Source organism: Physcomitrium patens, chromosome 23 (assembly GCF_059467195.1).
Source record: "Physcomitrium patens ecotype Gransden chromosome 23, ASM5946719v1, whole genome shotgun sequence".
NCBI lineage: Eukaryota > Viridiplantae > Streptophyta > Bryopsida > Funariales > Funariaceae > Physcomitrium > Physcomitrium patens.
In genome coordinates this window covers 3,626,810-3,698,604 of record NC_143432.1, presented here as the reverse complement: position 1 = coordinate 3,698,604, position 71,795 = coordinate 3,626,810, and the positions used below count along the sequence as shown (strand labels likewise).

Genomic DNA, 71,795 nt, shown 5'->3' with positions numbered 1-71,795 from the left:
GAGACAGTGGCATGAGCGATGCTAATCCTGCTGAAAGCCTCAATAGCTTCAACATCTAATGAAGACTCCAAATCTAATTCAAACAATGACTTTGCTTTTATCGTCACTACTTATCAAGTCATGCTTATATTGCTAAAAAATCTATTGACATTTGGTATGCCAATAGTGGTGCAAGTGAGCATATGATTGATTGGACAAAATGGTTTGATTCCATTTAAGAAATTCTTGAAGGCTACATACTATCCACTTTGTTGATAATACAAAGCTATGGATATACAATAAAGGAAATATTAAAATATTATGTGTCATTGATGGACAACAATACGAGGGCATCATTTGAAATATTTTATACGTTTTTAAATTTAAAAAGAACCTCTTTTTTATTGGCCTTATTTCAAAAAGACATTTATTTTTTATTTTTTATCTTTTTTTTATAATATTTCTAAGTCAATGTGAAATTTGAACAAAGATAAACAAGAAAGTTCTTGAAGGAATTCAATCTAACAAAATTTATCAATTCTTTATACAAATCATATCTTTGCACCATTTAAATCAAGATTTGAAATTCTTACTACCAATTGGCGATGTACTCCTAATATCAACAAATATTTCATTTGTGAATTCACACTCTCTCTCCCTACATCAAGTTCATATTTTGATATGCAACATTAGCACAAAAAAATGGGCCATATTAATGTACCTACCATTCATTATATGAGTTGACATTGTAGTCTTCAAGATTTTAAACTTAAATTTCATCAATTGTTATTACATCCTAATGAGGGGTGCATAAAGACAAATAACAAAAAAGCATCTATAAACATGATCTACACAAAATCTGCAGTATATACCTTAAACAACCTATTCATGGCAATGTATTAGACAAGAAAGCTATTACATCTTCTTTAAATGGATCTTTCTATTGTATATTGTACAAAGACAACACACCCACATATTGCTTTATGTATTTTACTACACAAAAATTAGAAACTCTTCTTTTCTATAAACAAGTTGTTTAACTTATTATACATGATATTGATTACATTGTATAAGCTTTATACATAGACAAAAGGTATAAGTTTTGTAATGTCCTTGAATGAGAATCATATTATTTGACAAACTAATATTGCATATACATCACAATAAAATAAGTACATGAAAAGAGATAATTGAACTATTTTCAAAATGGCATAATGCCTATTATTTGCAAGAGAACTTCCAACAAAACTATAGGTAGAAGCACTACATACTACAGTTTATTTTCTTAATTATATGGTTAATAAGCAACTCAATAATTGAACATCGTATGAAATAAGATTTGGTAGTAAATCTTTTCTACAATACTATAAGGTTTTTTGAGCTTTATTGTAGATTTTTATTAATAAAAAAAATTGTACAAAGATGGATCCCAAAAAGTACCAGAGATAACTTTGTAGGATATTCCACCACAAGTCGTGTATAAAAATTTTAGAATCCTTCTACTAACAAGATTTATAGAAAGCTTTGATTTCAAGATTAATGAAGTTTGAAGAAAATATATTGAATATTTCTCTCATGAACTCACTCACAATAATTATGTTTATAGTCCAATCAACAACAACTATACATGACAAGGAATTCATTGCCATCTTAATCTTCTAGAGACCATACCAATATCTACCTCAAACATACAACACTTTATTTCAATAGTATGAGCCATGCCACATCAAATTAATTTTATATTAAATCCAAAAGTGGGAGCAACTTCTCACAATAAATAATGGAAGCTTGATCATGGCAAAAAAACTCACAATTCACTTCTCTACCCATATATATATATATATATATATATATATATATATTGATAGCCAATTCATAAAACAATAGAAGTCTAATAAAAAAATAACAACCGCATCAAACATCAAAACAACAACTAATAGAATTCCTAATAACTTAAGATATACCTCTAATCCATTTTCCACTAACGCATTCACTTGCCCAATCTTCTCTAGAGCCACTGCAACTATAAATCATAATATTGAACTCCATTTTTTGGACATTAGTAATAGACTCTACCTAAAAATCAAATCTATATATCATCTATTACTTACTGTGTCTCTTATTTCTACTATTCTTACTTCATTGACATCTTTTGAGGTGATGAATTCACCTCCTATTATATTATTAGCCATCTATACTATTTTTTATATAAAAAACACAAATTTTTGAAGAAACAACAATATTTTAAGATTATGTTTTATAGGAGGCAGCTATGGATTGAGAATACAATTTCTTCCTTAAAAACCAAACTTAGAAATTGATATCAATACCTGCCAATAAAATATTCATATGTAATAACAGCTTTATAAAATCAAATACATACTAATTAACAATATTAACAAATATAAGGCACAACTAATTGCTAAAGGCTTCACGTAAAAATTTGACATCAATTTCAATGAGACATATTTTCTTATTATTTGATATGATTCTATTTGAGTTATATTTGTCAATATTGTTACCAAAAGAATGCATCTTCAATAGTTTGACACTGGCGTAACCTTCTTCATTAGTGACTTAATATCAAAGACATAAAACTCAAAAAAAGATATCATCAATATATTCTTATTTCACTCAAAAGAATTAGATAAACACTCAAAGATGGTATGAAATTAAACTAGAATAGCTATTACTAAAAACAAGAAGACTAGAAAGTCTTGAAACAAGATTAAGAACTAAAAAGACATTGACAAGAGTGAAGAAGGCTTCACTCTTGCCTCCATATATATTTTTAATTAGGAATTATGTAGTGGTATCCTATAGGACCTCCAAAATATATTGATTTTGCAAGATATGTATCTTAACTTGCAAGGCAAGCTTTTTATATATGTGCCATACAATTAGTTTGTTTTGCAAGCTACTAACACGTGATTAACTTGTTGATCAAGTTTCTAACCTATCAAGTAAGTATAAATACATAGAAAGTCAAAGTAATGTCTATAAAGCTTTCAAGAAGCTTTTCTAGAAAATATTATAAAATAAATATATTTTTATTTACTTCTATTTAATCATACAAATAAATAATATATATATATATATATATATATATATATATATATATATATTTGTAACATTATTTTTCTTTTTAGAGACAAATTTCACAAAAAGCAGTCATCATATGTCAAAAAAATCTAAGATTTGATGTATTATATTTGCTACATACTCTAATCTTTGTCTTTTTAAAAGTTGGTTGATAGGCCTTCTCAATCATTAATAGTATTTCATACCAGGGTAAGAAGACCACCTTGTTATTTAATCATTGTTGAGGCCTTCGTAACTTCTTTCAAATAAAATATTTAAAACACTGTCAAGAGTCATTTTGACGTCTAATAAAATCATCAAATATTGGAAGTTTCTTTTAAGGTCATAATATCAAACACGTTGTATGTTGCCATCTATTCAAAAAAAGACATGTTATTTTTGAAGATCTTTATTTCAATTATGTCAACTAAAATATTGTGACAATCATAATGTTTTATATGGTAAGTTAGTTAGTAATAGTTCTTTAGTTGAATTTGTTGGTTGCTGGTTTTCTATTTCTTTAACATCACAAATGCACAAAAGTACCAAATAAGAGTAGAAGATAGAATGCTAAATTTTTTAGATATATATTTTTTTATAGCAAAGATTTATTATTCTTTATCTTCATTTTGATGGATGTTATTGATGAAAAACCTCAATCTTTTTTGTTGCATTTACAAGATTCTATGCTAACTCCTATGTATATTTACTAATATCATATCCATACCAATAAATAAGATATTCTAATCTATTTTGGTGCTACCTTAAATCTAAGATTTGTTCCAGCACAAACTCTTGATTATTATCTACTTCTATAGAAAGAAGTAGTATTTTTTTTCTTCTCGAGATATTCATTATCTTATATGGCTCAAGAAAAAATACATGGAATTTGAGATAGATCTTTTGTTAAGAACAAGAACTTCATGAAAGTAAATAAATAAGTAAGACTCTCTTAAAGAATATAAAAAAATAAAAAAATAAAAATATGTAAATTAAAAAGAAAATTGAAATGGCTATTGCCAAAAGACAAGAAAACTTGAGACTCTTAAAATCAGATTAGAAACAAGAAAGGAGATGACAAGATTGAAGAAGACTTCACTCTTACTTTTATATATACTATCAACCTAGGATCTATGTGATGATGTTCTATAGGACCTCCAAAAACGTGATAATTTTGCATGACATGTATCTTAAGTTGCAAGGCAAGTTTTTTATATGGGTGCCACATAGTTAACTTATTCCACAAGCTACTAATACATGTGGCACGTGATTAGCTTGTTGACCATGTTTCTAATCTATCAATCAATTATAAACACATATAAAGTCAAAACAACATCAAAGAAGCTTCTACAAAGCTTTTTTAAAAGTTATTATGAAATTAATCTACTTTTATATGCTTCTATCTATTCATATTACCTAAATAACAATTATAGTAGATATATATCCATGACATTACTCTCCCTTCAAAAGAAAAGTTTCACAAAGAGCAATGATCATATGTTGAGGAAGTCTAAGATGCGACAAATTGTATTTATTATATGCTCTGATCTTTATTTTCTTCAAAGATAATTGATACGTCCTCTTAGCCATGATAATGTTCTATTCTAAGGCAAGAAGATCACCCTATGATTTGATCATTATTCAAACCTTTGTAACTTCTTTCAAATAAAATATTTGTAATACCATTAGGAATTGTGACTACCTCCAATTAAGAGTCAATATCAAGAATCTCTTCTTAGATCGTGATACCAAATGCATTGTATCTTACCATTTATTTGACAAAAAACATGTCGTTCTTGAAGGTCTTCATCTATATTACGTCATCTTGAAAGTTGTGATAATTATAATATCTCATTCAGTAAATCAGCAAATGATGGCTCTTAAGTTGAATCAACTGGCTGTTGATTTTTTAACTTTTTAATGCCACAATTATATAAAAAATACAAACAAGGATAGAAGATAGAATGCAATCTTTTTTAAATTGTGTTTCTTTTATAACAAAGATTTGTTATCCTTCATCTTGATTTTGATGAATGTTGCTGATGAAAAGCTTTGATCATCTCTGCTGCATTTGTAAGATTTTTTATTGGCTCTCATGTACATTTGCTAATATTATATCCACATCAAAGAATAAGATATTCTAACCCATACTCCTCATTTTATAGTTGCATTGTTTTTTTGGATAATATTGAATAATATGCTTAGGTTCTCCATAATACAAGCACAATCTTTTTTAAAGATGATGAGTCTTTTCTTGCTCAATAAGAGATTTGAAATGTACTGCATTAATTTACATATCTTCTACTTTCAAATATATGTGTTGAGAAGACATTGGCATTATCATTTAATTATAGTAGTATTGAAGTATACTTATGCAACTCTCATATCAAAATTCAACTAATCAATTGTCATACCTCATAGCAAAGTCAATTTCTTGACTCTATATTTGAGGATTAAATAAGTTGAGCATCAATTTTTTTACCTCATATTGTAATCTATAAAGAAATTAGTTAAAAAGTGCACCATAATGCTACTTGATATCAGTTGCAAGTTGTCAAAACTATGAAGCATATAATGTTACTAATTAATTTTTTTATTACAAAATATAGATCTTATTGATTGCAATACAAATTACATCATGTTTTCCATACATGGATCGAAACTTTGCTAAAAAAGCCTCCAGATTATTCAATACTGAATCTTATTATTTAAAAAAAGATGAAAACCATGATAATGTTGAACTTGAAAGAAGTGTATCAATGAATCTAACTTGTGATACTGGAGTTGGATAGTTTTGGACTTGAAATTCAATCACAAGTTATACTTGATTCATAAATCTTCAAAACTTAGATCTTATGCCATCAAACTTCTCAAGCATTGTAATCTTTGGTTCTCTAATACTGAAAGGATGTTCTACTATAGGAAAAGGGACATGATTTGGTGGAGATATTGGAGCAATTCCAATCATCTCTATATCTTTGTTCCTTGCCATTCTTGTTGCTTCTTGTGAAGGTAAATTGAGTTGATGCATCATAAGCATTAATTCCCTCAATTGCTCTTGCATTTGTGTCATTGCATTCTTTATTTTGAAAAGATCTGCTATGATAATGTTTGAACAAGAAAAGATGTTTGATATTCGTAAAAAAAATAGAATAAAAGACTTAAAAATAAAGAAAAAAATATTAAAGATAATATTAATTTAATAGAAGATAATCTGCAATTTCTAATATGCTTAATTTTTATGAAGAAAAAGGCATAATTCACTCTCAATTAAGAAAAGATAAAGCTTTGATATTGTAAATACAATCTTGTCAATTTTTTAAAGACAAGAAGTTAATGAAAGTAAATAAACAAGTGAAACTCTTTCAAAAAATATGACAAAATAGAAATAGAAAAGAATGTATATTAAAAAGGAAGTTAATGGCTATTGCCAAAAGACAAGGAAACTAAATACTCTTGAAACTAGATTAGAAACAAGAAAGGAGTTGATAAGAATGAAGAAGACTTCACTTTTACCTCTATATATACTATCTACCTATGATCTATATAGCAATGTTCTATAGGACATCTAAAAATGTGTTGATTTTGCATGAAATGTTTCTTAACTTACAAGTAAGTTTTCTATATAAGTGCTATATAATTAGCTTGTTCTACAAGCTACTAATATATGTAGCATGTCGTTAACTTGTTGACGAAGATTCTAATCTATCAATTAATTACAAATACATTTAAAGTCAAAACAACATCTAGTAAGCTTCTAGAAAGCTTCTCTAAAAGTTATTATGAAATTAATCTACTTTTATCTACTTCTATTCATTTATATTATGTAGGTAAAAATTACAATAGATATATATCCAAGACATCTTCATAGACTTTAGTAGATTTAATCAATAGGCAACATTATTGACTTGTTCACTAATACAAAAAGATCAAATTTTATAATAATTCAACTTGTTACAAGGATGAGTTGTCTTGATATTGCAACAAAGTAGCTATATTTTATCACCCAGGTTGAATTGTAGTTGTTTCTTTTAATCGGCATCTGTACTAATCTTTTTTATTTTTTAAGCTTCCTCTAATTGTACTTTCATTGTTGCATATGGCTCTAACAAACAATTTGTCAAATCTTTTGCCACAAGACTATCAACTTTTGAAAAGTCAAAAGTATCAAATTGTAGATGATAATCATAATTAGTAAAAAAAGGTGTTTATTGAATAGAAGAATGTATCAAATTATTATATGCAAACTCTAACAATACCAAAAGACTTATTCAATTATCTTAATGATACCTGATGATATGCCTCAAATATTGCTCTAGAACATAATTCATTTTTTTTTAGTTTACCTATCAATTAGAAGATAAAAAGTCAAAGAGAGTTTTATATCTATTTTAAATATCTTGAAAAGAGTTCTCTAAAATCTTAATATAAATTGAGTCCTCCTATCTAATATGATATCCTTAGATAAACTATGATAGTAATAGATGTTGTTAAGAAAAAGCTTAGTCATTTCTTCTCTTATGATAGATTTTGTACTTAATAGAAAATATGCCATTTTGATAAAACAATCTAATATTACAAATATAAAATCATAAAAACTTGAGATTGAAAGATCTTAAACATACTTATCTTGCATACTTGATAAACCTTGTTATTTTTTGGATCTATGGATAATCTTAAAATCAAATCTTAATAAAGAAATATTCTAATGTACTTGGTAATGATCCAAAATAAATGCTGATATAAAGTACTTGAGATTCTTATCTTGAGTATATGCAATAACTAGACTAGAAGCACCTTCTAAATAATAATGTCATTCTTAAAATGAATCCATAATTGCAAGAAGCTCTTTATTGTCAATTTCATAGTTAATCTCAGCTATTGAAAACTTTTTAGAATAAAAAGCCATTGAGTGGAGCTTATCATTTGCTTCAATTTATAATAAAACAACACCTATAGTAAAATCTAGTACATCTATTTTCATGAAGAATTTCTTAAAAAAATTGATGCAATACAAAATTGGTGCAAAAATAAATGTTGTCTTCAAGGCTTCAAAAGATATTTTTGCTTCTTTACTCCACTTAAGTTTGTCTTTACATGTCAAATGTATAAAAAGGGTCACAACTTGAAAAACATTCTTGATGAAGATTCAATAATAGTTAAAAAATTCTAAAAAATATTCCACATCTCTAATTATTTTAGGACCTTCTAATCTATGATAGTTTGGACCTTCTTAGGATCCATCATTAATCCTTCATTGAAATGATGTACTCTAAAAAATTAACTTGATTAGTATGGAATATTTACTTTTTTATCTTTGCTTATAATCTTACAACTTTAAGTTTTTGTAATATATGATGAACATGAAGTTCATATTTTTTTATATTTTTAGAATAGATTAGAATATCATCTAATTTTTTTTAAAAAAAAATCATTAAGAAATTCACAAAAGACATCATTCATGAGATGTTGAAAAGTAATTGGTATATTTGTAAGTCTAAAAAGCTTGACATTATATTCAAAATGTTCATACATAGTTCAAAAAGTAATCTTCTATTCATTTCCTTTTTCAATGTGGACTAGATTCTGTATTCTTAATAGATCTATTTTTGTATAGATCTTTGCTTGATTGAATTGCTCAAGAAATTCTAAAAACAAAAATAGGAGATATCTATTTTTTATAGTAATCTTGGTAATTCTTCAATAGTTTATGCATTTCCCTAGAGATCCATTTTTTTTCTTTACAAATACGATAGGAGCTCTTGTTGGAAATTTTGAGTGAGTATGAAGTTTTCAGCCAAGTTCTTGTCAATATATTCTTTTAGTGCAACCAACTTATTTTGGAATAAGTTGTAGGTTGGTCCAAATAGTAGTTGAGCTCCTTCTTATAGATCAATTAATCAATCATAGGATCAATGCTCTCAAAGAATATCAACATTCTTCTTTTCAAAAATATCTTAAAAATCTTAATACTAGCTAAGAATACTATTTGATGTCTTTTGACCATCAGAAATAAAAATGGCATATATAACAAAAGATGGCCCTTCTTTTGTCCCATAAGTGAAAGCTCTTGCACCTATCAATAAGGATTTGAATGTATTAAGCTTATCTATTTCTGCTTTAATATCAAAATTTTAGATTAAACTACAAAAAAAAATTAAGATTACAAAAAATTCAATCTATTTGAAGGTTATATTTTTTTAACCACAATAATCTTAAAATAATTAGATTGAAAAGAGATCTTATCATATTAAATATTATTATACTATTATGATCTTTAATTCTTACATCTAAAGAACAATCTCATGAGTAAAGTCTTCAGAAGACAACAAATGACCATCTATGGCTTCTATATGTACAGATTTAGTTTTCTTGACTAAAGATATTTTTTGTTTTTTGAGAAAATCTTTGTCTATAAAATATGCTAAGGTTCTTAAATCTAATAATATAAAGACTTTATAATTTTTAAGTCCTAAATACATATCTATTATAAAATAATACGAGGGATTTAAAGAGAGAATATGACCTTTACTAGGTGTTGCACATAATTCCAGCCACATAGTTTCTATTGTAACTAGAAAAACTTTTTTAATAAATTTTTTTTTAGCAATCGTACTCCTCATTTTGTGATTGCATTGCTTCTTTAAACAATGTTGAATAATGTACTTAGCTTCTCTATAATATAAGTACAAATCTTCTTGACAATGTTGACTCTTTTCTTGTTCAATGAGGAGTTTAAAATATACCATATCAATTTGCATTGGTTTCAACCTTGATAAATAAGTTTGTGAAAATTTAAGAGCTGCCATCATTATTTAGCTTGTTCTTCTTCAATCAAGTCTTTTTTCTTCATACCTTTCAAATAATGAATTGTCGCTTGTAATGGCTTGAATAATAAATTATTTTAAAGTTTTTATTTTTGATATTGTCAATAACAAATCTTTCATGTTATACTTTGACCAATATTGAAATTGATTGATGAGAGCTTTTTTATTCTAATCCACATTACAAACAAGATTTTTGAATTCAATAATGTATATAGTGGCTAATCATGATGATTATCGTAAAGATAAGAACTCAGTCTCTACTACTCTTTTTTAATCTCTTTCTTCAAATGTGGCCATAAATACTTTTAAGAATGAATTCAAATGATAAATGAGTTGTGAATCCTTTTCTATCAAAGATGCAAACCAATAGAGAGCACTTCCAAATAAAACATTATTTATGAATCCAACTTTAGTAAATCCATTAGAGTATTGGAAGGAATGCAACCTTAGATAGAACTTGATTTATTACAAAAATCTTCAAAATTTTAATCTTATTCCATCAAATTTCTTGGGCATACTAATCATTATCCGTGCTGTACTTGTAGAAGCAAAGTTTCCTAGATTTAGCTGTGAAGTTGATTTACTTACATCCTTGAATTGTATGACTTCTTGATGTAGACTCTAAACTCTTTTTATAGGTGTAGAATTAGTATTTTTATGATTTGCACTTATGATGCATAAAATTTCTATCCTAAAAATATTAATAAGTTCTTAAAGATGAATAATAGTTGTAAATCTATTTTTACTTTTGTCAAGTGTAGCATCTTTGATATTTCTTTTTCTTTCAAAAAACTTAATAAATCTAGAAGTTAACTTAGAAGATGACAATTTGCAATCCCTAATATCAAATGAAAATTTCTACAAAGAGAGATAATTTGCTCTCTTTAAGAAAAATATCAATGTTAAAAAACTAAAAAATTTGTTTAAAGGTTGATAATCCATAACCTTCAAAATACAAAAATAGAAGTTGAATAATCTACTTACTTCTGAAACATGATAAGAACAATGAGTTAGCACTCTTCTCAAACTATCAAAGATATGAAGCTCAAAGAAAGAAATCCTCAATACACTCTTATGTCACTCAAAAGAACTAAAAAATCACTCAAAGATGGTATGAGATTAAATTAGAATGGCTATTATCAAAGACAAGAAGACTAGAATGTCTTGAAACAAGATTAAAGACTAGAAAGGCATTGATTAGAGTGAAGAAGGCTTCATTTTTGTCTCCATATATACTTTTAACTAGGAGGTACGTGGCAAAGTCCTATAAGACCTCCAAAACATGTTGACTTTGTAACATATGTATCTTAACTTACAAAACAAGTTTTCTATACATGCGCCACATAATTAACTTGTTCCACAAGCTATTAACATGTGGTTAACTGATTGACCAAGTTTCTAACCTACTAATAAATTACAAATATATAAAAAATCAAAGCAATATCTATGAAGCTTCTTTAAAAAATATCATAAAATATATATACTTTTACCTACTTTAATTTAATCATATAGATAAATACTAATATATATATATATATATATATATATATCTGTGACATTTAATCAAGAAAATTTACATGTTTTAACAAGAAGGTTATGAGAATCTTTATTATCCTTTGCATTGTTGTTAACTCAAAAAAAACATATATGATTTGAAAAAATCTGCTCAACAATAAAACATTTATATTTCTATTTTCTTCAAATAATTTTGATTAATTACTAGTACAGCAGATTCATATATTTATTATAATCATAGAAAACTTCACACAATGATTAATATTTATGTTGATGATGGAATAATTATCTCCTTCCAACAAAACTATATTCATAATATTTTGAAGTATTGAAAATCAAGTTTTAAAGTGACCTCTAATCCAATTGACTACTTTGTTGGATTTCAGGTTTAATATTATCTTTCTATAAGTTTGATCTTCTTCCACCAAGCATATTACATCAACAATGTTCTTTTCATTTTGGCTTATAAGATTTCCATGAACTATCTACTCCAACAAATATACATACTAAGTTGTAGAAAAATAATGACTCTACTAATCCTAAAGTATATGTATTATATCACTAAGTTGTTGGATCTCTTTTGTATGCGACCATCATTATCAAGCTCGATATTGCATACATTGTTAATAAAATAATTTTAATCCAAGAACATCCTTATCAAAATCATTGGACTATAATAAAATAAATCATACAATATTTGAAATGGACAAGAATTCTTGGTCTTTATTATCAATCTCATTTTATATCACCAAAGCTCATAGGCTACGCTAATGCCAATTTTGGAGGAGATTTAAACAAAAAGAGTCATACTGGTTTCATTAACACATATGGATCTACTTCTATTGCATGGATAATATGTATTATCTTAAGCAAGGTAATATGTCAACTTCAACTATAGTTTTTGAACTTATTGCCTAAGTTGAATCTATAAACGAACCACTTGGCTACGACACCTCCTTCAATCATGTGCATTATGTCAAGAAAAACCAATTGTCATTTGTAGTGACAACCAAGTAGCCATTGCATTAATCAAGAATCCACACTACTATTGTTACGTGAAGCATATCAATATGAAATACTTCACCATTTGAGAGTACTATGAAAACAACACAATTGATTTTCAATACATCCACACCAAGGATCACAAGAAACTGCTACCAAGAGATCATTTCAAAAAATTATGCTCTCTGCTAGGACTTCGAATATTTCCAAAGAATGAGTGGGAGATGACAAGCCAGAATTCTTTGTAGAATATTCATGGATGAGTGTGAGTGTTGGATGAGACATCCATGATATTCTTCATACATCCATCCAGGGATCTTCGGCGAGCCTATATGTTGAGTTCCAGCATGTCATAGTTGTTTAGTTCGTAGAAAGGTCAATAGAGAGTGATCATCTTTCAGTCACTAGAGAATTGTTTCTGGACTCTGCTTCTTGAATAAAGATACATCTCATGAAAGACTGTGTGCGTAAGTCCTTTATTTCCTTTATGCTTTCGTTATTGGCAGAATCTGATGAATCTAGGGCCTGGAAGCTTGTGCCAATTTGTGAGCGATTAACGAACCCCTTGCACCTCCTTAGTTACAGGTAATTGTGTCGGAAGCAGCTTCATTGTCATTGTGCAAAGGATAAGCGATCGATATTGTGACCGATAGTCGTTTAGGTTTTTGAAGTTTGAGCAGGCTGAGTGGGTCTTGAGACGTGATTAAAACTTCCTCTGAAGCTTGTCGAGAGTCGATGTCGTCTATGACATGACCTATTTCGTTAATCGTTCCAACTTTTTGTAACATTTCCTCTGCCCAAATCTGTATTTTGCGCCAATTGCAGTGAGTTCTTGTGCTTCATGAGGATTTATTTGTGTTTCTTAGTAAATGAAAACAATGAAGTGACAATCACCCCCACCAAACCTCTCAAAGGTGGTACGTCCGTGTTTCTGACGTTTGCTCATTCGATTCACTTCGTCTTACTTAAAACTATGAATCAGTTTTAAATAGAATGATCGCATACGAAACGGGTGCCTTACTCCAAATCCACGGCAGCTTCGACTGCTTGGATAACAATGCAGAGAGGCATCAGCTGAGTTGCTGCTGAAGGCCAAAGCACTGTTACAATTTAGGTACATGGCGAGTCCTACCTCTCGAGTGCTGTACTGTTTTAGCAGCAGTTTCGAAACCCACAAAGCTTTTAGAAAAACTTTAAGGACAAACATATCGTATGTTTGTAAATATAAATGCACTTTCTTAACAGCTCATCATTCACCAATCGTGACGACTTTGTCACAAGCGGCGGAACAAAGTCGAGTGATTGTGAAACTAGAAATTTCCAAATAACCAGAGCACTGGTAAAATCCTTCTGATCTGTACAGAACAATCAGTATCCTGCAAGCCCATCACAGAGTTCGAACGATAATTATTTTAGAACTTCACCGCTTCGTTTTAGCAGTTACTATCCGGAGTCGTTTAACTGATATTATAGCTTGAAAGATGGTACAGAGTGTCAAGAATCCAGCATGGAACCCGACCTTGTGAAAAGCATCTAAATTATGTTGAGTTGTCGTCAGGTTCAGGCAACCACAAATAATTGTTTGGCAACAGAATATGAGGTACCTGATGCAATATTATAAGCGGCATTTACTACAGCATGTGCATGAACCATTGGGAAGCGGACGTTTGAGTTTGGACGTGAACATTACAGTGAACATCTAATACTTATCGTCAAGTAAGAACATTAGAATCTCTATGTTAGAAACTATGCTGATGCTGTTTGATTATTACTTATGTGAAAAGCATCCGAAAAATATTCACTTGCAGATATTCATGTGCATTATTCTAATTGACATTAAGAGAAGTGGGTTGATGTTTTCCTTGCAACAGCAATTCTTTAATGAATCTTATTGACTTTTCCAGACATGAATGAGTTAGAGGAGCCATTAAGTGCTGGTAGTTGAAAAGTTTCTTCACCAGGCAGCCCTGGTGCTGGGCGTTTCTACCAGGTGCGATTGGTTGATAAACGGACGCAGACGAAGGAGGAAAGACTGGAGGCGATTTAGCTAGATTCAAGCGGGCGGGGAGTACAACATTGACGCTGGCCAGGGTGTGTCTGTTTTTGCAGGACCAGTTCAAAAAGGGAAGCTGAGGGAATCCACACCTGAACCCGAACTCCCAAGCAACTTCTGAACGAGCAACGGATTTAATCAGGGAATACTCTACTCGTTGCAGCCCGTGCCAATCGGGTGCCGACCTCATCAGGAACCTGGGCTGGCTGGCTGGCGCCCACGATACCCGCCTTGCGCATCTCCTCTGTCAACCGTCCCTTGCACTGAAGAGTGAAGATTCTTCAAAGTCAAGTTGGCGCTGCTTGCCAGGTACATTACTGCAGTCGTTACGGAATAGAAGTATCCTGGGGTTCCTTTATACACTACTTCGGTTTTGATGTACGCTTCGCTGCACTATCTATTTTCACACTAACTGCATCAATTGCAGTAAGTAAGGCCAAGGTAAACATCAGCTGGCCTGGGATTCTAAGTCCCTTACAAACACCACTTTGCAAGGTTTGTATTCCAGAACTGACTCAAGCTGATAGAGGCTGCATAACCGGTTGGCCCACTTTAAGAGTTACTGCAGGAACTGTGTGTACATCAACCCCCTTTGGACAAACCTCTTCCAACATAACTCTCACTTGTTGGGCTTTTAGTCATTTTCTATTCTGCGAGGAAATATAGCTTCCTGAACCGAAAAGTTATCCCGTACATACGGTAGATGGCATGTACGGAAGCACACGAAGGGCCGCGCTGCCACAATAGATGAATTAGTGTGAGCTTCTTGAGAGGGTTTCCGGATGTCAGTGAGGTCCTAGAAGTGGAAACGACCTTGTAGATGTTGTTGTAGAAACTTCAGCGCGAAAGAGCGCTGCCTTTGTTTCAAAACCTATAATTGATCTGTCTCCGTTGATCACTTCTGTTGTGGGAGCCCATCACCATCGACTGGTTGTAGTACCGACTGCGATGGTGGGACCGATCATTCATCCAAATCAGAAAGCTTTTCGGTTGCAATCTCTTCGGCTCGCGGTTGGTTGCGGCTACACCGGCCCATTCCCAGCATGTGATTGCGTAGAAGTAAGAGGGGGAGAGACGTCCAAGTGCATGGAGCATGGTCTTCAATTCATGCTGTCGTGTTCAGGGCTTGTCATGTATAGTTAAGGATGAGTGGTGTCCAGATGCGAGAGTAGCCAGGGATTGTCATGCAAACTCCGATTGCAACAGGCTGTGACCATCGCAGTTTGACGAAGGAATTTTCCAATCACGTATCTAGAAATGAAAGGTAAGATAAAACTTTTCTCATCTTTGCAGTCGATGTTCAGAACTTTGCCACTGACACTCCACAAAAATAAGTATCCCAGTGCGCTGTATCATTGCATTGCTTGTCGTCTCTGTTGTCCGGTGCTCTGTTCCTGGCCAGACAAAGTTAGAGCCTTCTGGGGATGCGCCTAGATGAGCACAACAATCTCGAGCTCGTCAGTGGTTCGTCGTCGTCAATGGCAACAGACACTGAAGCCAAACAGTTGTGAAGTCTGTTATAATTCCAGGGCTGGCACGTCTCTAGGAACCACGCTCGTGCAATACTAGAAGAAGGGCGTAGACTAATTCTCAAATGCGCGTGATCTGCAAATTCTGCGTCAAACAATTCTTCCTAGCCAATTGCTTGATTTGATGAGAATTTGGATGAGAATAAAATAAAATAAAAACGTGCCGGCTCAGTATGCCTACGTTATCTGCAATTAAGACAGTTGCGCATCACTGGTAATCATGGGTGTACCAAAGGAATTCTGAGATGTCTGGGCGACTCTACAGCCGCTACTTTTTTCCATAGGTTCCACAATTATTATTTTTGTATCACACAACCATGCAAACTTAAAATAAAGAAGAACCATAAGCTTGGGGATGTTTCTAAGTACCATCATGCATAACGGTCCAGAACCTGTAAACCTCGTTTAAATAACGTGAGGTTGAAATCCGTATCCACAGAGAGGCCCCCTTCAAATGAAGTGGGGAATTCCTCACTTCAAAGGACTGTAGTCTCTAGCCAGTTGTATGCCTTGTGAAACATGACGTGCGATCTATTTATGACGATTATATTCTTGCAATCTTCTATTCTTTAGGGGCTTGTGGAGGAGGTGGTGCATTTATAAGAAGCAGAGAATTATGGTGAAGACGTCCCCAGAATTTGACAGCTATTGAGCTTGAATGGCAAGGTCCCCCATCGTTGATACAAATTGTGGCACTAGCGGCGTTTATCTTTCTCCTTCCTTCGACCAGAAATGAGCTAGGTGAAAAGTAACTTGGCCGAAGGATGGTGATGATAGTGAGTTGCTGAGCTCACTGCAAGGCCATCTCTGTCGGAATCATATTTCTCAGATCATTTAGATGAGAATCCAGACTATCTATAGAATGATGTTTGTGAAAAAAATATATATCGTGATGATATATATCGTGATTATCATATTCTTGGTTCCTTTCAAACTTTCACTACATTTTACTACAATCTGCGTTGTCGACTCTGAAAGTCAACAATGACCGGAACTAAACACTCATTGGATTATTCATGGAGATTGTGCTGGTGGGAAACGATTCTCGATGCTGGAAAGCAGCAGAAAAACAACATTATAACTTCGACAGTATATTCCACATATTTTGTTGGTACGAAAAAAGGTGACTTAAGGTCATTGCAGATTAGCCATGATCGTACGGACAAATAGAATGTGCTCACTGTGCTAATTTGTTAAATGTAGTGCGAGGTTTCGGAAGTGGCGACGAGTCCAGAATCGCTCAGAACCACATACTGCAGTCACTCTCTACAAGCGCTTGTTACAGCTTCAAGGTGTGGAGTTTTTTTTTTCTTTATTCATCTCAGACGCAACCCAAACTTTGTGCAAGGCATCCGTTTGGGCTGGCGTTCATTAACGATCACGTCGTGACAACTTTACTGATCTTGCACGTGCGCGCCATAAGTGGCGGCAAGGTTCCACTGTGGCTTCGAGGAGTTGAGAAGAGGATATTCGATGCGTAAAAAAGCAAAATTTGAAAAGCTCGCTTCTACCTCATCTTCAAGAAAGCTCCATTTTCTTTCTAAAGTCACCCCCATACATGCACATTCTCATTCCTAATGCTCAAAGTCAAATAACGCCCCTTCAATTGAACTCATCAAGTGTCATCTTTTGAGTAACAATATATTACACATTATCAGAACTGATTTGCTCTGTGAAGTACTTTTACAGACATACCCTATTTAGCACGTAATGATAGAATTAACAGCGGACCATCATCGCAGGGATACAACCCTGCAGTATAGAAGTCGCCTTTTTGTACTTATTCCCAATTCGTAATCTACACAAGATCGATGGCTGTGCGCCTCACGTCAAGTTGTAAAACAACCATCAGCACAAGTATGCCACACCTTCGTTTATCAATATTCGATGCCCGGCACTTCTCGTAGTGGGATCCCATGCTAAGCCAATGTGTACCAAAACAGTCCTTGGACACGCAACTCATGCTTCGACATGCATCCAAAAGCCCAGCAGCTGCACCTGCAGTAAATATGGGATTGTTCCTCACATACCCTGCAGAATCACTTGAGCAACCGTTCAGATTCCGTATATACTTATTCAAGTGATGCAGCACCACAACAATTATTTATGTTAATGGTGAGCCTAGAAAGACGCGGACTGTTTACACTTTGACAAAAGTTAAATTTTGGGTGAGCAAAGTATTCATCAGTATGTCACTCGACGTGCCGAGGCTGCAAGTAAACCGTAACAAGCTGGGATCCAGAAAACAGAAAAAGAAAATGAACAAAGAAAATATATATATATATATATATATATAAACAAGATTCCTGTTACCAATACGTTGCTAGAGCTATGAAGCAGAAGTGATCAGTCCGAACAGTGCGCATGTAGAGCAGCCATGGTGTGCTGGTAGGGACGCTCCTCCCATGTGGATCTTAAGTAACAAACCCCTTGGTTGCACACAGCTTGGCACGAATTTCTGGTATCATTCCGCTACAACTCGGGGAGAATAAGTTTGACGACTACCAAATGATGCCAGACAAGTCTACCGCTGCAATTCAACAGGCTCTCTACTGTTTCGACTTTCTGCAGTCACCGAAGTCGGCGAAATACGAAAACTGCCGACTAAAGAGGACTGACTGCAGCAATTCAAAACTGAAGCATGAACCACTGCAACTTGGTAAGCAAACAACACGAACGTCGAGCATTACTTATCACTAAGGGATAAGACAAATGGTAGGGTACTATGTCTGAGCATGCCACAAACTAACCCACTCAGTGATGGCGGAAGGAGGAAGAGCTTCGTGCCAAACTGAGGCTTCCAAGGGGCGGCACTTGGAGTGCACCCTACCAGCCGTCGGGTCCTTCGGGGCTGGGACATTGAGCTCCAGATGCAGAGCCCACATCACGTACGTTCGTCGAGATCCAGCGCTTGTGTCTGTACCTTTCGAAGTGAGACACCTGCCTGCAAAACCTCTGAAGAACTCTTCTTATGTACTTTCTGCAGGCCCTCGAATGACGAAGGTCAGGTAAGTGAGGGACAAGCACTGGCAAACGTGTGAAAACCGACGGACGCTCGTACCACCGGAAAATCCCTCTGTTACAAATGAAAAATTGTACCAATTTCTGCTATTCTAGAGAGTGCAGCGAATCCTCCTCCTAACCCTCTATTTTCGGTAGTCCGTCCCTCGATTGGCCTGGGCCAGGAGCGCCAAACGATGGGTCTACCGCGAAATTTTTGCTTTGTGCAAAAATTCTCGGGAGAGACTTTGTCAAAAGTGCAGTTTCCCAGAGGATACGACCCCGATCGACTTTGTCCGTAGTGCCTCTCGTGTGGTGGGAAAATTAATTCGAGAGAAATCTGGTTCACAGTGGGCCATTACCACTGACAATCCTCCCTCGACCGCGAACTAGTATGCTTTACTTAGCCGGGCCCATAGGAATTCCCTGGCTAGGCATCGACTCCATTCTGACGGTTAGCATCTGCTCATCCTCCAGCCCTCCCTTGGTCGAAAATTTATCTGTCATGTGCTGGTGGCCACAGGATACCTGAACAAGAATGGTGCAAGTAATACACATGATCAACCGTCGAAGTACAGCTACCACGGTGCAACTCTTACTCAAGGACAGTTCAGGTTCTCAAACTGACATTGTTGTTGAAATAAAAACACGGCTTTCTTCGCATCGGAAGATTTACCCAGGCTGGCATGATACAATTCCACCAATTTTTAAACCAAGTATTACACCACATCCTTTTCCTCCACCGCTCCAAATAAAACTTTGAGTATGATTCATGATTAGTAGTTCCATCCCTAGTTCACTGAGATTGTATAATCAAATCCCAACTGGTTAAGAAGCTCATCATGGGTTCAAACGTGAGACGGAAGTGGAGCAGACCAACCACTGTGGGAACTGGCATCTGCGAAAGATCGTGATTTCGGTGCGCCTGCTATTCACTGCATATCACAATTGACTTCATTTTTTGAGTAAACCAAGTGGTGTTCAGGATCAACATCCAGACCAAAACCGTGGATGGACCCACCGTATGGTAGGTTGTGAGAATATCCTAAGTAATGATCCATCATGCATAACAAGGTTTCGGACCAGCTGCGACCAGGTGCTGAATCTTATTTTCCTCTTCCACTTCCTGCTCATCACCTCAGCAACATATGCGTAGCGGACATGAACCTACGACCATCTTTCTAGACAAAGAAACAAGATGATAGTCAGCACCCATTATTATATTGCTATCCGGTTGCTCCTTTTCTGCACAGAGCGGGACACGATTGGTGCACACATATTCAATGAAACCAGAGAAATGTGTACATCTGCAGGCCGGGGCCCTTCCTTGCCGTCAGGCATACACTAGAGAGAGGGGGAGGTGGGGGGCAGTTGTGATCAGACAGCCCTGAAACGGCGATGGCGATTGGTCCCGCTACATTGTAGTCAAGCCAAGCCAAGCCAGTGCGGTGTTCGAGTGCGGCACCGGTGATCAGTTCCGGTCACACGTGGCGGGGCTCATTCAGGGATGTTATGGGCCAAGCGCCGTAGACGGCCGAGTATCAGGGACGGGAAGGAAGACAGGCAAGCAGCAAAGCAAAACAAAAGCCAGGTTGAAAGTTTCTGATCTTCCTTCTTTCCTTCCTTCCGCATTCGAATCTAACTCTCTCGCTCTCTCTCTCACGCTGCTACCACTGCTGCTTCTGCTGCTGCTGCAGTCGGGCCTCGCCATTGCCAGTCCAACCAACTCTGCCCTGGCCTGCTCTCCGATGTCGTGCCGCTTCCACGCATTATCCGGCCAAGCACACTGGGCAGGGAAAGAGGGGCAGAGGGCAGGGCTTGCACACTCGTAGCCCCCCTCCCCCACCTTCCGCGCCTGTTCGTCCTGTCCCTGTGTCACCCCCACGGCCTTCCCCCGCGCACGCTTCACCCCCTCTCTACTTGTCCCACTCCTTGCTCTCTTTCTTTCGTTAGATTCTCTTTCTATGTCTACATGTCCCTTTCGTTCTCTTTCTACAGACTTCGCGCTCTCTCTCTATCTCTACCAGTTTCTTTCTCTTTACATGCACGAGATCATCATTCTATTAATAGATGTGATGTTTTTGGATAAAGATGGATGTATCATCTTTTTTTTCACTTTTTTGTGCTTTTGGGCGTGAATATGATGTCCTGAAATTAACACTTAGATTTTTAAAAGATGTTTGTATCTATAATATAGATGTACTATACCAACAACTATAATTTAAGGTGTCTTGTTATCATGTCTTAGATTCATGATCTTTCAACAACTCAAAAATATTTTTTATTAGTTGTCAAAGTTTAAAATCATTAAATTTTAGCCATAAATAATATGCTAATGCAACAAATTTTTATATTTTTTAGTTTTTTTTATTTTATTTTCCATAATACAATCTTAACAATAAAAATAAAGACAAAATTTCAAATATATCTCTTAAATATCCTAAAATATCAAGAATATCTTTATGTTTTTTATAATAGTAAATATATCCCTAGTCATTGATAGGATATTACTATTCATTTATTCAATGACACCACCTACGAAGCCATCTATAGTAAAGTCTCTTGCACCTTTGTAAATACCAACTCTCAAACAACAAACATACAAACTCTAAAATGACAAGATCATAATTGACTCACAACCAGTTATATCTTAAAATACTTAATGCTTTTGAAAAATAAGACAATATTTCCTTATTATTTAAAAAAAATGTTTTATTAATAAAAAAATAACTTATTTTACAAATAATAAAAGTATTTTTTGAACACTTTTTATAGAAATGATAAAGCTAATTTAGCAAAGATTTTGTGATGGTAGTAATAATGACTTCTATTGTATTATGTAAGTACTTTCTTTGTTAGAAGCTTAGGATTTGTATATGAAAAGCATGGTTTGAGAAGACCATCTTGCTTAATCCCAAGCCTTCACATTTTAGTAGCAATTGCTAAAAATACCAAAATATATGTAAATCTTACTTTTCAAAAACATATTTGACCTACAACTTTTTATTCATTATATATAAATTAATACAATTACTAGCCATGGAAAATTACATGCCTATTTATTTTATTAAATATATGTATATATTTTAAAAGAATTGAGCATTTTAAGATACATTAAATTACAAGTCAATTATAATCTTGATGTTTTAGAATTAATATAATTTATTTTTAAAAATTAGCATTTGTAAAGGTGAATAGAACCTTGTTATAGATGACATTGAAAGTGATGTAGCAAGACGAGCTAATGGTGATATTATATCAATGTCAAGAGATACATTTGTTATTATAAAGAATGCATGGATATTTTGTCAAGGATATAAATCTCAAAGAAAAAAAATCCTCAATACATTCTTGTAATACTGAAAAGAACTGAAAAGTCACTCAAAGATAATATAATATTGAACTAAGATGGCTACTATCAAAAACAAGAAGATTAAAAAAACTTGAAAGAAGACTAAAGACTAGAAAGGCATTAACAAGAGTGAAGAAGGCTTTACTTTTGCTTCCATATGTATTCTCAACTAAGAGCTACATAGAGATGTCCTATAAGACTTCTAAACAATGTTGACTTTGTAAAACATGTATCTTAACTTGCAAGGCAAGTTATCTATATGAGGGCCACATAATTAACTTACTCCGCAAGCTATCAAAACATGTTTAATTTGTTGACTAAGTTTCTAGCTTATCAATCAACTTCAAACACATGTTAAAACAAAACAACGTCTATGAAGCTTCTAGGAAGTCTTTTTAGAAGGTATTATGAAATTAATCTATTTTTATTTATTTTTACTTATTTCTATCTATTTCTATCTAATCATATAGATATTTATTAGATTATGTATGTATATCAATGACATTACTTTTCCTTCTAGAGATGAGTTCTACAAGGAGCGGTCTTCATATGTTGAAGAAATCCAAGATGCAACAAATTTTATTTTCCACATACTCTGATTTTTGTTCTCTTTGAAGATGGTTGATAGATCTTCTCAGTCATTGATAGTATCTTATATCAAGGCAAAAAAACCACCCTATTATTTAATTTTTGTTGAGGCCTTCGTAACTTCTTTCAAATAAAATATTTAAAACATTGTCAGGAGTTGTTTCTACCTGTAATAAAATCACTAAACATTGAGATTCTCTTCCAAGGTCATGATATCAAACAAATTGTATCTCGCCATGTCAAGGACAAGAACTCGATGAAAGCTAAAGAGTAAGTGAGACTTTTCTCAAAAAAGAAATAGGACAAAATAGAAATATGTATATTAAGAAAGAAACTGGAATGGCTATTGCCAAAATATAAGAAAACTAGAGACCCTTGAAACTAGACTAGAAGCAAGAAAGGAGTTGACAAGAGTGAAGAGGGCTTCACTCTTGCCTCTATATATACTATCTAACTAGAAGCCACATGGCGATGTTCTATAAGACCTCCAATATATGTTGACTTTCTAGGCCACATGCCTTTGCTTGCAAGGCAAGTTTTCTATGGATGGACCACGTAGTTAGCTTGTTCTTTAAGCTTCCAACATGTGTGGCTCATGGCTAACTTGTTGACCAAGTTTCTAACCTAAAAGTCAACTATAGACTCCTATAAAGTCAAAGCAGCGTCTATGAAGCTTCTAAGAAGCTTCTCTAGAAGATATTACATAATTAACCTACTTTTATCTAATTTTACATACTTTTATCTATTCATATACGTAATTATATGTATATCCGTGACATTACCCTCCCTTCTAGGGACGAGTTCCACGAGAAGCGGTGATTATATATTGAAAAAATCTAATATGCGGCGAATTGTATTTGCTACATACTCTGATCTTTGTTCTCTTCGAAGATAGTTGATGGGTCCTCTTAGCCATCGATAGTGTCCCATTCCAGGGCGAGAAGACCACCCTGTTATTTGATCACTGTTGAGGCCTTCATAACTTCCTTCAAATAATACATTTGAAACACCATCAGGAGTCGTTCCTATTTCCAATAATATCACCAAACATCGAGAATCTCTTCCAAGGTCGTGATACCAAACGCGTTGTATCTCACCATCTATTCGAGGAAGAACATGTCGTTCTTGAGGGTCTTCATCTCGGTTGCGTCATCTTGAAGGTTGTGACAATTGCAATGTCTCATCCGGTAAGTCAGCAAACGAAGGTTCTTGAGTTGAATCCGCTGGTTGTTGGCTCTCCATCTAATTAGCGTCACAAAATGCAAAGAAGTTACAAACAAGGATAGGAAATTGAATGTTATCTTGCCTCAATCTTGTCTCTTTTATAAGAGAGGTTTTCATCTTGGTTTTGATGGATGTCGTTGATGAAAAACTTTGACTTTAGCTGATGCATTTGCTAGATTCCTAGATGGCTCCCATGTGCGCTCACTAATATCATATCCGCGCCAATGAACAAGATATTCTAGCTTATTTCGGCGCCGCCTTGAGTCTAATATCTCTTCCACCTCAAATTCTTCATTATTATCTACTTCTATAGGAGGCGGTGGCATTTGTCTTCTTCCTTGTATATCCACTGTCTTATATGGTTCAAGAAGAGACACGTGGAATACAGGATGGATCTTCATTGACTCCGGTAGATGTAACCGATATGCAACTGGGTTGATCTGTTCAGAAACAGAAAAGGGGCCAAGCCTACGATAGTCCAACTTGTCACAAGGTCGAGTAGTCTTGATATTGCGACGAAGTAGCCATACCTTATCACCCACATTGATTTGTGGTTGCTCCTTACGATATAGATCTGCGTTTATCTTTTGTCGTTCTTGAGCTTCCTTCAATTGTGTCTTCATTATTGCATGTAACTCTGACAACCGATTTGCCATATCTTCTGCTGCAGGATTATCAACTTTTGAAAAATCAAAAGTATCAAGTCGTGGATGATAGCCATAATTGGTAAAGAAAGGTGTTTGTTGCATGGAAGAATGTACCGTATTATTATAAGCAAACTCTGCCAATGGCAGAAGGGTTGTCCAATCATCTTGTTGGTAGTTGATAGTACACCTTAAATATTGCTCCAAGACTTGGTTTACGCGCTCTGTTTGTCCATCAATTTGAGGATGGAAAGCCGAAGATAGCTTTATGTCCACTTTTAAAATCTTGAAAAGGGTCCTCCAAAATCTTGACACAAATTGAGTTCCCCTATCCGATATGATATCTTTAGGTAATCCATGATAGCGATAGATATTATCAATGAAAAGCTTAGCTGTTTCTTCACCTGTGATAGATTTTGTACATGGCACAAAATGTGCCATCTTGGTGAAACGATCTACTATCACAAATATAGAATCATAAGATCTTGAGCTTGGAAGATCTGTGATGAAATCCATAGAAAGAGAAGACCATGGTTGTTCTAGTATAGGTAATGGCTGAAGAAGTCCGTAAGGTCGATGACGAGGAATTTTTGATCTTGAACAAATATCACATGATTGTACAAAGTCTTTGACTGACTTCCACATTTGTGGCCACCAAAAATCTCTTGATATGAGTTCCAAAGTCTTATTATATCCAAAGTGCCCTGCTGCTGGAAAGTCATGACGTGCTTGAAGAACACGTAAACGTGCTTCTCTTTCTGGAACATATAGGCGTCCTTCAAAATATAATAGATTATTCTTGAACTCGAACTTAGAAGAATCATGAGACTTGGAAGAATTATTCTCGATATCATAAACAAGAGGGTCTGAGGACATACTGGACTGGATTTGCTTGAGAAAAGTTGAATCAACAGTCAATGTTGATTTCATTGCTCGGAGATGAAATTGCTCCGGTTTCAAGAGGACCGTTCTTTGTTGCTCAAAAGCTGCATCTCCTTCTTTTGGTGCAAAATAAGAACATCTAGATAGGGCATCGGACAAACCTTGTTGTTTTCCTAGCCGATAAGTGATAATGAACTCGAATCTTGACAAAGACATACTCCAACGAGCTTGACGACGATTCAACACGCGTGCTGACATGAAATACTCGAGGTTCTTGTGATCTGTATACACAGTGACTGGACTAGAAGCGCCTTCTAGATAATGACGCCATTCTTGAAAGGAATCCATGATCGCAAGAAGTTCTTTATCGTGGATCTCATAATTGATCTCGGCTGCTGAGAATTTTCTTGAATGAAAAGCTATCGGATGGAGTTTGTCATTTGTTCCCATTTGTGATAAAACTGCACCCAAGGCAAAATCTGATGCATCTGTTTCCATAAAAAATGCCTTGAAAAAGTCAACACGATATAAGACTGGTGCAGAGACAAACGATGTCTTCAAGGCTTCAAATGCTGCTTCTGCTTCTTGATTCCATTGAAATTTATCTTTACTAGTCAAGCGTGTAAGTGGAGCTGCAACTTGTGAGAAATCTTTAATGAAGATCCGATAGTAATTGGCAAATCCCAAGAAACATTGGACATCTCTTACCGTCCTTGGAATCTTCCAATCCACGATTGTTTGGACTTTCTTAGAATCCATCATGAGACCATCATTTGAAATGATGTATCCTAAAAAGTCAACTTGAGTAGTGTGAAATAAACACTTTTCCATCTTGGCGTACAATCCTGCATCTCTAAGTTTTTGTAATACTTGACGAACATGTATTTCATGTTCTTCGACGTTCTTGGAATAGATCAGGATATCGTCTAGATAGCAGACGACAAAATTGTCTAAGAATTCACAAAATACATCATTCATGAGATGTTGAAAAGCAGCTGGTGCATTCGTGAGTCCAAAGGGCATGACATTATATTCGAAATGTCCATACCTGGTTCGAAACGCAGTCTTCCATTCATCTCCTTCTTTGATCCGTACTAGATTATATGCTCCTCTTAGATCTATTTTTGTATAGATCTTAGCTTGATTCAACTGGTCAAGGAGTCCTGATATCAAAGGTAATGGATACCTGTTCTTGATTGTGATCTTGTTGAGTCCTCGATAATCAACACACATTCGTAAAGATCCATCTTTTTTCTTTACGAATAGAATTGGAGCTCCTGCTGGAGATTTTGAATGGCGTATGAAATTCTTCGCTAAATTCTCGTCAATATATGTCTTGAGTTCAGCCATCTCATCTTGCGATAAACTGTAAATTGGTCCAAATGGTGGCTGAGTTCCTTCCTTGAGGTCGATCGAACAATCATATGGACGATGCTCAGGAAGAATATCTGCATTCTTTTTCTCAAAAACGTCTTGATACTCCTGATATTGACTTGGAATGCCACTTGAAGTCTTTACGTTTTCAGAAATAGGTGCAGTATAAATAGCAAAAGTTGATCCTTCTTTTGCTGCGTGTATAAATGCTTTTGCACCTATCAGTACGGGTTTTACTGTACTAGACTTATAATTTTTTACTTGGTTCGTAGAACTATTAATAATGCTTTTGGAAAAGTCAAGTTTGCGCAAATTCCAATCTATTCGAGGGTTATATTTTTCTAGCCAGGATAAACCTAAAATAACTGGATTGGACGGGGATTTAATTATGTTAAAAGCTATGTAGCTATCATGACCGTCTATTGTTACTTTTATAGGATGAGTTTCATGAGTGACATCTCCAGAAGACAAGGGACGACCATCTATGCCTTCTACATGTACTGGTTTAGGTTTCTGTATATAGGGTATTTTACGACTTTTAACAAATTGTTCATCTAAAAAACATGCTGAGGCTCCCGAATCTAATAAAGTAGAGGCTTTGTAATTCTTAGGTCCTAAATATAAGTCTATTATAAAACAAGGAGAGGGTTCTGAGGAGAGGATAGGACCTTCATTAGGAATTGTACAAGGTTCCAGCTGCACGGTCCCTATTGTAGCTGGACGAATCCGTTTTCCGACATGTTGTCTTCTTTGACCGTCGTACCCCTCATTTTATAGTTGCGTCATTTCTTTGGACAATGTTGAGTAGTGTGCTTAGATTCTCCGCAATACAAACATAATCCTTCTTGACGACGACGAATCTTTTCTTGCTCAGTTAGAGGTTTAAAACGTACCGCGTCAATTTGCATGTCTTCTACTTCCGAATGTACGTTTGGCAAAGATGTTGATGTTGCCATTGAGTAATAACGTTGAAGTTCCCGTGAATGATTCTCAGATCGAAATTCAAAAAGTCGATTATCACATTTTACCGCAAAATCGATTGCTTGACTCAAAGTTTGAGGATCAGGTAAGTTGAGCATCAATTTCTTTACTTCGTATTGCAATCCATAAAGAAATTGACTGATGAGTGCAGCATCATCCCACTTGATGTCAATTGTAAGTTGTCGAAATTGTGAAGCATATACTGTTACTGAGCGATTTCCTTGTCGCAGAATTCGGATCTTATTTGTTACAACACGAGTTGCATCGTGTTCACCATACATAGATCGAAACTCCACCAAAAAAGCTTCCAAATTGTCCAATATTGGATTTCGTTGTTCAAGAAAAGACGAAAACCACGATAAAGCAGAACCAGAAAGTAGAGTGCCAATAAACCTGACTTGTGATCCTAGAGTTGGATAGCTTTGCGGTTGAAGTTCAATTGCCAATTGTACTTGATTGATGAACCCTCGAAACTTTGATCTCGTACCATCAAATTTCTCAGGTAAGGCAATTCTTGGTTCTCTAGTGCTTATAGGGTGTTGTACAATTGGAGAAGGAACGTGATTTGTTGTAGATGTTGAAGTAGCTCCGATCATCTCTATATCTCCACTTTCTGCTATTCTTGTTCTTTCCTGTGTTCGTGAATTGAGTTGATGCATCGCAAGCATTAACTCCCTCATTTGCTCTTGCATTTGTGCCATTGCACTCTTCATTTCAACAAGCTCTGTCATAATGACACTAAGAAGAAAAATTTGTTTGATATTGCTCAAGACAAAAGAAAAGAAAGACTTGATAACAAAGAAGATACTAAGAACAATATCAGTTTAGAAGTGGGTAATCCGCAAACTTCTAATACGCTTATGTTTTGTCAAGAGAAAGGGGTAATCCACTCTTACTCAAGAAAAAACAAAGCTCTGATATTGTAAGTGTACTCTTGTCAATCTGTCAAGGACAAGAAATCGATGAAAGCTAAAGAGTAAGTGAGACTTTTCTCAAAAAAGAAATAGGACAAAATAGAAATATGTATATTAAGAAAGAAACTGGAATGGCTATTGCCAAAATATAAGAAAACTAGAGACCCTTGAAACTAGACTAGAAGCAAGAAAGGAGTTGACAAGAGTGAAGAGGGCTTCACTCTTGCCTCTATATATACTATCTAACTAGAAGCCACATGGCGATGTTCTATAAGACCTCCAATATATGTTGACTTTCTAGGCCACATGCCTTTGCTTGCAAGGCAAGTTTTCTATGGATGGACCACGTAGTTAGCTTGTTCTTTAAGCTTCCAACATGTGTGGCTCATGGCTAACTTGTTGACCAAGTTTCTAACCTAAAAGTCAACTATAGACTCCTATAAAGTCAAAGCAGCGTCTATGAAGCTTCTAAGAAGCTTCTCTAGAAGATATTACATAATTAACCTACTTTTATCTACTTTTACATACTTTTATCCATTCATATAGGTAATTATATGTATGTCCGTGACACGCCATCTATTTGAGGAAGGACATGTCATTCTTGAGGATCTTCATCTCGATTACATCGTCTTGAAGATTGTGACAATTATAATGTCTTGTTTGATAAGTGAGCAATTGAAAGCTCTTGAGTTAAATTTGCTAGTTGTTGGTTCTCTATCTCATTATTATTACAAATATACAGAAGTTACGAAGAATGATGGAAAGTAGAGTGTTTACTTCTTTTGATCTTATTTTTTTTATGGTAAAGATTTTTTATTCTTCATCTTAGTTTTGATAAATGTTGAAAATGAAAAGCTTCACTTCTCTTAGCTACATTTCCAAGATTTTTTTATTGACTCACATGTGTATTCATTAATATCATATCCATGCTAATGGACAACATATTTCAACTTATTTTGGCATTGTCTTGAATCTAAGACTTCTTCTATCTCAAACTCTTAATTATTATCTACTTCTATAAGAATCAATGGCATTTGTCTTCCTTCCAAAATATTCATTGTTTTATATGGTTTAAAAAGAGACATTTGAATTACGAGTTAGATCTTCATAGACTCTGATAGATATAATCAATAAGCAATATAATTGACTTGTTCATTATTAGAAAAAGATTCAAGCCTAGAATAATCTAACTTGTCACAAGAACAGGTAGTATTGATATTGCAATGAAGTAATCATACCTTGTCACTTACATTGAATTGTGATCATTCCTTGTAATATGCATATGCATTGATCTTTTGTTGTTCTTGAGCTTCATTTGAATGTGCTTTCATTGTTGCATGTAATTTTGATAAATAATTTATCAAATCTTTTGTTGCAAGATTATCAATTTTTGAAAAGTCAAAAGTATCAAGTTATATATGATAATCATAATTGGTAAAGAAAAATATTTGTTAAGTAGAATAATGTATCTAATTATTATACATAAAATTTGTCAATGGTAAAAGAATTATTCAATCATCTTGATGATAATTGATAGTACATCTCAAATACTGCTCTAAAATTTAATTAACCTATTCTGTTTATCCATCAATTTGAAGATAAAAATCCAAATAAAGCTTTATTTTTACTTGTAATATCTTTAAAAACATTTTCCAAAATATTGATATAAATTGAGTCTTCGTATCTAATATAATATCCTTGAGCAATCTATGATAATAAAAGATGTTGTCAAAAAAAAGTTTAGTTGTTTTTTCACCTATTATAGATTTTGTACATAGTACAAAATGTGCTATCTCGATATAATATTCTATTACTACAAATATAGAATCATACAAACGTAAGATTGAAAGAATCTTGATAAAATCGATAAAAATAAAAGACCGTGATTATTTGCAAATAGGTAATGGCTAAAAAATTCCATTAAATCAATGACAAGGACTTTTGAATCTTGAACAAATATCATATGATTGCACAAAGTCTTTGACTGCCTTTTACATTTGAGGCTACTAAAAATCTCTCAATATTAGCTCCAAAGTCTTCTTGTACCCAAAATGTTCGGCTGCTAAAAAGTCATGATAAGTTTGAAGAACATGTAATCATGCCCTACCTTCTAAAATATATAATTGTCCCTAAAAATAGAATAAGTTTTTCTTATATTCGAACTTCGAAGTATCATGATACTTAAAAGAATTATTTTTGATATCACGCATAAGATGATCAATAGGCATACTTGATTGAATTTATTCTACAAAAGTTGAATCAACAGTCAATGTTGATTTTATTGCTTAAAGGTGAAAATACTCTAGCTTCAAAAAAAATGTTCTTTGTTGATCAAAAGATGCATTTCCTTCTTTCGGTGTAAGATAAGAACATCTTAAAAGGACATTTGATAAATCTTTTTATTTTTTGGATTAATAAGTGATCTTGAAATCAAATCTTAATAAAGACATGCTCCAACAAGCTTCGCGACAATTCAAAACACATATTGACATGAAATACTTGACGTTCTTATGATCTATATACTTTGTGATTAGACTCAAATAGCCTTCTAAATAATGATTCCACAATTGCAAGGAACTCTTTGTCATGGATGTCATAATTGAACTTATTTGCTGAAAATATTTTAGAATTAAAAGCTATTTGATGGAATTTGTCATCTACTCCCATTTGTGATAATATTATACTTGAGAAAAAATCTAATGCATTTATTTCCATAAAAAATACTTTAGAAAAGTCAACATGATATAAAATTGGTATAGAAATAAATTCTTTTTTTAAAGCATCAAACAATGCTTTAGCTCCTTTACTCCACTAAAGTTTGTTTTTAAAAATCAAATGTTTAAGTTGAGTTGCAACTTGAGAAAAATTCTTCATAAAGATGTAATAGTAATTGAAAAAGTCTAAAAAGTATTGCATATCTCTTATTATTTTTAGAATATTTTAATCCATGATATTTTGGACCTTCTTTAGATCTATTATTAGTTATTTATTACAGATGATGTATCCTAAGAAGTCAACTAGAGTACTGTAGAATATATGCTTTTCTAACTTGGCATATAATCTTACATCTTTAAATTTTATAACATACAACAAATATGAACTTCATACTCTTTTCTATTTTTAGAATAGATTAAGATATCGTCTAAATAATACATAATAAAATCATCAAGAAACTTACAAAAGACATCATTCATTAGATGTTGAAAAGTAGTGGGTGCATTCATGAGTCCAAAAGGCATGACATTTTATTCAAAATACCCATATCTGATTCAAAACATAATTTTTCATTCATTTCTTTTTTTAATGCGTACCAGATTATATGCTCATTATAGATCTATTTTTGTATAAATCTTTGCTTGATTCAGTTAATCAAGAAGTCTTGAAATTAAAAGTAGAGAATACCTATTCATGATGGTGATCTTATTGAGTCCTCGATATTCTACATATATTTGCAGAGATTCATCTTTTTTCTTCACAAATAAGATAAGAGCCTTAATTCAAGATTTAAAATGACATATAAAAATTTTAGCCAAAGTTTTCATAAATGTATTGCTTGAGTGCAACCAACTTGTTTTGAAATAGGCTATAGATTGGTCTAAATGGTGGTTGAGCTCCTTCATGAAGATTGATGGAACAATCATAAAGATGATGCTTTAAAAGAATATCTGTGTTCTTCTTTTCAAAAACATCCTAGAAATCTTGATACTAGCTAGAAAAATTATTTCACGTCTTCTTGCCATCAAAAATAGGTGTGGCATATTAAAAAAAAAGATAATCCTTCTTTTACAACATGCATAAAAGCTCTTGCATCTACCAATAAGAATTTAGATATATTAGATTTATGTATTTTTACTTGACTAAGGAGATTTTAGATTTAACTATCAAAAAGATTAAAGTTACTAGAAATCTAATCTATTTAAAGATAGAATAGGATATTTATTAGGAAATACATAAGATTTTAGCCGTATGATCCTTATTGTAATAATAAAAGATTTTTTCTTGACAAAACGTCTTCTTGGCAGCTATGCTTTTTATTTTATGGTTGTATTATTTTTTTGAATAATGTTGAGTAAGGTATTTAGCTTTTCTACAATATAAGTTTTGATATCATCAAGTCTTTTTTTTTCTTTGTGTGAAATTCAAAAGGTATTGTATGAATTTACATTGTTTTTAGCCTTAATGAATGTATTTTTGAAAACTTGGGAGTTGCCTTTATTATTTGATTTGTTCCTCTCATGCCAAGTCTTTTTTCTTGACATCCTTCAAATAATTAATTATTACATATAATGGCTTGAGTAATAAATTATTCCAAAGATTTTGCCTATGACATTGTCAATAACAAATCTTTGACATTATCTTTTAACTTATATCAAAATTGATTAATAAAGGATTTTTCATTCCATTCTATAAAAGCGAGGTTTTGGAATTTAGCAACATATATTTAATTTAACTCTAAACCTTCAAAACACAACAATAGAAGTAGGATAATCTATTCATTTCTAAAACAAAGGAGAAACAGTAAGTCATCACTCTTATCAAATTGTCAACGACATGAATCTTGAAGAAAATAAATCTTCAATATATTCTTGTGTTATAGAAAAGAACTGGAAAGTCACTCAAAGATGATATAATATTAAACTAAAATGGCTATTACCAAAAACAAGAAAACTAAAAAATCTTGAAACAAGACTAAGGACTAAAAAGGTATTAGCAAGAGTGAAAAAGGCTCATGCTGGAGATTTGGATTGGCATATGAATTTCTTGGCTAGATTCTCTTCAATATACTCCTTGAATTTGACTAACACATTTTACAAAAAATTATAGATTGGTTTAGGGTTTAGGGTTTAGGGTTTTAGGGTTTAGGGTATAAATGGCAATTGTGCTCTTTTTTGAAGGTCAATTAAGCAATCATAGGGACCATGTTTTGAAAGAATAATTACATTTTTTTTCTCAAATACATCTTATAAATCCTAATATTTTCTTGGAATACCACTTCAAATCTTTACACCATTAGAAACTAATGTGACATAAATAATACAAGGTGATCTTTCTTTTGTAGCATGCAAAAAAGATCTTGCACTTACAAACATAGGTTTAATTGTAGTAGACTTATGATTTTCTACTTGATTAATTACACTCTTGGTTATACTTTTAAAAAAGTCAAGAATACGAGAAATCCAATCTATTCAAAGATTGTATTTTTTTAACCACGATAAACTTAAAATGATTGGATTAGAAGAAGATCTAATGATATTAAATACCACAAAGCAATTATGACCATTGATTATTACTTTTATAGGAAGGATTTTGTGAGTAACATCTCCAAAAGATAACGGGCGACCATCTATGACTTCTATATGAACATATTTAGTTTTTCTTACTAAAGATATGTTAAGTCTTTTAGCAAATTCTTCATCTAAAAAATATGTTGAGGCTCTTGAATCTAATAAGGCAAAGGCTTTGTAATGTATAGGTCCTAAAATAATATTTATTGTAAAACAAGGAGAGGGTTCTGAGAAGAAAATAAGACCTTCATTAGGTATTGTATAAGATTCCAGCTGCACAACCCCTATTGTAGCTGGACATACTCATTTTTTGATATATTGTCTTCTTTGACATTTGTACTCTTCATTCTATAATTTTGTTGCTTCTTTGAACAATGTTGAGCATTGTGCTTAGATTTTTTATAATATAAGTACAATCCTTCCTAATGGAGGTGAGTCTTTTTTTGTTCACTAAGAGATTTGAAACATACCACATTAATTTGCATATCTTCTACTTCTGAATGTAGGTGTTGAGGAGGCATTGGTATTGCCATTGAATTATAGTAATGTTGAGGCCGAGTTTTCTAACTCTTAGATCAAAATTCAAAAAGTTGATTGTTACACTTCATAGCAAAGTCGATTGCTTAACTCAATGTATGAGAATTAGGTAAGTTGAGCATCAATTTCTTTACCTCATATTATAATCTATAGAAAAATTGGTTAATAAGTGTAGCATCATCCCACTTGATATCAGTTGTAAGTTGTCAAAATTTTGAAGCATATAATATTACGGATTAATTGCCTTGTCACAAAATATGGATCTTGTTGGTTGTAACACAAGTAGTGTCATGTTCACCATACATAGATCAACACTCTACTAAAAATTCCTCTAAATTATCCAATATTGGATCTTATTGTTCAAAAAAAGATGAAAACCACGATAATGTTGAATTTGAAAGAAGTGTATCAATGAATCTAACTTGTAACCTTGGAGTTGGATAACTTTGGCATTGAAGTTCAATCACAAGTTATACTTAATTATTAAATCCTCAAAACTCGGACCTTGTACCATCAAACTTCTTTCGTAAGGCAAGTCTTGATTCCCTAATATGAGAAGGATGTTCCATTGTAGGAGAAAGGATATGATTAGGTGTAGATGTTGAAGCAGCTCCAATCATATCTATATTTTTACTTTCTGCAATTCTTGTTGATCTTTATGGTCGTAAACTGAGTTGATGCATCGCAAGCATTAACTCCTAAAATTGTTCTTACATTTGTATTATTGCACTCTTCATTTCAACAAGCACTGCAATGATAATACTTGGAAAATAAATATCTAATATTGCTCAAGACAAGCAAAAGATGGGACGTTGTCGTATTACGTGCTTTCCTGCTCGAGAATGCGTCGGGCGTCTGGCTGTAGAAGGTAGTATGGAGATCCGCTAACATTCAAGCAGTCTATCGGTTTTTGACTGTTGGAATATAAACAACTGCAAGAATACACCGTAAATCTATTTAGATGTCCTTCGACTGCTCGCCGAAGTCCTTTTTGCCCCAGCCGGTAGGTCTCTAAACGTTACAGAGAACCACAAACAACCCAAACTGCTAATCTTTGATACCGCTTTATACTCACGATCTTATATCCAGTGACTGTCATGTTAGATTAATCCAATAAATTTCATTCACTCCGCATACTCGATCCTATAGACACCCTTTTAATTCTTCAATCACAAACGTAACTTCGATTTCACAAAACAGTCAAGAATAATCACACCCACTTCATTAAAATCCCGATTCACCAGTACAGCACTGACTTCAGCAACGATTGCCTCAGTCTTCCCAAAAACCTATGAAGAAAAAAAAATCCAATTCTCTGTCTTTTTTCCCCGCTCCGAAGCATGAAGCTAGCTCTTCGACCCTTCTAAAAACCTTTCCTTTCTTAACCTATCCTCTCCTTTAACCCTAATTCTCCCCTCTCTCAAATCCTAGCCTCTGAATTTCTTCAATCTTCCGTCTTGGATCTGGAATTGGCTCCCGTCGTCAGAGCTTTCTCCTCCGTTTTTACCTTTAAGAGATCCTTTTATCGAAAGGACGTTCCCGGAATGGCACAAAGGACGGAACACCCTGAAACGGAATCGGAGCCCCATAATCGGGACCACATTGAGTTGCCCGACCAATTCAGGTCTCGTATCGACTAAGAGGCCCGTAGTAAGACCTGGATGTTCCCGTAATTGGGTCAAATTGGTCCTTCGCGTCAGATTGGCTAAGAGGCCCGTAGTAAGACCTGCCGAACAATTCAGGTCTCGTATTGGCTAAGAGGCCCGTAGTAAGACCTGGATGTTCTCGTAATTGGATCGCATTGGGTTGCTCGACCAAGTCAGGTCTCATATTGGGTAAGAGGACCTGGATTGGATGTCTTGAAATTGGATCCAATTGGCTCTTCGAACCAGGCTCACCCGTCGTTGAATTGGTCCTTTCTCTTTCTGCTGACTCCCGTTATTGGAATCGAACAGAGCATTTCAGTATGCCCCGGCTGACTGTAACGGGCTGACTGAACCTAGCCTCTCAATATTTGCACTGGAATTGGTCGTTGCTCCCAATATTCGAGGTAACTGAACATTAATAAAAGTCCCCTTTCTTTATATTTTCACGGTATACTCGTGTTACAATACGACAACGTGAGAACAAAAAAGATACTAAGAACAATATTAGTTTAGAAGACGGTAATCCGCAACTTCTAATATGCTTATATCTTATCAAGAAAAAGAAGTAATCCATTCTTAATAAAGAGAAGACAAAGCACTAATATTATAAGTATACTCTTGTCAATCTGTCAAGGATATGAACTAGAAAAAGATGCATAAACATGGAAAATTTGTATGAAAAGAAAAGTGAAAAAATAACATACTAGAAGATATTATAGAATTAATCTATTTTTACCTACTATTATCTAATCATATAGGTAATTATTGGTTTACATGTATATGTCATTGGCACACCTATTGCAAATCCAAGGTTTTTTCATAGATTGAAGAACAATATCAAAGAGTAAACTTGCTACAATATGTTAGACTATTGTTTTTAGGTGATTTAGATAAATAATAAGTATTTGAGGGTTTTTTTAAAGTTAGAGGTTTTTATAATAGATACTTCACTAAATTATATATATATATATATATATATATATAATCTTTTATTAAATTAGATTTAAATTATATTACAAATCAAGCTTATTATTTTAAAAATATAATATTATTATTTATTTTATCATTTGGATTTATATGTATCAAAGTAAACTATTAAATTTTAGTAGAAATTGCTATATTTTATAACTTCTAAAAATATTATATTAAAATTTAATTTATTAAATCAAAATAAAAAATATATTAAGAATATATCTATTACTACAAATATTATTTCATTATAATGATTGAATTATATTATATTAAAATATCTTATAATTTTTTAATAGTATTTCTTAAACTTTCTAAAAGCTCATTTATAATCTTTTTATATCATTTTTTTATTTAAAAATATTAAAGAAAATTTCTATAACTTATTAGAAATTCAAGTATGTGTATATATATATATATATATATATATATATTTAAAATATATAAATATAAAGTAAATTTTAAATTTTATAATTTTTATAATTTTTTTATATATACATATAAGTATTAAATAAGTATTAAATATTACATAATTAATTTTAAATAAACACATATAAATAGAAAAAATATCAATTTAATTCTTTGAAAATAAGAATTAATTTTATAATTATAAATAGTTTTTAAAATATTTTATCCTATTTTTTTTAGTTATTGTACGAGTCTTATGTGAGGCAAAGTGGCACGTGGGCGAGAACGAAAGTTTCAAGAGAGCCAAAGGCTTCCACGAAGGCCCTGCCACCGTGGAATTTCTATCGTTGGCGTCTGGCACGTAGATTCCCCGCGGTGGGCGCCGATCGACACGCGTCCCCCTAGTAGTGTGCTGTTCACACTGGAGGCCAACAAGCGTCATCTGGCACTCTCGAAGGGAAAGGGAAACGGGGAAGGGAGGGTCGGTTTTCAGGGCCTTGTTGCGTCGACACTGGTGTCGTCATTGCTGCCCTTCCTTCGCACGGCGCTGCGGCCTCTCTCGCTCCTTCACCATGCTCCCCTTCCGCTCTGTGGAGGCACACTGCGATGGTACTCACCCAACTGTCGATGCCACCGTCCTCCTGCACGATTCCTGCCATGCTCCCTTTGCCACTCTCTCTGACTTTTACGCGTCTGGAATTTGGGGTTTACTGGGGCTTTCGGGAAGTGTGGCAGTCGCGTTGTTTGATTTTCGTCTCGCCACTGTTGGATCGATGTTTTCTTCTACTTCTTCTACTTCTTCTTCTTCTTCTGCGTCGGAGGGTTGTGGATGTGGCGAAATATGATATTTGTGTGTTTCTGCAGTGGGAGTCCTACACCGAGACGGGTTTGGTTGACGTGACTACCACAGTGGGAAAATCTCCGGAGGGGCTAGCTGAGATGGAAGCCCTGAGTGAAGGTGGTTTCGGAGGTGGAAGTGGATTACAGCATCCAACGCTGTTGTGTTCCTGCAATTGACGTACGCAGAGGCTCGAGATGCACCAAGTTGTTTGACTGTGAGTTGCTTAACTGAGCTGATCTTATAGTTTAATTATTTGTGAACAATTCTGGTATGATTCTCCCTTCACAACTAATTGCTGCGACGCGGATGGTAAGCTTGTGGCCCAGGACTTGATTTTGTTCGTCTTGGAAACGTTGTATCTAATTATTGTTGCTTTGGGTGACGCCAGAGAACGAATGCCATGAGAGTATGTGTTCGAAGAAACCGCTGGCAAACTTACTGTCAACACTCATCCTTTGATGTTTCTGCAACGTACTTGGTTACCAAATCTTGGAGTTGTCAGGTTAGTGGACTACTTAATACATCTCTCTAAGAACTTAATGACAAATTTAGCCGAAACCCGATACTGTGAACGACCAAGCTTAAGCGGTAAAGGGAGATGGAGTCTTGTCCAGAACATCTAAGCCCACAAATCGTCAACATTTAGGATTCTTCATCCTAAATATTCAGAACTCTTAATCGGGAATGCAAACCCTGGAAGCGAAAACCCCAACAGAAATGATTCCGGCAGATAATTTATCACCACTGAGGAAGCTCTTTGCAAAGAAGTTGCACGTCACCAGCTTGAAGAGAAGCTTGCTGTAACGAGAGTATGAATGGTTGCTGTCCATTTCTTGGATATGATCCTCCAACACTCTTATAGCCGAGCTCTAACATTAGCAGTCGTTATTTGGGTGCCATGAACCAGTGTAAATCATATGCGGGTGCTCCTGCAGTTCAAACAGGAAGCATGCTGATCCATCTCAGGCTTCGCACTTGGTATATTTATCCTTTCTTTGCTGCCTGGTGTTTACCCCTAACCTTGAGTAAACCACCTGTATGTATAGAACTGACACAAGCCGCACGAAAGCAACCTTATTGCGTAGCATGTAGAGCTTTAATCCTTTAACACGAGTTCAACTGCAGTCCAACAGTCGACCTAGTCGTTTGATTACTGCAGGATTGGGAACGAACTGACGAGGCTTTGCTGAAATCGGGTATCCAAATCTGCAGTAATTCAGAAGTTCCGTTTCTGCAACGTTTGCTCACGTTAGCCTTTTACGACGGTCGACCTACTGCTTTCGTAATTCACGTTGATGTTTGTCCTGGTGCAATGGGAACTCCTGATTGTAGTGATATTACGTTGACTGTATCGCCTGTTAATAACTGGTGCAGTCAATAACACGAAGAGTTATCTGTATCACGAAGGAGTTGGAAGTATCTGTGAACTCAGGCTTCCTTCTTGCTTTGTTGGGGTGATGACCTCTCTGCAGGTAGGATCTTGAGTTTGGGATAGCGAAGTCGATTCTGGACGAGAATCGAGCCCCTGCGAAGAAGCACGCAATCAGACAGGAGGTGGTTTGAAGATAATTGGTCAACACGACGCGGGACTTATCCTGCAGTGTGATTGATTATACCTGCAGTAAGTCACGAGAAGGCTCGGTTACTGCAAAAGTTTTTCATTCGCACTCTGCAACGATGATTCTTCAATTGTTGTCCCTCCCCACTGCAATTGGAGAATCGTTGTTGCAGTAATTCCTGATTTCGAAGGAGACTAATTCTTTGTATACAGAAACTGTAGGGGGCATGAAGGTCTTTGAACCCGAAATGTTTTCTGCAACTTCCATGTTTCTCGAATATATCCAGACCCTTACCGAGTGAGATACAAAGTTTGCAGGAACTGTGAGATATCGAAGTGAGGACCGTGTCGTTGTTCGAAGGCAGTAATTTTCATTCCACTAGATACTGTTGTAATTACACTGGAATCACTGAAATCGTCTGTCACCCCTCTCAGCGTGCCACCTTTCAACTCATTCAAAACCTTCAGTTAGATACCTGAGAACGAAGTATTGTGGCCAATAGCTGGTCCGTAGGATAAGGAAAGAAAGAAACAACGTTGTGTATGACCAAAGATCAGGTGCCACCACTGCCGACTCGTGCAAAACGATTGCTCCAGGCTGTGCTGATATGTCACAGGTGTCATCTTACAGTGATCATAAGCTTTCGGCGGTCTTTCCACCCAAGCACAGAACCCTATTCTACTAGGTCAAAAAATCAGCTATGGTGTTCGTCAAGGAACACAATTCAGTTCCTTACTCACGTAGAATGTGAGTCAAGCTCATCTGGTGTGGTGGAGCACGACCTTTGGCACGACGCAAAGCGTGCTGTGAGTGATCCTTCATGACAGATACGCTATTCCAGAACCATCGAAACTCCATGCATAGTCTGGTCTCCAGATCAACTGCTTGTTGCTCCTGCTTTCAGCTCAAATAGTCGTGTAGCGGATTTCGTTGCATAAACTTGTAAGCTGACCCCATGTTTGCATCACTGAACTGCTTGGGCTCAGATTTCACGAGCTCTCTGTCAGGGACCTCGTCAGCTTCTCAGCAAACTTGCAGCAGATCAGATCAGTCAACCTTGCACTCTCTTTGCAGAACTTGTGTAGTATTATATCATAAGATGATCAGTTGCAGTAATTTTCACCACCGTGGAAACTATTAGCCACATTTGTGTGTCGGTGACGTTTTGAGTGCCGAGCATCATGTGGTGTTGATATAACTGCCTGGTGACGGTTAGAGGTTGATGTCGAGAAAACGAAAAAACAAAAACTGCTTGTTGCTCAATCTTCAATTGTTCAATCTGACTCAGTAAGCATAGCGAACTGCATAGTGAGCATGTTAGTGTAAATAATACTGGTTCTTTCCATTTATGTCTTTTCTTGCTTTCTAACACATCATGTTTCTAGAATTGTTATGCCGTTGTAATGCATGTTTAATGTAGCATAAGATTTTTTATTTTTATTTTCATTTTATTATTGAAATAGGCTGTGTTACGCATGTTCATAAAATACAAGCAAAAATATGTTAAATGTTTTTGTGAATGTGGTTTTATGATCCATGTTTTGTTTGAACAAGGATTGACATCTCAGGTGATAGTTTTACGAGAGGGTTTTTGTAATGATTGGAAATATTTGGATTTCCGAAAGAATCTGTTCAAATTCAACGATTGTTGAAGAGATTAACTATATCAGAGTTTATATTGTCTTTATTGTTATCTTCAATACCTTTATTTTGTGGAAAAGTGGTACCTTTAGAATCTATTGTCATTGCAGCATTCAATCTAGGATTTTTCAATAAAATTGTGAGTATACTAAAAAGACCAAGTTGTTTGATATTCCAAAATTCAATTTCAAATTATTTTTTCTTTCAAGCAATAAGGTAAGGTTCACATTACTATGAAGAGATTGAACAGAATGCATTTGTTTTCACAAAATCAAAAGGATACATATACATATAAACTTGATACATTTAATTTACATCAATTTTACATTGAAGAGATTAGTCATGGTAAAGATCCAAGTTTTGAATGAAGAATTAGAAGAAGGCATCTACACAAAAATGTCTTTATATAGAAATGACAACATCAATGTGAACAATAGAAAACAACTAGGTACATTATTTTAAGGTAAAAACCAAGTCCACATTAGAAATTAGTATGTAAAATATAAAAAGCAAGTAGATGAAATTCTAGGCATTTTGTACAAGCCAATAATATTGTTATATCTACACATGTTATGTATAGATGTTATGTGTAGATATGGATATGTATTTATTGTTGGTCAAGAATGCACACAATAATCAAAAACTTTATAATTAGACAAATTGTAGATGTAGAATGAATTTTAATAGTTGATCACCATTCCTTTATATATAACATGGCTTCTTAATAAATATAACCTTATCAAATATAATTAAATCCATGAGTATAATATAAAATTTAATACTTGAATAAAATGATTGATTATCTTTTATTGTTGACCTTGAATGTCTTATATTACAATTTGCACCATCTTCTTTTGTTTATTTGCATATGTTAAAATCAAAGTTTCACTATCAATGATTTGGTCATCATTGCATGTTACCTTTAAAAATTCTCCATTTTAGTGTTGGTCCATGATGTAATTTTAACATACTTTCCTTGAACATCACCTCTTATTTCAGAATTGGCCTCTTGTATCACTTTTTAGTTTTATTGTAATGCCATGTGGCTTTCAGAAATGTTCAAATATCATTAGATAATGATTCCTTAATTTGCAACATGATTTAATAAAAATTTCACTTTTTCATCTGAATTGTTTCATTTAGAAGATTTGTTTACTATAACAAGAAGTCTTTATTATCTCCCAATTGGACCTATTTTTATGAAGAATTAAATTGTACAATGTTAACAATGAAAATGACACCACAACCATTGGTTTTGAAACCATCTTCAACAATATTTTAGTATATAGACAACATTGGACAACAAATCACCTGGCTAAGCAGTTTGTGTTTCTCCTTGAATGTAATATTTTAGCATTAACCATGTTCATAAATAATTCCATACAAGAATTCCTTTGGTTTGTTTCTTAATCAACACTCTCTTTTGGTGCCCAACATAAAATGATTGTTGTTGAAAGTCAATTGCATGTGTACATTGCATTTGCAATTAAAAAGTCAACATTAAAGTGATGTGAATATATCATGTTTTGTAACATCTTCAGAATTCGTCACTGTGATCTATAATATAATATTTCTATAAAAATTAAATAAAGAAACTAAGACAAGAAAGTGGAAATTTTGCATCCTAAAATTCCCTCCTGCACTCAATGGTTTCATTCAAAAATATCATTCATTCTCGAACAAAACACGCATGAGTCTTTCAAAGTAAATTCTCCATCCATAAAAATTGGGATAACTTATTCATATCTATCTAAAAGAAAGTGATTTTAAGAATATTATTATAAAAATCTATGTAATGCTTCCAACCCTTTGACTAGCTGAGAATATTATACAATTGAATAAACTTTTGAGTCATTTAAAAAACCAAAATAAATTCAAAAAAATACCTACAAAAATTCACAAACTTCTGACAGGAAAAATATTTATAAAATAAAGAAAAAAAATTGTTAAAACTTAAGTGACTTTTGTTTTTCAATTAGAAAGAACTATGAGAATAAAATTAGAATAAATTGCACATGAAATGGAATACAGCAACTATGATCTTGCAAGTATGAGTATCAATAAATGCAACACTAAGGCTATCCTCAATATATAATTTATTAAATCAATTAAGCTAATAAATTCAACCATTCTTTATTTTTTTTCTTTTGGCTGATTTGGAAAATAAAAATTGCAGTTTTGGCAAATTAAAAAATCAAATGCAATAAATTGATATTTGATACTTTGTCAAAAATATACATATATACATATGTATTTGCACTATCACAAAATACCAGTGAGCTGTAGTAATTATAGATCATCTAATAGAAAGCTGCTTTTAGATCAAAAAAAATTTTAAAATCTGTATTTTTAATTGAATTTTTGTGTAAGTTGCTGTAAAAATATCAAAATAAATTAATAATAAATTAATATAAACGAATATTAAATTGACGTACCTATATCTTAAATCAATCCACTTTATTCCCCTAATTCAATCTCTATGACTACTTTTTCCAATTTATTAACATATAAACCTGTGAATTCAATGGACACCAGCAAAGATGAATCCATGATTCTTCTCAATGAGAGAAGAGATTTGGATCTTTCTTGCATTGCCTTGTCCACAAAACTTCATTGTTACACCTTTAATTTTGCTAAGAAATCAAGGTTAAATTAAATGAATGAGTTTATAAGTTTTTCTCCTTCTAAATTGTAAAATTAGTCACAAAGATTGAATCATGGAAGTAAGATAGTTTGATTTAAGATTTAGGTAGGTCAATTCAATATTATTAAATATATATACATATATATATATATATATATATGTATATGAAGCAATATCATGTGTTGTTCTTAGAATTTGGCAATCAATTAAATACTAAATATACATTTATCTCTTATATAAAACACATCAAAGGGGGTACAAATCAACAAAATAAATCAAAGAAACAAATCAGTTTTCTGATTGGCTAGATTCATCATTGTTTTATCAAAACTTGCTGAGTCACTAGGCCTTATCAAAACTAAAGTGGCAACACTTAGTAAAGACAACAATGTTGATTACGATATTCAATCTTATCGAAGGCCACAATCCCACTCATAATGAGGTGCTGTTGATTTCATTGTTGATTATAATGCATTGTGCAGTGAATTCACTGCTCATTGTGGCTTTCGATTCTACACAATTCAACTTAAAATTATATCAAGCCACAAGCCAAATGCCGCTGGTTGAATTCCAATCTTTGTTGTGGAGATGTGATGTGTGGAAATATGTTACCAGTTCCAATGATTAATATCATCTTGATGTTTAGTTTAATCCTCTGAAGTCATAGTGGTTACCACCACAATAACCTTCGAAGAAAAGATCAACCATTTGGGAGAGATCCTCCTGCATTAAGTACTCAAAAGTTTGAATGGATTTCTATTGAAGAGCAATCCAGATACTATGATTTATCTAAGGATACATAAAGAACTGATCTGCTTTTACAAAGCATAGATCTATTATTTAAAGCAGAAAACTTGGAGGGATTTAAAACATTTCAGCAGTAGTTCTACATTTTCATGCCTCAAGACTCTATATTAAGAATTGAGAATTTATGTTTATTCTTATTTTTATTTTTACTTATGATTTTATTTGTTAGATGTTTTATTCTCCTTGTAAAGAAAGAAACTCTCACAAATGATGGTGCAATTTTTACTTCTCAAATATCCTCTCTTCATCTTGTATATATTCATCCATCCAATAGCAACAGCATTTGGAGAAAGAAAGTAGTTGAGGTCAGTCTCACCTTGCAAATGTCAGGATTCCATCATCTTTGTTTATTTATTTATTTATTTATTTTGTATATTTTTGTGGCTCACTCCATTTGTGTAGTTGAACTCATGAACCCAAGAACCCATGCTATTGTCAGTAATATAGCTTTAATAATAATTGGAATTAATAAGAGAGCAATTGCTCAATAATAGCATGGGGAAGGTGAGAGTGCATAAAGAAAATTTGAAATAGTTATAAACAAGGGAAAAAGTGTTTATTATAGAATACTTGCTCAATGACGTCAAAGCAATTGGGAGAGATTTTAGAGAGAGGGTGTAACCATTGTAGATGAGAATGTTAATCCTAATTAGAGAGCAATTGGTTAATAATATAGAAAAGGTTGTGAGAGAGATGATGAAGAACAAGATGATATTAATCATTAGAATTGCAGAAGGGTGCAACTATAGCAAACAAAAAAATTGCAAGGAATTCAAAAAGACAATGGCTAAAATTGTGCATAAACTATGCAAGATGAATATTTTGTGTCAAGAGATGGAAGAAAATATTACTACAATTAATGAAAATAATAGTATTGGTAGAAAGATTGTTTAATCTAAGAATCTTCAAGAAAATGCACAGTAAAGGTAAAGGACATGGAAAGAAGTAAGAGAACGTGATAGAATGGAAGAAATTGGTGAAAAAATGGAATAACTTTTCATGAACATTATAATAAAAGAAATAGATTAGAAGAGTCACAATGTTGGAAATGAAGACGCTCAATGACCACATTGCAAGGCACTTCATTGAATGGATGAATAAACTATGCCATCAACAAAATTAAGTCTACAAGTTGGTTTATATTTTCTTTATAAAAAGATTGAACTTTTGCCTCTTAAATTTTCCAATTATTAAAGACCCATATTTATTAAGTAGATAATTATTTGATAGACAAGATATACAAAGCAAGGAGTTTCAAAAGAATATTTAATAATATAATGTTTTACACACATTTACATTTCTTAGTACAAAAATTAATAATAATATCTTGTAAAGATATGGTATATATAACTTTTGTATACTTAGAGCACTTTGGCATCAAATTAATGTTTTTTTTTTTTTTTTTTTTTTTTTTTTTTTAATCAAAATAAGGTATAGAATCAAGTTATGTATAAATTTATATTTATGATCCGAATATTACACATGAAACAAGGATGGCACATAAAGATAATTTTTTAGTTCAAACAATGTGGGAGCTTCAAAAATGTTTGAGAGAATATCACATATTTTTTCCACTTTGTGGACAAACTCATGAAATATTGAACCAAGTGGACTTTGAATTTTAGATTTTATTTTATTTTATTTTATTTTTTCATTTGATATGTAGAACATTAAATACATTTATTTGATTTTTTGTTTATTTCTTACTAAGTAAATCATCATGGGTAATTTTCTCAAATTACAATATCATTGTATTCACATCTATCCTCCAGATATTTTTTAAAGGTTAATATATATATTTTTATATATTAATATTTTTTTGGTGTGTGGAAATTTGAACTTAATAAAAATTCCATAAATTTTTCCACTTTAACAATACAACATTTTCATAGATATAAAGTTCTCTTCCAACTAATACTATTATATTTGTTCTCTAAACATGTTTATCATGAGTTATATTATTGGAATTCTATTGTATGTGATTGTATTAAAATTGAATTTTGAGTGTTTCTATTGATTATGATACAAATCCTTTGCAATTTTTCATCTCTTCTTGCACCAATATGTATGCCATGTGAATGTGTCCAAAAACTATGGACTTGCTAAAACTTTGAAATGTTTCAAGCATTACATATGTATCAAAGATACTATAAAAGCATTACTCTTCATTTATTTTAAAAAATAAATTTCGAAGTTAATGAGATTAATACTTATTTTAACTACTTTACGTGTTTAGTTACTTGTCTAATTTGCATTTACATCAATGCTATTTAGCTCGATTCAGTTATTTCAAAAATATATTCTCAAAAATCTTAAGACAGAAAAATTATTTCATCGGTGATCTGAAGTAATATTTTCAGAAATAAAATAATATTGAATTTATATAGTAATACTAGGTGTACATTCGCATAATTTTTTTAAACTGATTATTAAAATATAATAAGAAGGTGGAATTTTCCAGGAAGAAGTCCTGGACGGGAACCCGTTGGACACAAGTCCGCGAACAGGGACTCGTTCTGAATTTTCCCTCCAATATTCGTCACGTCTCAGCCTATCTGGTGTGAACGCGCCACTTTTTGGCGCCATGGCGGGAACGGCCTTTGAAACCAGTGACCGGCACCCCAGCCCCCCTCCTCACTGTACGAGCCGGTCCCATTCCAGATCGACCGTTTATCACAGGTCAAAAGATGTCCGTTGTTGGGGCTCTCCTAAGGACTCACCCAGATACCATGATACTACCCGGCGGTATACTAGCTATGACTGGTTGGTAGGTAGCGCGGGAAGAAGCGGATGGGGAGGGAGAAGGCGGCAAGTATGAGTTGTGAAGCGGAGTTGGTCGTTGCTGCTCTTTCCTGAGCTCGTGGAGCTAGATTGCTGGAATCGTTGAGGCCAGTATCAAACTCTGCGACTCTTTATTTCGCAGTTTCCTCAATTTTTTGAACGGTTTTGGTGTAAGGAGTTAGATTGGAGCTTGCTCGCGAAGAGGCTTTTGGGGAGTTAGTGGCAGTAGCAGTGGCAGTGGCAGACCTTCTCTCCCGAGCTCGAGATTGGAAGCAGGAAAGATGAGTTTAGTGGTGAACATGCACCAGCGGCGGACTGTGGCCACTGGGACTGTGGCCACTGGGAGGCAGAACCAGGACCCTAACACGCCTGGTGAGTGATTACATGGGGTTAGATGTGTGGTTGTGCGCAAGGAATGGCGTTTTGGTTTTGTTTACTTGTTTACTGTTTTTGCATTTGGGGGTTGGAGAGTTGTTTGCTGCGGTGAGAGCTGTTGCGTTTGTGGAGGTGTGCGAGAGGGTGAGTTGTGAATACGAGTGTGGTTTTGGAGCACTTGTCTCTTGTGTAAATTGGGTTTTTGATTGATTGTGGTTTGATCCCTTAGTGAATCCTGAGAAGAAGCGGACCTCCAAGAGGCTGCAACCGGAGGTGCAGAAATCTATTGAAGAGGTCCTCAACCACTCGAGAAATACGAAAGGTAAGAATGGGAATTCAACTTTGAACATGGATGCGTTTTCCGTGTTCGGTTTTGAGTTTCACTGGAGTATAGATTCCCGGGCTCGTTGTTCTATCACTATACGTGTGATGGTCTAGCTGCTATTGTCCTGTTTCATCTTTCTTTTACAGCTGCTCTGACTGTTGTTGCAGTTTTAAAACACTGGGTCTGTTAACTCCATCTGTGCTTGAATTTCAGGGCGAGGTCGATCGATGGTTCTCGCAGCCCTACAGAAGAAGGCGGCCGAGCAGAAAAATCCTGGTATGTCTACTGTATACCCTCTTTGGGGAGTTTGGGACCTGCATCCATCTTGTGCTGCCACCATAGTTTCCGCAACTACCCCTTGTATGTTGTGTGATTGCCACAGGAAGGTTGGGTACACCAAGTATTTAATAATTTTTCCTTTTTGGGCGACATTCAAAGTCCGCATAGGTCGGCGATGTCCCTTCCCTTTCCCCTTACCAGAGTCGATTCTGTAGGTGATCCATACAGGTCACATTATGAATTGTACTAAATTGCTGGTTTCTGTCATGGATCATTTCTGTCCTTTCAAGCCCTACATGCCTGATCTACTTCAGGTGTTGCGTTGTTGCCTCCCACGATTTTATCCTACTGAATCCGCTCTGCTCATGTGTTCACCCCAGTGGTTTCCGCAGATGGTTGAAGTCACATCTCTTGTTCCGCCAAGATATTTTGTCGCCGTGGTCCATTATCGTTTCAACTCGTACGTTTTACCAGTTTCTGGAATTTCGCTGACCGGTGTAATACCTGATGTCTTGTCTCAGCCACGGTGAAGACTTCTCCGGTAAAAAGGAATCAGCGTGGAGGAAGTGCACAAAAAAATGCGCATTCAGATGATATGACTTCTGCCCTGGTTGCACCTGAGCTGCAAGGAAGCAAGATTCCCATCTCCGACATTCGGAAGAGACACGTGGATCAGGATCAGGCAAGAGCCCCCTTAACTGTGTTAGATGCCTCTGCAGAAGATGAGCCAAAGACCAACTGGAAGGACTTGGCTGGCAGTAGCCCTTCCAAGCCCTCGCGAAAAGAGGAAACACCAGTAGTGTACCAGAAGAAGCAAAAGACTGAAAGTGCGTCACCGATACCCGCAGCTATGATGTCTAATAGGCGGCCAGTGACTTATGGGGCCTCCCCACTTCCACTACCATCGCCGCCACCAGCACCAGAATCCAAGAGCCCCTGCTCGAGAAATGTGACGGAAAATCCTGCAGCGGGAGGTTCAATGCCCACCGTTGAGCAAGTTGTAGAGATTACCAGTTTGCAACCTGCCAAAAGGCATCTAGTGTCACCTTCGCAAACACAGGAGGAAAGGTGAGGTTTGATTCGACTTAGATCACTCGACTGGAATTGGTAGACGACGTTATATACTCTGGATGTGAGATTATATTGCAATTCTCAACTCCTCCATGTCAGCGTCACTCACTGTGCAGATTGGACATTGCAGTGACTTGTGCGGCTCTTCTGCTGTAGTTCGTAATGTGGAGGCATCAAACCCTATTGCGTGTCAGAGAGACTCGGAATCCCAAATTCTAGAACTTCAAAATCAAATGTTCTCCTTCATTCCTACGAGCTCAAGGAGGATGCATGGGTTAGTTTTTCTTTCACTCTTTTGCAACTCTCTATTGAGATCTTGCCAAAGTGAAATCATGAGAAGTTCCTCCTACTAACCTCATCTCGAATGTTGTCTGTGTTGTTCGATCCTCAGATTGTCGAACCTCGGGAACACGTGCTTTATGAATGTTATCATTCAATGTCTCTACAATTTGACTAGTTTTGTAGCAGGCATGGAGCAATTTTTTGGTCCACTTCTGAACAAGAATGCTCCGGAGGTAAGTGTAGCAGCCAGCATTGCCCACCTTCCCAGTTGTATCTGTCATCCCTCCTGAGTATTATTCATGGCCTTAGCAGCGTATTAACTACCTGATTATTGGGTGCATCGATATCTATAATTTTTGTCATGCTCTCCTGGATGTATTTCCTGAATTTGTGCGCTTCTTCCAGGGATCTGCACCTCTCATGTCCCAAGATGCTGTAGGTGTACATACTGCTTTGCTCAAAGTGTTCCGAGACCTAAAGCACGTTGAAGGATATGAAACTGTGAATCCCTCCGTGCTTAAGCAAGCGTTTGCAAAGCACCAATCGAGCTTCTGGGATTGCATCCAGCAGGTATTTAATGTTCCTTGCTGAACCTGCTTCTGTCCATGTGACTTGGCTCTAATCAATATTTAAACTAGTATCAGTGAAAGTAGCTAAAAAACCTCTTTTCAATGTATGCTAATTGATTTTTGGAACTGCCTGGAAGTGGCTTCCCGATTTAACCTATACGACCGGGGCGTGTGCAGGATGCGCACGAATTCTTTTGTAGCTTAGTCGATCAAGTGCAAGAAAATGTATCATGTGAACTCAAGAGGCTGTACCCCATCGATGCTGAGCGGCCTAAACTAGAAACTGTGTGCCCAACGACACAGAATTTCAGGTTAGTTATTCTCGGGATGAACTGCTTTCCTGAGCTTCCCCGTCAGTGCGAATTTGTAAACCACTATCCAATCATTCTGATTTGGATAAACGTGCGATTATGCAGCTGCCTAGTCAGGAACAGTTTGACATGTACTGCTTGTGGGAAAGTATCATCTGTGGAGGAGACTTATCGAGACTTCTGTTTGGCTTTGCCAGAAGATGAGAGGTAATATTCTTCCTGCTTGAATTCTTCCGTTGTCTGATGCGTGTGCCTGTGTTGAGAGCATTTCACATTACATACATACAATTCATCTGATTTAGAAATTCTTGCAGATGAATACAGGCTAAATTGATGTAACAGTTTTAGAACATAATATTCTTGCTCTACAGATACTTGAATGTGTAGGTGTATTGATTTTTACAGAACTGATGAATCTAAGGACTGGAGCCTGGAATCACTGTTGAACTTGTATTTTCAGGTGTGTTTTCTTTGTCATCTCAATTGTCTAATCATATCTGGTTTCTAATCTTGAATTATTTGTCTCGATTTCTACTTCATATATCTCATGTCTGCATGATGCAATTGCAGGAGAGTACTATATGTCGCAAGTGTGAAGGGTGTGGTGCGGAAGACTCGAAGGCTAGAGCTCAAATCCTTCAACTACCACACGTTCTAGTGCTTCAACTGAAGCGATTACATATGGACCGTGATTTCCCATGCACCAAAGTTACATCTCCTGTAAAGTTCAACTCTCGCCTTGATATCGGTACGTCATTCTTCTCTCTTGATGTGATGTTTCTGTCCGTAACTCATTCACTGTGTATTCCTTTCGTATGTTCTAATCAACTGAGATTTAACGGATGTACCCTCAAATTCTCGTTTATCATTTCGGCTGTGATGGAAACTTTTCTCCTTGATACTTCATGTTTGCACTTACCCGTAATCCCAAGTGATCGTAGTTAGTTTATTCTTGCATTTTTAACCTCCTCTTGCAGGACCATGGTGTGCTCAAGATAAACAAAAGTTTTGGAGTCCCACAAACGTTGATTCTCAGAATTATGAAGGGATGGAGTCGGCAGCTTCCGTTTGTAGTGCACAGGATAAGTTTGTTAGCATCAGTCAAGGAACGCTTGACTGTCGATCACAAGACATGAGCGACACTTCCGGAACAAATCGAACTGCTGATGTGGGCACCAGCTACAGGTTATATGGGGTTGTGAATCATTTGGGATTTACCTCCACATGTGGCCATTTCCTCGCCGACACTCTCGATCCGGAGGCTAACCGATGGCTTAGATGTGATGATTCGCTAGTCACTGACGTAAGTCCTCTTGTACACTTGTATATCCTCGTTCATTTAGTTCTCGGTGAATAGCATATAGGTGATAAGCATTAAGGTTTCTTTGGGGCTGTATTATTAAGTGCCCTTTGCTTTTCGACAGGTATCAGAAGATTCAGTTTCGGCCAATGTGAAGGAGGCTTACATGTTCTTTTACGTGCATCAACCTGTCAGCTCATAGCTTGTCGACTGAAACCATAAGTTTTGACTAGTCGTTTCCATGTGAGCCTAACTTAGGAAGATTTAACTTAGTAGAGTGTATGATGAAAAACATACCTTGTTGTATAGCTAGTGAGGAAATTTTATCTTGAAGCCGTAACAGAGGCATCGGCAGGTAGTCCCTACAAGACAGTTACACTGAGATCTAACGTGCAGTATGGCAGTGAATACTTGTCTGTTAGATGGTGTGACAACCTTTGTATGATAAGCAATTTGATACAAAAGACTTCTAACCTCCCTTAACAAATTGGCATGTAAGATTTTCTCTCCAAACCATAGTACCCATTATCATGGAACTTTTCTTCTAGTCACAGCACCCAAAAGTTTTGCGTCTACAAAGATGTGAAGCATACAACTGGCGAAGTCGGGTATATGATGATTACTCAGTCTAAATCTTATATGGCAAGCTCTGAAATCAATGGGGAAATACACTGCTAATGCTTGCAGGGAAAAACATTGTTGCGACACTCGAAGAGACACATCGGCTACCAAAATGCCGAGACATCTCCCAGTCGTTAACTCAAACTTCACATCACCTAGGTTGTTATGTACTTGGTTGGAAGAGGCTCATCCTTGCAATTGCCTTAGGGTGTTTTGGCAGCTATTTGTTATAAATCTTCCTGAAAGTTCCGATTGCACTTACATAATTGATCCCTGGAATCTTTGGAAACCATTTGGAAAGAATGTTGCAGAACCCCCATGGAATGAAAGCTCGAATGATATGAGTGGAATAACTTGCATTGTAATCCTGAGCCTGTTAACACCTAAACTATTGTGTTGGAAGCCTTGCCCGGATTCTTGCATTGATGTGATAACACAGGAGATGGTTGGAGAGCTCGCCCAAGTGTGATAACCTTCAGCTTTCGGTATAAGATTCAACCTTTCAGGCTTTCGAACTCGCTTCATATCTCTGGTTCCAGAGCATGTGAAGAAGCGTCTTGTCTCACTGTGCTTGTTCTGCTAAATTTCAAAAGAACATGCATCTCTTTTCTTTCGATCACAGGATTGTTGATAGATTAGTTGTACTAAAATGCCTCGTGATTTCACCTACTTTGCAAATGCCATTAAAATCTCGATTCTTCCTGTTGCATCTGCAGAGTGCGAATGAGGCTACTGTTGGAGCTACCCTCTGCTAATTAGAGAGATTAGTGTTGATTGGTATGGCATATGATGTAATTGCCAGTTGCTCTTTGCTATGAGACTACAACTGACCATACGAGGCTCTTGGGCTAGTGTCCTCTGTTTTAATTGAAGACATTATTTTGATTTACATATCATGTGTACATTACTCCTTCGAGTTCTCAGTGAGTGCATACGATCTCTCTAGGGTACCAATGCTCTTCACGAAGGCACAGGAAACAGCACACTGTTTGCTGCCTGCATGGAAACTCCTTCAGACATTTCTTACAACAATGTCAACTCGACTACCCGACAGGCCAGCAAATCGAGTTCTGTTTCAATAACCAAAGGTAATATAGACCCTATTCTTTACAGAAAAAAACATTCCGATGCCAGATGAGATCAGTACATTTAGTCACTGTTGAGGCGTTCACGCATACCCTATTTTTTTTAAAGTTGTCGTCTCTAAGTGTCAGGTGTTGAACTTAGCAGTTGGGTACAGTACATTTGCACTTCTCACATTGTGTTAACGAGCTGAGGAAGGTATTTGCAAACGGCGATGTTTTACAATACTTCATCAGCCCTGTATTAAGTCAGCCTGGTTAGGGGATGGTAACTTTTGGAGTCACAGGTCAGACGTAATGACATCTTCACTAATCTTATCTTATCTTTGATTTGTTGATTGGGATTGTATCAACAAATTTTACTGACATACTGTTATTCCTTGTGGGGATCACCCTATCTGAGTTGGTATCACAACAACACGCGGTTCTCAATTGGTCTTGAAAGGCGTGAGCTCAATCGTATTTACTACGCCCACCCACTCTCACTTAGAATTCGTTTCTTTACAAAAGTGCAATTCAATCATTTCCCTGTACCTCGGTTTGTGCTTTGTACACGATGATGTAGAGACCAGAGCGATGTGTGGAAGGGAATATGCAATGATAATTGGGGTTGTGTGGAAGGGAATATGCAATGATAATTGGGGTTGTGTGGAAGGGAATATGCAATGATAATTGGGGTTGTGTAAAACATTTTGAAATCCGAAATTATGGTCTTACTGGTGTATTTACCCGCAAGATGGCAAGTCAAGCTTATTCTGCAGCTCTAACCTTGCATCAACTTGGGTTTTGTACAGATATTCATTCATTGCCGAAGCTCACACCCAGTGCGCATCGTAGCCTGAACGAACAAACCCCAGAGCTCTTGAAGACGACGACAGGAGGACACAAACATCGAATAATCTTCCAGCTTTGGAGAAGTGGCTTTGTTAGAAGAGGAGCGGAGGAGACTAACATATGAGCAACTCAAGCCTCGACATTGCTGTAATGTATCTGCCGTAATTCGTTGTTATGTTCGTACTGTCAGAAGCTTGTACACGGTCTGTACCACAGTTTATTTGTTTATTTTATTGGAGATCAGGCGATACCTGGAATTGCTTCTCATCGCCACCAATTGTTGCTTCAAGATCTTGTGGCTTGTTTTGTGAACCTTCTCCAATGAATGAATGGCATTCGGCATTCCTAGCTTCCAACCCACTCCTCACTACCTACGTGCTCAAGGGCTTAGAAGGATTGCTGAACACGATTTTGACTTGGGTGTTGGATCATATCACTCTGCCCCGTGCAAGCAAGCTCTGTTGTACCAGTTAAGGAAATGAGACTCACCAAAATGCCGTGCTCGCTAGATCTCGTGGCCGTGCATCACGTCTCCCGACAAATGCTCTTGTCATGACCACCCAAGTTTCCTCGACACTGCCCCATATTGCTTGTAAATCAAATTACCGCAGTGGCTGCCCTAAATAAAGCTCAGTTCGCTCTGATACCACATTCATGCCCAGTGAACTAGCCGATTCGAAAGCAAGAGCTCTATTCAAGTGGCAGTCGATGGGACTTCGGGCATGCTCCTACAGTGCAGATTTTAGGAATCTGTGACGATGATTCCGATGAATCAGCGTCGCTTCATTGGACTCCTCGCTTGTTTAGTTGTCATATATGTCCGACGAGACAACTTTCACTGCAACGCACAGGGGGAGTGTGCTCAGAGCATTCTTGGCGATGATGATAATGATTATTCAGATTACGTCGATGATCTAGAGAACAATGATTTTGAACATAAGCTACAACAATTGCAACTCGTGCTGTCGAACGCATTAGAATTGCGGGATGAAAGATATCTCTTTAACGGAGGACCATGGAAGTTGGACCGTGGCGTTCTTATGAACAGGTTGGATGATGAATTCGTTGGGTACACGGAACGGTTCAATGTGCTTCTTGATGGAGCCGTGGGGGATGGCATCACCAATGATACCAATGTAACGTGACTCACTTGCGCATCGAAACTGCTTCTTCCTCTAGCTGCCTGATTGATTTCCTTTGATAACGGTCAACTTCATAATCTCTTTCAGTGACTGTCTACTTGTATCCAGGCATTTCTCGCAGCTTGGAATAAGGCTTGCGATGCTAGGAATGGCGAGGTGTATGTACCATCTGGGTACACATTCCTGGTGTACCCATCCACATTCTCAGGACCTTGCCGCTGCAACATTCGATTCGCGGTACCGCAGATACACCCTTTCAATTCATCACCTATTATCACTGCAAAGCCTGCGTGTTCGATTACCCAGATTGATCACAACAGCCTTTGGTTAACTCCTTGCTTTCCGCGTGTGTCAGGTTGAAGGGACAATTGTCGCTCCGGAGGAGATAAGTGCTTGGGACGGCCTCAACGTCCGCTACTGGCTTCTGTTTATCCATCTGGACTACTTCACACTCAAGGGGAGTGGTACATTCAACGGCCGTGGCTACAATTGGTGGGTGTGTAAAGAAGACAAAACATGTGAGAGGGCTCCAACAGTAAGCCGTCGCTCAAGTCTCAACCCCTCAATCCTTAAACCCTACTCTGAACCTCGCGATTGAACAGTTTAGGGTTTTTATCAGTAACCAGTGCTGGGTGTGAGTGCAGACTGTGACGGTGCTCAAAAGCAGCCATGTGACAGTGAGGACTGTGACATTCGTCGACGCTCCTCAGGTGCACATCAACTTCCAGGACATCACTGAGGGCCACGTCAAAGGGATCACAGTCCTGGCGCCTTGGTCGAGTCCCAACACGGACGGCATCCACATTTCCGGCACTACCGATTTTGTCGTCCGGAACTGTTATGTTGCCACTGGTCCGTCATCGTCTCCCGAATCTGTGTCTGTTTCACACGATCTGAACTCCTGGATTGAATTGTTCGCGCAAAGATGTCAAACGTTTGCACCCTGGATTGGGACACCCAGGAAACCATTGCCGTTAATGAGGTGAACATGGAGAGTGTGGCAGGTGACGATTGTGTGTCGATAGTGAGTGGGTCTCGCAACATCGGCGTCTACGATACATACTGTGGGATTGGCTGCCATGGCATCAGGTGCGCTTCTGTGGATGTTAGCCCTTCCTTTTTCCACACACCCTGTCGATCGAAGAGGGTTGCTTTCGAAAGCAAGAGGTAGATTGCAAGGTTTTTCAAGGCTTCGGGGGGTGATTGCAGTGTAGGAAGTTTGGGATACAACGGGCAGCATGCAAACGTAACGCAGGTGCAAGTGAAGAACTGTCAGCTAGATAGCACCACGAACGGACTGCGAATCAAGACATGGCAGGTCGGTCGATTCTATCCCCTCCTCTTGAACACCACCCAGCAGTTTTGAGCACCATTTCCAAGTAGAGTAAAACTGCCCGGACACAATCTAGCATTTACTTTCCAGCAAGTTGCTACTGCAGGGAGGCACAGGAATCGCGTCCAATATTGACTTCCGCAACATCAAAATGAGCAACGTAAGCAACCCCATCATCATCGATCAGTTCTACTGCCCACCGAGTCAAACAGAAGAACCGTGCTCCAACCTAGTAAGTGAATCCTGCCCGAAGCATAGTGTGCGCCTGGTACCGCAATGACGCATGGCCAGAGCAATTGACCGATGCAGTGGTGGGTTGTTGTTGTTGTTATTATTGTTGCCGCCACGCAGTCGACCGCGGTGCACATTGATCTCGTGAAGTTCACCAACATCACCGGCACGTCGGCATCGGCCACGGCGGTGAAGCTGGCGTGCAGCGACGCAGAGCCGTGCACAAACATCCGCATGAAGGATATCAATCTGACGAGAATGGACGGCAACACTGCGCGCGCCGTGTGCTCCAACGCGGTGGGCGTGGCGATGGGGGTGCAGATTCCGCCGACCTGCCTCACCGTCAACGCATCCGCGTTGTCGTCGATGCCCGTGCAGCTTTGCCTTCACAGCCTCCGCCTCCTGCGCCAGCTCTGGGACGTCGCCTTCCCGTAGGGAGAAAAAAAAAAAAAAAAAAAAAAAAAAATCCATCCATCCACCGATTTCATTCATCTACGTATTTTCATTCGTCCATAATTCGTCTATAAATTCATCCTTGTGACGAATGTATCCGTTGTCTTGACTTGTTCATTCATCTATGTTTTCATTCTAGTTTCTCATTCGTTCATCTGATTCAGTCACTAACCAACTCACTAATTCTTATGCTTCTCCTTTTCTGACGCTTGTGCGTTCTTTCGCATTCTTATTGCATGATTTTCAATATATATATATACATATATTTTTGGACGTGATTAACTGAAATAATTAGTTTATTTATTTATTTTTGAATTTGTGTGGAATGTTGCAGGTAGGCGTGATTGGAATATGGAATAAATTTACAGGGTCTTCCTCGATTGAATAGTGTGCATTGAAATGATTTATTATTTTTTATAGTTTTGTTTCAGCTGATTATTTTTATTTTTATTTTTATAAAAAAATGGTTACTTTATTCTGGAGGTTTTTTGTTTTATTTTTGATGATTGAAAATTATAGCTGGAAAGAAATAAGTTTATTTATTTATTTTTTATTTGAAACTTTACAACATCAAAGTTACACAACATCACAATTATATAATAATTTAATTTTTTTGAAAAAAAATTCCGCAATCAAAAGAGTGAGTAAACGTGATTCAAAGCTAATGTAAAATTAAGTAATATGCAACACATTTAATTACAATGTGCTAAAAACCTACATCAAGTATAACATTTTAGAATTCCAAAAATAATTTCTACTAACAATCTGATTATAGTTTATTGATATTAAGTAAAGTATAAAATTAGGCAAAGAAAACCAACAAATATGTATTCAAAAAGATTATGGGCAAAGTCGTTTTCGTAGAATTCATTCACCTATTATGGGGCTCTTGAAGCATGCCTTTTCTTTAAATAGAATCGTCATGTTTTCAATAAAAATCAAGGTATCTACACATGCACTGATACAATATATAATTAAAAAAATAATAATAATACCACCACTCCATTTGACAAACTAAGACATTTAGAAAACCTATTTTTTCTTGTAATCTTTTAGTTTAGATTACCCATTAAAATTGACTTATTTTTAGTTATAATAATTTGAATTCATACATACTTGTCAACAACTTAAAATCATTGCAATTTGTGAAAAGAAATGCATATATATTAATATATCTGTTAAGTACAAACCTCTTTTATTTTATTACCAATTCTATTTATGAATTACATTTCTTTTAGGATTCTTACTAATATTATAAAATATTGGTATGGAGTAAATGATCCATAATTGCGTTTTTAGCTAAGTAATATTATATTCATATAATAATATAGTAATGTGAATTTGTTATTTTAAAATATATATATATATATATATTTGTTTACCAGTTGAAAACTATATCCATCTTTATTATTTTATTTATTTACATTTTAATTTGCAATTGCATAAGTTTTACTCAAGTTATTATTAAATACATAACAAAAGTAATAAAGGTGATTTATTATCTGTACAGAGATATCATCATTGGTTACCTTGGTGCTTGACAAAAAGTAAAAATTATGATACAAAAAACAATGACAAAAGATTGTGTACAGTTAAAGTCAAATCTAAATAAAGTCATGAAGTCCCAAATCACGAATGAAGTCTTGAAGTATCCATGTGAACAAAAATAGCCATATTTTATCTAAAATATATGACATGAAAATAGAAACTCCGTTACATCCTTTCACATTAGAAGCCACCAAAAATAAAATAATGAATAATAAACAAGAAAGATATTACAATTCTTATTTCTCAATGCATCAGCTGATTACTTCAATATCTTCATTGCAATTAGCAGTTACACTTCTCAGAAAGTTGTTGAGGAGGTGGCAGGCGAGAGACTTGTGTAAATGAATATATGTCCACAAATGTCTTGCTCCTGTGTCCAGCACACTAAAAGAAACTACTGCCGCACAAACTGCCTCTTCCAGATTTTTGAACGCCTTTTGTTCCAGATTTTGGGAAGCAGCAACTTGTCCTGACCGCTTCGATTGGGCTTTATGATCTATTCAAACACAATCCAAAATGTGACCCAAAATACTTTCCAGGCATCAACAGTTCGAGATCATTCCAAACACATAATTCTTCATCAAAAGCAGAAAGCTTCACAAGGAGCATACCAGCTTGCAATATTCGAAAAAGCCGAAGAAGAGGGCTGACATAAGTGACACATGAACAGTCCTTGCACCCTGCGAAGGCATATTCAAACAATATTAATTCCACAGCCATCAGATTGCAGCTATGTTTTTTGACGGGCAAGCGCACATCCAAGAGCCGTCTACTCCCTGCAACGTTCTCCTAGTCAAAAGGAAACGCTCACCAGTCCACTAAAAAGCCCAGAAGCTCCTTTCTCCCTTATAACACCAGCAACAATCATGGGTATTGCCTGCTGTGCACCACATTGTTGCCGTGTCTTCACAAGATCAAGCTGTGCAGCAACACATGACTCAGGTTCAGAAACCGCACTGTGGAGTTTGGAAACAAAAATTATTTTAAATTAAGATTTGATCAAAGTGGCAATGGGAGTGTTAAATGAAACGTGTACCGGCATAGTGCACGCGGCAGCGATAGCCCCTGCGCAAGCTCCAAGAAGCAGATGCTCGGGAGTCCTGTCCAGAGAAAGGCAAGACAAGATAATATAAATTCAAATTGCGAAATTATACGTAAGATTGAAGCATTGTAATGAATCCACATGGCGTCACAATTTTGTTCGGTAAAAAGTACTTCCAAATATGAGGACAAAAGTTCCCAGAATCGTTACGTGAGTTTCGTGACGTTGCGCTTTTTCTGTACCACCGTTCTCAGTTTTTCGTAGACTCCAAACTGCAAGGGTTTACATAAAATATGTTAAAGAAATTGATTCTTGCAAAAAATGCCTGCCAATAGATAATACTAAAAATTCACACACCAAATAAAAACCACCTTCAAAAACCCTCATAAAGACTAACCTGAATCACAATTTCAGGTACATCTCTCATAAGGGTGGGCCAGAAGCCCTTATACAATCCTCCAATACCTTCGGCAGTCACGACCGACCGAAAAGCTTCAAATACTGCATATCAGAAAAACTTGCTAAGGAAAACTCTAGAAAACAACAGATGTCTGTAGCATGCATTAAAATCCTCGTTACACGATAGTTAACATGCGAAAGAAAAGTCTGAGACCATTGGATGTCCATTTCTTGCAATAAGTCACCGTTAATAAAGTAACAAAGAGAAAAGAAAAAGTGAACAGTACCATAAAGCCACGAGGAATAAATCAAGTGCACATGGAGACAGAACATATGATGGCGCTAGCGACTACAGCCATGTTTGAAACATGGTCCAGAAATGTACCATTTGGATGCATGTATGCTTGCACGCGATGTTTCAGTGTGTCAGCTGGTACCCGCACAATGGAGGACGCTAGAGTACCAATAGAGGCCGATGCAACATGGACTACCCCAGGTGGCAGATACTTCTCCAGATTTTGCTTCGATGCTGCAGGTCACAAAACAAAAGACGATCTAAAATTCAATGACACAATTTGCAGATGTTCTGAATGCAACTTAGGTTATGCAGATGACTGACATCAAAAGTTCGTGCAAGCCCCTAACTGAACAAACCATCCGTCCCTTCTATCACAATCAGCGACGCCCAACTGCAGTTACGTTAATAAGCGCATGCATTTTCTGCAGACAGAGTAGGCTGCCAATTTCTTGCTTTATTAGGAAACAGAGATGATCGAGAGATGGATCATGCACTCACTTTCATAGGCCGCAAAATACAGAAGCGCATTTGGAACAGTTCCTAGTATGGCGCCTGTTACTCCACGATATAGATCTGCAGGTCCTTTAAAAAACCAGTTGTCAACACCCACGGGACCAATACCAATGTGGTGTGAAGCAATATTCTTTCTCCATTTCCGGAGCTTTTTGGGAGGGTCGCGTACTTGCATCCTAGTCTTCACGGTGTCTACTGGGTGGCCACCAACCTGCTCAGTAGACCATAATTTATAAAGAGGAGACAAGCGAAGACTCCAAACTTATTTTAAATTTCAAAGATGGAAGGTTGAGATAAATTGCTATGTCGAACGATGTAATCAATCACACTGAATTTCGGTAATAAATTTCCGCCAAATCGAGCGACTCTTGCAAATCAACAATTGAAGTAAGGGCAGGTTCACGTGTAACAGAGAATCCGACTCTATTACCTACTTAAATATGCATGTAACCTGCTCCAGACTGCGCAAAAGTTCTGTACTGGAATCATGATTTTTGTTAAGATGCGATTTTCTGAAAATCACAGGATTTCAAATTGCAAACGTAACAAGCTACAGAATTTAGTGTCACCTGAGACAAAGTTCTCGCCATGGCTCCGGCGTAGACATGATTCAATGCAGTCTCGGCTTCTGAAGGATTGGCATCGTCAATGAATGGAAACCGGAATCTCCAACTCTGCTGCTTCACCTTGGGAGCAACTGTTCCCTCAGATAACGCTCTTTCGATCTCCATGGAATTTCCAGAGGCACTATACATTGAGGCGAACGAAATTTGCACGTTCCGAAAACGAGAAGCAACACCATGAGACCTTTCATCAGATAACTGCTGTTTCAGGTTTTCTACAAAATTGCCATAGCTGCACGGGTAGAGGCCAAATTGCATCAAAATGGTTGATTTCGGATCAACATCTTCTCGAACTCCTGATAAACTGGGTGTCATTGCGTAAGATTTCTGTGATTCTTCCCCACCGCGACAAGGGGAATGCACAGTTAACAGAGCAAGACTGTCGTCAACAGCAAATCTAACGCGACAGATACAATTCAAAACCGACGGAGCTAGACGTAGATCAGGAATACCCAACAGGGATTACACGCGTCTTTTTTCTGTCACAGGCGTTACTAAATTTAAACTCGAACTGCTATAGCCGGGGCCTACGGTCTGTGTCCCTCCTGTACACGCTTCCAGAATCCGCCAAAGAAGTGGAAAGGGCTGTGAGACTAGCTATGGCAGAGAATTTGGCAAGAAACAGGGGCACTGACATAATACCCAGCTGTGTGACCACTATAAACCGATAATTCCCAGATTGCACACACTTTCTAGCATGAAGTCAATCCCAACGCAATTGAAAATGCAGGTGATCTAAAATCGAGTTGAACCAGATTACACGAAATCTCGCAAATCCAAGAAAATGTCGACAAATTAAGCGTAATAACAACCCAATATCCTCATCCAAGCTCCACAAGGGACCCACAATCCAACTGCTCCTCAACCTCCACACAAATGCGGCCAACTCCAAACAAACACCCGACTTCTTCGCACCCTAAAACTCAACTAGCGACTCTTCCACCCAAAGAGCTCATGCACCGCGCCATCAAGGAACTCCAATCCCCCCTGGATATCTACAAGATCCGACTCAGAATGCCCAGCTTCTCTGAAGTAGCAAACTAAAATCCTCCATTCCGGCGGTTGCGAACGATGAAATACAAGAATATGCCAGAAGGGTATTCTTCCAAGCAGGTGCTGAAACTGTAAAGGATGGACGAGGGCAGCGAGCGGTGAGAACCGTCAGCCAGTTACATGCCGCCTGGTCAAAAATGCCATTTCACCTACACGAAGCACCATCGAAGGAACCCAACCCAACCCAACCTCAACAAATCACAAAAAAGAGAACAATAATAGTAATAACAAGAGAGAAAACAAATAGAGAGAGAGAGAAGAAAATGAAAACAAGAAGAGTGAGTGAGTGAGTGAGAGAGTCAGTCAGTCAATCAATCATCAATATCGAGAAATACGCCAAGGGATTCGAATGAAGGAAGGTATTCGAGCTAGCTAGGTATTCGTTTCTCAGAAATATCTCCTTCCCTCCATCTCTCCACCTTTGCGACATGAGACAACGGTGAGCAGTGCATGCAAGTCACCGATACGAAACGTGGTAGTAGAGGGAGCGAAGGAAGCGAAGGAGGATATTTGGTGCCTAGATTCCTCTCCTCTTCTCACCGCATCGCCATCTGCACTTGGCGGCACTGCGGCACAGCAAAGGGACGGAGCGAGAGAGGTCTGCCAGTTGCAAACAATCCCACGAACACGACGACGGCGGCGTCGACGAAGCTTACAATTTCGGCGGAAGAACGGACGGACGGACGGAGATTGCGGGTATGGTGGGTGTCAACTTGGGTGCCAACTTGGCTTGCACCTGCTTCGTCAGCAGTTTGTACACGTGGAGGGGGAAGTGAGCTTTGCGTTCATCCTCTCGGGGTTTGGATGAGCACTGTGGCCAAGCTTGCGATTTATGACTGATAAGATATCCTGCTTATCTCTCCGCCACGCTGGCATCTAACTATCTATCTGGCAACTTGGCATCGTCCTTTTCTTATAAGTACGAATCAAAGAATAAACGGTACTTTAATGCAACTTGAATGTTTGATTTTATGGGATAAGTTAATTAAGTTTAATAATGTAAGGATGCAATCATACATAGCTCAACCTCAAGGATCTCTCTTCATGTTTGAGAGGATCTTTCATTAGGTGGAGCTTAGACTAATGAGAGATTTTGATTGTTCCAATCGCTTAACAAATATTACTTGTTCATGTGTTTGTGAGTGTGTTGCAACTTTTTTATTTTTTTTAATTTAATGGAAGATCTGAAACTTTGATTGTGTTCTTATGTATGTATGAATGTAAGAGATCATTTTAATTAATTTATCACACATGTTAACTTTCTAAACCTAGATTTAATATATAAATATAAATATAAATATATTTTTATTTGGTTATATATTATAATAAATCCATGCTTTTTAATAATAATTCAACTCAATCAACCCTTTTATTTATTTTATTGTTTTATGTTGTCAAAGCATCGACAATCCATTCTTATGGTATGCTTTCTTTTATTATTTTAAAACTTTAATTGCAAGAAAAATTGAAATAATTTGATCTATCATGCAATGTTTTCAATTTCATTATATCCATAGATTGTATTGCAAAAAATGTAATTAAAGATTTATATATGAATTTCAATTACATTGTATGATATTTTTGTAAATAAGAATAATTATTGATATAATTCTATTGAAAGATGCCTCCGATTTATTATTTTATTTTATAACAGTAAATTGTGATAAAATTATTTAGATTCAAGATTTCAAAAGTAGTAGGATAATTACTGTTTATTATTTAAATTTAAAGACAATTCTACTTTTGGTCACTCAAAAATCCTCACCGAAATTTAATTTAGTTTGTTACTACTATGACATATATAATGTTATCTCTTAGTTAACACTGTGAACACTGTAAACCCAAAGTATCACTTTCAGGCTTCATTTATCTTTTCGGTGACATAATACTCTTAAAAATGGCAAAATATCCTCCTTAGTCAAAGTAAATAAATGCCTTACTTTTATACTAGCCAGTATACCAGCTTACAAGACTCATAACCTTACACTACACATTTAAAAAAATTGTTTAATATTTTTAAAAATGCAGTTATTTAGCAACCTATTTATCTTTGTATGTATGTGTATGTATATGTATATATATAAAGAAATGAGGATGTTATGACAGGGCTGCCGGGGGATGAACCAACGTTCGGGGATGGACAGCGAGAAGTTCGAAGGGTGATGATGATGTTCAACGAGGCTTCCGTCCACTTTCTGCCGTCCACTTTCTTCCGTCCACTTTCTGCCGTCCACTTTCTTCCGTCCACTTTCTTCCGTCCACTTTCTTCCGTCCACTTTCTTCACCAAATTCTTCTCCTCGCGCCGTTCTCGCAGCGCCAGGGATGGATGCAGTTGCACCTCCTTGTTTGCAGAATATACGTGGCGTGGTATCCTGATTAAGCTATTGCAGCGGTGGTTTCATGCCGGCCAGTGTGGAAGTTCGGAGCAGTTGTGAATCGGTTCGGTTTCGCGCTTTTCTGTTGGTTTCAGGATTGCGCACACGAGGATACCGTTTTCGTCCAGTAATTGAGCTGAACTAAAATTTTCACGGTTATTCGAGATTTTAAGACTTGATTGTTGCTTCTGACTCTCTAAAGAACATCGGGTGCGTTCACCATCGAAAGCTCTGACGATATTTTGGAGGGTTTCATCAAATCCAAGAAGAGCATCTTCCTTACAGTCTCGTGTAAAATCATTGATAGCATTCTAAGGACAAAGTTTAGCGAGCAAGCGATGAATTTTGACCCATTCTGCTCAGGAGCTACACTTCAGGTGGATGGTTGCACGCAGGAGGGTTATTAGCTCCTTCCAGCATCATTCTGTGATTAGCTTTTCAAGCGCTAGTTAACCTCTATTCTTAATTATTATTATTATTATTATTTTTAATCATGGTAGTCCTCTCCTTGTTCAGAATTTAGCATCGTCTGTAACTTCTGCATATCTGCTAGAGACACTTCAATTTATGCAGAACAGTGAACTTGCCTTAGGTAGTTATGCTCTCCGTATTGATCTTGTGGAGGAGGTATACACTCTATGCTTCATTTTCGGGCCTTGTATCGTCTCTGCTGCTATATTACACGTCGTAATGTTGTTCTCTCTCCCTGAAAACATGCATGTGCCACCGTACTCTGATTTTATGATCAGTGTCTATTTTCACCTACAAAAAAACATACCTCATCCTATTGACGTAAAAGTTTCGGGGAGAAGTTGTATTCTGTGCTGGAACTGGGCATGGTTTTTATCAGTGATAGAACTTTAGACACTCGTATCACCCGTGAGCGAGGTCTGACAGTAGATCGGGTGACATTCCTGATGTGATTCTGAAATAGTAAATGCAAGGATACGGAAAGCTAGAACAATAATGTTGTAGTCCATTACCCTCGCAGACAGTCTTAAAAATAATACACCGGAGGCCCAAGCCGAATCAATCTAATGAACTTGAGCTGATGCTGGGGGTTCGACTGTAGACATATTAGAACATGCAAGTTCATTGTCAAGTAGATGACAATAGGTTACAGATGCCTGAGGAATCGAATACAAACCCTATTCTTCTGATTATAAATTCTTTTCTAAAAGGCACAAAATCATATTGTCAACATCTCAAATGGAACCTTAAAACATGAAGGAATGAGTGCATAAGTGTCTCGTCTCATTTGTACATCTGGATCTTTCCAGTCACGGCTTGCACGTGTCTGATGATTAAATAATCATTTTGACTTTCGATTAGATGCCACATTTGCATGATTGTACCCACGTTCTCAGAGTCCAACTGATTTATTTTCTAAATTCATGGAAACGGGATTTGGAGAGAGGAAGCCTTCACCAAGTGCGAGGATGAGGAAGCAGTAATTGAGAAGGACGAAGAAGGCGTCGCTCCGAAACAGCCACCCCCTTCCCCGAATACAGATGCGCAACGAGCCGGTATCTCTCCAAGTTTATCTTCTTTCGACTGGCAAACCACCGCCTGGATCACCCAACTCGCCGCAGGAATAGGTTGAGTGCTCTGATTCCATGGGGCTCAAACGAATGCAAACCATCCAGGTAAATGTAGAAGCTTGACTTGCACATCCTCAACCGTTCGCGAAGCAAAACCAGGCTATTAGATGGCCGCTATAACAACTGGCGTGCTGATCGTTTTTCATCTGCTGCTGATTGAATATTGGGTTTCGTTGATTGGGAGGTAGTGTTCAAGCATTTTGGGTTTAGTGGCATTGGTGGAGTCTGCCACTGCCAGAGACGACGAGCATCAATCTGGGAACAGGAAGTAGAGGATGTAGTCGATTAGGTTGCGTGGGAGGCAGTTGAGCTGGTGATTGATGCTGTATTCGTGATGAGGAGCGTGTGTGTTTGTGAGAGGCGGTGTAAGCTGAGAGAGGAAATGCTGTGGGAGAGATGATAGATAGCAGCTTTTGGGTCTTTCGGTGGTGAGAGTTGGGGTTGAAGTGGGTGTGGCTGTGATGATGTGAAGGGGAGAGAGAGAGCGCGAGAGAGGGGGAGGGGGGAGAGAGAGCGAGCATTAGTGGAGCGGAAGAGTGAGGAATCGAGCAAGATGGGGGAGATGGATGCGGGATTTGCGAAGCTGCAAGGAGAGGATTTCGAGTATTATATGCAGACATATTCGATAGTGTTGGGGAGGAATAGCAAGAAATCGTCGGTGGATGTGGACTTGGCGGCGTTGGGAGGAGGAATGAACATCTCCCGTCAGCATGCGAAGATTCTTTACGACTTCGATCGGCAGCGGTTCGTGCTAGAGGTTTTGGGGAAGAATGGGTGTTATGTGGAAGGGGTGCTACACTTTCCTGGGACGTCTCCCGTGAAGCTGGATTCACAAGACCTTCTACAGATCGGAGAGAAGCGATTCTACTTCCTTCTCCCGGCGAAGAAGATTGCGCGCTCGGTCGCGGCCGTGCCAAGCCCTATTGTTCGTAGAAAACGGGCTGCAGTTGGTGCTGGTGGAGCACCTTCGGCGTCCTTGGTGCTGTCTTCTGCGCCCACACCTGCGCCTACGCCTGCAAGGAAGCCGAGAGGACAAGGGAAGAATGGCCAGGCTGGAGGGGATGCCAGGGAACGGAAACAGGCTGTTGTTGCTCCTTGGATGGGTCACCAAGAGGTGAAGCCTTCTCCTCCGCAAGGTAGCACCACGAGGGCGGCACGGGAAGGATACAGGCATGACGAGGATGAGGCGGACGTGGTACATGAACAGTTTGAGGAAAAAGAAGTGGCGAAAGCAGTATTAGAGAAGCTGCAAAGTCAGTATCATCCTGGAGAGTGGATGGCTGTGTCCAAATTGCATGCTGATATTGTAGACTTCTTCCAGAGCAGGCAAATGTCACCCCAGCTTATGCATGTCTTGGGCATGGATGAATACAGACAAGAACTAGACGGTAAAGGAAACGGCAAAGCTTGGTCGGGGCTCGTGAATCTCCTGAAGAAGTATCCTCGGCACTTTGTCATCAACACCAAGCTGAAAGGAGGAATTAGGGTTGAATATGTTTCGCTTTATCCTGAGGAGCAATAGTCGACTCCCAAGGATTCGGTGAGGCAAAAGTAGTCTCGTTTTATTTATTTATTTATTTTGTAACTCTCTCTACATAGTCTGTCCAGTTCAAGGTTTGAGGATGACCATGTAATTATTTGCGTGAAGCCGTGGAGATGCAACTCCGAAGGCGTTGGTGATGCAGCGTGCATTCGGTGCGGTCATTTGGTCATAGATATATCCAATTGTTAATTCAATTCGGGACTTACAAGGATGGTATCCACGGCATTCAACCCGTGCTGACAGGAAGAGAGAGAGCTCGCCCACGCGAGAGAGAGATTATGGTGAAATTCTTTCTGTCTGGATGAATACAATAGACAATCGCCTCTCTAGATTAGGGCTCCTCCACATGTGTATTTGACCTTGTCGGTAATTTTTTTAGAAATGCAACGTCTCCATCTAGTTGGGATCTACATTCGATTCTGTTGCAGTATTTCCCTGCTACAAATATGAACGATGTGATAGTTCGGACACTACACATTGTGCACGAATGTTTTGTTGTGTGGGGATTTCGGTCTTTGGTTTTGCTCGAGACAAAGCAGAATTGTATAAACGGTACAGAGGTTGGTTGTGGTATTAATAAGAATAGGACTAACTTGGCTCTGATTTGCAGTCTTGGTTTTTTATTTATTTTTATTTTTTATATCAATGGCAGAAATCCAGCAATTCATGTTATGCCAGCTTGTTTGGATACGTGAGCTCTTTTCTCCTGCCAGCCATGAATCTTGTGTCTGGACTTGGAGTTGCCTGGTTCAACACCAGGTGACTTCAGCTTCCTTTTTGCTATAAGAAACCTCGTCAAATTCTGGTATTGGTTGTTAGTGGGTGTTGTTATGTTCTTATGTTCACGCCATCAATCAACAAACTGTGTTCGTCTCACAATGTCTCTTGAAAGAACGACGAGCTGCATAGTAGACTCCCGCCTCGTTATTTGTTTGTTTGAGTTTTTGTTTATTGCAGGTTCGGATTCAAATCTGTTCAAAGTAAGTGAACGATATGGTTGGATATAGAGGTATCGCTGAAGTTCAATCTTGTCGAAACTAGAACCGTAAGAGACTAGAATCGATACTTTTGGATGCATTGCTGTTGGAGAGCGATTATATAAACTACAGCGCACGTTATGCACAATTGCGAAACATATTATGCAGCATACTAGAGATTTAAGCACCAATCAGAAGGCAAGCACATGTGGTGGATGCTGAAGTGTTTATTCATTTTGTAACCTCTAGAATTATTTTTTCGGTAAATTCGACTTTTGATTTCTATGTAAACAATATTTGATATATGTTTTTAATTTTCGTATTTTCTGTGCATAATTTTTTTTTTTTTTTTTTTTTTTTGTTTTTTTTTAATTATTTTTTAATTATTATTTAAGAATCAGAAATTGTTTTGATGTAGGAGATGTTAAATTCAATGTCATTATGTCACTGGTAAGAATTTTTCACTTGTAGTGGTTTTTTGTTTATCTTGTCTTGAAAAAATTCCTTCTGTCTGAACAGAAGTTTGAATGTAGTTTACTAATATGAATGCTTGAATGTTCAAAACTTATTTATGAGAATAATTACATATTATAATTGGATAAGACAAATACTGCTAGTTTTAAAAACACATTTTATAATATTTACAATAAAAGCTTCAGACATGAGGTTATATTATATGCGGATTTGATGTTCTTAATGACATTATGAAAAATCATTACTTTAAATACCCATCAGCAGTAGGTCCAAAATGTTCTCATACCATGCATGTAACACTATGTCAGCTCATTAGATAGAAATTGCTTGATTTTTATCTTAATTTGTTTAAATTTCATCAAAATAAAATAAAATAATGCATTTTCACTTCTGATTTAATTAACAAGAATATTTTATGTGTGTATTGTAGATTAATTTTGGTAACTCCACAAATAGACTTTTTATTTTTTTATTTCTAAATGATTGTATTCAGTTTATTTTATGTAGTGGTTGTGAAAATTTCCAAATTTTGATAAATATATTAAAAATTTGACTTGTGTGATTTGATGGTAGATACTTCCTACCACTACTAATATAGAATTATATTATGCTTATAAGAATATTTATTCATTTAAAATTTAAATTACTTTTAAGATAGTTTCAATAAAAACTTTTGTGGAAAATATATTGGGTTTTATACCTATGCAATCTTTTATACGAGATATTAGTGGTTCTCATAATTTCTATTATTTTAAGAGCTAATAATATAAATACTATTATAAGATTATACTTCTATATCCTAGCCAATTCTATATTAATTTTCTTATAAGTCATTATCAAAGACTATTGCATGATTAAATAGAAATGTCTTAAGATAAATAATATTAAAAAGAATAAAAAAGAAAATTCAATGTGATCCAAAAAAATCTAAACTTGTGCTATTAGAACTAAAATAATTTAACACATTTTATTCAGATAGATTGTTTAAAACAATTGAGTTGTTAAAGTTGCTTAAAATATTGATAAAACATACTAAGGTGCTATCAAGAAGAAACTTTTTTATAATAAATATTAATC

At 36.2% G+C, this 71,795-nt stretch overlaps 6 protein-coding genes across 7 annotated transcripts; 4 read left to right on the top strand and 2 right to left on the bottom strand.

Annotated features, from left to right (window-relative positions):
- Window positions 1–17,573: 17,573 nt before the first annotated feature.
- On the bottom strand, window positions 17,574–35,866 carry LOC149986485 (uncharacterized). The gene is made up of 3 exons (XM_090246833.1): window positions 35,843–35,866; window positions 19,867–20,856; window positions 17,574–19,514 (listed from the first exon to the last, which is right to left on the bottom strand). Exons 1-2 carry the CDS (start codon window positions 35,864–35,866, stop codon window positions 20,497–20,499), a joined length of 384 nt encoding a protein of 127 aa, XP_090102959.1. The 3' UTR covers window positions 17,574–19,514; window positions 19,867–20,496.
- Window positions 35,867–37,075: 1,209 nt separating this feature from the next.
- On the top strand, window positions 37,076–41,577 carry LOC112275981 (uncharacterized). The gene is made up of 5 exons (XM_090246832.1): window positions 37,076–37,100; window positions 38,218–38,399; window positions 38,655–38,845; window positions 39,020–39,133; window positions 40,104–41,577. Exons 1-3 carry the CDS (start codon window positions 37,076–37,078, stop codon window positions 38,805–38,807), a joined length of 360 nt encoding a protein of 119 aa, XP_090102958.1. The 3' UTR covers window positions 38,808–38,845; window positions 39,020–39,133; window positions 40,104–41,577.
- A 6,512-nt stretch (window positions 41,578–48,089) lies between these two features.
- Window positions 48,090–53,088, top strand: LOC112276090 (uncharacterized). The gene is made up of 13 exons (XM_024507086.3): window positions 48,090–48,435; window positions 48,668–48,760; window positions 48,977–49,039; window positions 49,564–50,110; window positions 50,244–50,387; window positions 50,505–50,628; window positions 50,801–50,965; window positions 51,142–51,275; window positions 51,381–51,482; window positions 51,681–51,735; window positions 51,846–52,023; window positions 52,253–52,578; window positions 52,700–53,088. Exons 1-13 carry the CDS (start codon window positions 48,345–48,347, stop codon window positions 52,775–52,777), a joined length of 2,100 nt encoding a protein of 699 aa, XP_024362854.1. The 5' UTR covers window positions 48,090–48,344; the 3' UTR covers window positions 52,778–53,088.
- A 1,871-nt stretch (window positions 53,089–54,959) lies between these two features.
- Window positions 54,960–58,746, top strand: LOC112276091 (putative polygalacturonase At1g80170). Of its 2 annotated transcripts, none has more exons than XR_012216558.2 (9): window positions 54,960–56,248; window positions 56,363–56,491; window positions 56,610–56,789; window positions 56,899–57,106; window positions 57,259–57,343; window positions 57,464–57,572; window positions 57,694–57,819; window positions 57,939–58,314; window positions 58,606–58,746. XR_012216558.2 is itself a non-coding variant. In XM_024507091.3 (9 exons), the coding sequence occupies exons 1-9, from the start codon at window positions 55,871–55,873 to the stop codon at window positions 58,607–58,609; spliced, it is 1,530 nt and encodes a 509-aa protein (XP_024362859.1). In that variant the 5' UTR covers window positions 54,960–55,870; the 3' UTR covers window positions 58,610–58,746. The 2 variants fall into 2 exon arrangements, 1 of the variants encoding a protein (XP_024362859.1); XM_024507091.3 differs by having other exon boundaries at window positions 57,939–58,249.
- Window positions 58,747–59,928: 1,182 nt separating this feature from the next.
- On the bottom strand, window positions 59,929–64,330 carry LOC112276153 (putative mitochondrial carrier protein PET8). Its single transcript, XM_024507218.3, has 9 exons — window positions 62,641–64,330; window positions 62,057–62,282; window positions 61,646–61,789; window positions 61,259–61,362; window positions 61,072–61,133; window positions 60,856–60,919; window positions 60,631–60,738; window positions 60,431–60,499; window positions 59,929–60,315 (listed from the first exon to the last, which is right to left on the bottom strand). The coding sequence occupies exons 1-9, from the start codon at window positions 63,007–63,009 to the stop codon at window positions 60,214–60,216; spliced, it is 1,248 nt and encodes a 415-aa protein (XP_024362986.1). The 5' UTR covers window positions 63,010–64,330; the 3' UTR covers window positions 59,929–60,213.
- A 3,409-nt stretch (window positions 64,331–67,739) lies between these two features.
- LOC112275579 (FHA domain-containing protein FHA2) lies at window positions 67,740–69,246 on the top strand. Its single transcript, XM_090246831.1, has 3 exons — window positions 67,740–67,769; window positions 68,014–68,067; window positions 68,197–69,246. The coding sequence occupies exons 1-3, from the start codon at window positions 67,740–67,742 to the stop codon at window positions 69,244–69,246; spliced, it is 1,134 nt and encodes a 377-aa protein (XP_090102957.1).
- The last annotated feature ends 2,549 nt before the right edge of the window (window positions 69,247–71,795 follow it).

Bases quoted from the DNA above. Each gene is read 5' to 3' on its own strand.
- LOC149986485 (XM_090246833.1), bottom strand. From the start codon at position 35,866: ATGACAGTCACTGGATATAAGATC. The intron at 20,857-35,842 runs GTGAGTATAAAG...GGGGTGACACAG, and splicing joins CAGTCACTGGATATAAGATC to GGACAGGACGAACAGGCGCG.
- LOC112275981 (XM_090246832.1), top strand. From the start codon at position 37,076: ATGGAAAATTTGTATGAAAAGAAAA. The intron at 37,101-38,217 runs GTGAAAAAATAA...TTCACACTGGAG, and splicing joins AAATTTGTATGAAAAGAAAA to GCCAACAAGCGTCATCTGGC. The intron at 38,400-38,654 runs GTACTCACCCAA...GTGTTTCTGCAG, and splicing joins TGTGGAGGCACACTGCGATG to TGGGAGTCCTACACCGAGAC.
- LOC112276090 (XM_024507086.3), top strand. From the start codon at position 48,345: ATGAGTTTAGTGGTGAACATGCACCAGCGGCGGACTGTGGCCACTGGG. The intron at 51,736-51,845 runs GTGTGTTTTCTT...ATGCAATTGCAG, and splicing joins TGTTGAACTTGTATTTTCAG to GAGAGTACTATATGTCGCAA. The intron at 52,024-52,252 runs GTACGTCATTCT...CTCCTCTTGCAG, and splicing joins CAACTCTCGCCTTGATATCG to GACCATGGTGTGCTCAAGAT.
- LOC112276091 (XM_024507091.3), top strand. From the start codon at position 55,871: ATGATTCCGATGAATCAGCGTCGCTTCATTGGACTCCTCGCTTGTTTA. The intron at 56,249-56,362 runs GTAACGTGACTC...ACTTGTATCCAG, and splicing joins GCATCACCAATGATACCAAT to GCATTTCTCGCAGCTTGGAA. The intron at 57,344-57,463 runs GTGCGCTTCTGT...GGGTGATTGCAG, and splicing joins ATTGGCTGCCATGGCATCAG to TGTAGGAAGTTTGGGATACA.
- LOC112276153 (XM_024507218.3), bottom strand. From the start codon at position 63,009: ATGACACCCAGTTTATCAGGAGTTCGAGAAGATGTTGATCCGAAATCA. The intron at 60,920-61,071 runs GTAACGATTCTG...TTCTCTGGACAG, and splicing joins CGCAACGTCACGAAACTCAC to GACTCCCGAGCATCTGCTTC. The intron at 60,500-60,630 runs GTGAGCGTTTCC...ATGCCTTCGCAG, and splicing joins CTGGGCTTTTTAGTGGACTG to GGTGCAAGGACTGTTCATGT.
- LOC112275579 (XM_090246831.1), top strand. From the start codon at position 67,740: ATGGGGCTCAAACGAATGCAAACCATCCAG. The intron at 67,770-68,013 runs GTAAATGTAGAA...GTAGTCGATTAG, and splicing joins AACGAATGCAAACCATCCAG to GTTGCGTGGGAGGCAGTTGA. The intron at 68,068-68,196 runs GTGTGTGTTTGT...GATGATGTGAAG, and splicing joins CTGTATTCGTGATGAGGAGC to GGGAGAGAGAGAGCGCGAGA.